Genomic DNA, 72,089 nt, shown 5'->3' with positions numbered 1-72,089 from the left:
TGGAAAGTAGACAACCTGGGGAATTTCAGTAAGGGCTTTTAGGCTCTTGTTAGACTGGTAGCCAAATGGTTGCCAAGGTTAGCCACTATTATTTTTTGTGGAACACAAAGATCTCACCCTTCTTTCTGACCTTCTAGTTTAAAAAGGCACAGTGGGTCATCAAGGTGAAAACTCATACAGCCAAACCATCTCTAAGGTAAGAACAAGATTAAGTTCTTTATCCAAGTTTGGCACAGAACCACCCCATTTTCTTCACCACTGTTCAGCCTTTATCTTTGGCTTAAAAAAAGATATGGGTGCTAGCCATCTGAAGATGTGTTAGTGGTTTCCCTCCTTGCAGGGCTGGCGCTACCTATAGGCTGAAGGAATAGGGCCTGTTGGGGAGATTATTGATCTACCTCAAACAGGCGGTCTACTGACCTAACTGTTGAGCACCGGGATATGTAATATGGCAGCATCGTGAGGGAGCAGTGAAATGCAAGGCCTGACCTTGGTTCAGAACAATCAAATGGATATCCGAGGTCACTCACAAAGATATATGAAAAACATAAAACAAGTAAAACCAATATAGTGTAGCATGTTCCAAAACATGGTAATGCCAACTAAAAATAAAGAAAGCCCCTTACACTGTAGAGGGGATCAATATGCTCTATGTGAAGATCGGTGGAAGGGTCCACGACACAACTCAAGACTTCTTCCATTATTGCTCCAGAGAGCTTAAAAAAATTGGAACGCAGAGGAACGAAAGGTAAATAAAATGTATACACTTTAATAATTAAAAAAAAAAGATATACAGTGTTAAATTTTTTGTTGATATTTGAGATAAACCCTTATGTTTTCTTTTACGTCTGTTTCACAGTTCTACATGATAAACAGCTACATTTGAAAAATCCAATTATATCTTTTATGAAGTTATTTTTCCCTGCCATCCCAGGTGACACTGATGAGAGAGAGAGAGAGAGACTCCTCCTCCGTACCTGAGATAGGGCAGGACTCAAAAGGTTAAAAGGCCCCTCCCCTCCTAGCACCCTCAGTGTTTTTTCTTGCCCTACATCAGGTAGGGAGGACTCGTCTCCCGTTTGTTGTTTTTATTCGGCTCTAGGTTGAGCCGGTTCTCCCTAGGGCTAAGCCCCCTCGGGTGGGGGTATTTCTGCACCGTAGCCGGATGGCTGGTGCCGCGCTGCCCGGCGCATACTCACCTCGGCTGTGCGGTGGTCCGTCCGGCTTCCTTCCCTCAGCTCCCGCTGCTTTCTCTTCTGCCGGTGCCTTCTGCATTCCTAGACACCGCGGTCCGGCGTCTCTGCGTTTTTCAAGATGGCGTCTCTGCTTCTTCCGGCTAGGATTGCTAGGCATGTCCGGTATGCGTTCCTAGCCTCGTTTTCATTCAGATTCAAAATTTTGGCGCCAAATTTGCTGCTGTTGCAGCTTGCAGCCTGGTTTGGAGCTATTTAAGCGGTATGGTGAGTTGAGAATGGATTGTTATATATTTTTTCTAACAGTGCTGTTGCATTCTGTCTGATTATGTCTGCTCCAGATAATTCTGAGCCTCCCTCTGTTGAGGAGCGGCCTAAAAAGGCTTTAGCTAAAACTAAGCATGCGCAGTGTTCTGGTTGTCACAGGCCTCTTCAGGATGCTAAGAAAAAGCTCTGTTCCGCCTGTTTAAAGTCCGTGGCGGATTCTGAAGCCTCTGGTGGGAGAGAGTTTTTAGCCTGGCTTAAGGAAGAGATGCAGTCCACCTTTTCTGCCTTTCGTCAGTCAGTTCCTGCTCCTTCCCATCTTCCGGCAGTACGGGAACCATCTCTCCTGGGTTACCAGCAGTTCTCTGACTCCGAGCTGGAGCTGGAGGAGTATTCTTCAGAGGAAGGTGAAATCCGGGAGGAAAGCTCCTTTTTGTTCCCGGTGGAAGAAATCGATACTCTCGTTTCTGCTGTTAAGTCTGCCATGAACTTGGAGGATACAGCGACACCTAAGAGGGATCACTTCTTTTCCGGCTTCTCCAAGCAGTCACCTGCTTTTCCTGTGCACCCTGCCTTATCCGACATCATTAAGCAGGAATGGAACCATCCAGAGAGGAGAGTTAACCTGTCCAGGCGGGTGAAACGCCTTTTTCCGTTTGAGGAGGACTTTGCCAAATTTTGTGCAACCCCGCTGGTTGACACCGCGGTGATGAAAGTTTCCAGAAGGACTGCCTTGCCGCTGGAGGATGGCTCTCATTTCTCGGATCTAATGGAAAAAAAGGCTGAAGCGGACGTTAAGAAATCTTTTGAAGCTTCCACTGCTGCTTTTAAACCTGGCATAGCATCTGCCTCAGTGTCTCGAGCTGTAAAAATCTGGCTGTCACAGATCGAGGAAGACGTTGCAGCAAAAACGCCTAGAGAGACTATCCTCAAGAACATTGCTGCTATCAAGTTGGCTGTGGATTTTCTCTGCGATGCCTCAATTGAAAATGTCAGGATGTCAGCCAGGGCCTCTGCACTTTCGGTGGCGGCCAGACGGGCCTTATGGCTTAAAGCCTGGGGGGCTGACAATGCCTCAAAGAACAGACTGCTTAATATCCCTTTTAAAGGAGGGTCTCTGTTTGGCGAGGAGCTGGAGTCCCTGCTTGAGAAGACGACTGGTGATAAACATTGGATGCCACAACGCAGAACTGCTGCCAGGAGGGGGCAGTCCTTTCGTCCATACTTTCCAGGCCAGTCCAGGGGCTATGGTTCCGGTTTCTCTCGTCCTGCAAGGGAACATGCCTTCCGGGGCAGATTTCATCGTGAAAGGGGTAGACATGACAGGTTCGCCTTCCCCAAAGCGGCCCAGGACCCCAAAGGTTTTGCATGACTCGGCAGGCATCCCGGTGGGAGGAAGACTTCGGCATTTCATAGACTATTGGTTCTTCATCACCCAAGATTCCTGGGTGAGATCCATCATATCCCAGGGTTATCGACTACAGTTCGAGAGCAAGCCTGCAGACCAGTTTTTGATTTCCCACCTTCCTCAGAACCTGGAACAGCGGGGATTCCTGTTGTCTGCCGTCCAACAGTTTGTGGATACAGAAGTCCTTATTCCCGTGCCCCTGCAGGAACAGGGTCAAGGGATTTATTCTCGTGTCTTTTTGGTTCCAAAAACACCAAAGGGGTTTCGTCTCATTATAGACCTGCGTTTCCTGAACCGTCACCTTCGTTTCATAAGGTTCAAGATGGAGACCGTACGATCGGCCCTGGACTCTCTAAACCTTCAAGACTTCATGGTCTCCATAGACCTAAAGGATGCGTATCTTCATGTCCCTATGCACCCCTCCCATCAACGGTTTCTGCGGATAGCTATTCCTTGGGGTTCAAGAATCAGACATTTTCAATTTCAGGCCCTTCCATTTGGACTGTCTCCAGCCCCCAGAGTGTTTACAAAACTCCTTGCAGTGGTGGTGGCCCATTTCAGACGCCAGGGCATTTCGGTCATCCCTTACCTGGACGATTGGCTGATTCACACTCATTCAGCAGCTCTCCTTCAGTCTCACCTTTCCCGGGTGGTCCATACGCTTCAGGATCTCGGCTGGATTCTAAATTGGGAGAAGTCCAACTTAGTTCCTGCTCAACAATTGGTGTTCCTCGGCCTTCGCCTGGATTCCAGCGAGGGAAAGGCTTTTCTTCCTTCAAGCAAGATCAGCGGTATTTATTCCCTAACCTGCAAGGTACTTTCTGCGCGCAAGAGTCCACTAAGGCTATGTATGTCTCTTCTCGGCAAGATGACTTCAGCAAGGTATGCAGTTCCCTGGGCCCTGGCTCACATGAGGGTCCTTCAGAACCATATTCTTCATCTGCTGGAGGAGAACCCATTCGCCCTGGACAGACTGGTTCGTCTTCCTCCGCATGTCAAGGCATCCCTCTCCTGGTGGCTCCTACGAGACACTCTGGCCTCGGGAAGACGATGGGCCTGGTCATCCAAGGAGCTCCTTACCACGGACGCGAGCAGAACAGGCTGGGGAGCCACTTATCGGGACAGCTTTGTTCAAGGTCTCTGGTCGCCTGCCACTCAGCTCCTTCCCTCAAACTGCCTGGAGCTGCTGGCGGTGGAGAATTCCTTACATCACTGGGAAAAGCGGCTCTTCGGCAAGAACATCCTGCTTCGTTCCGACAATCGGGCGGTAGTCGCCTACATCAACAAGCAGGGTGGTACGAGAAGTCCTCGCCTGCTGCGCCTAGCTCTCAGGATTTCCTTTTGGGCAGAATCACGTCGAATGACTCTGTCCGCGGTTCACCTACAGGGGTCTTTGAATTCCCAAGCCGACTTTCTGAGCAGGACTTCCGTTCAAAACAACGAATGGGCTTTGCATCCTGCAGCCTTCCACATGATTGTCCAACGGTGGGGAATGCCCGAAATAGATCTTATGGCCTCCAGGGACAATGCTCAAGTTCCAGCATTCTTTTCTCTCAATCCTCAGGACCAGCCACTGGCGGTGGATGCCTTCGCCCAAACTTGGAGTTTCAGCCTCGCCTATGTTTTCCCTCCATTTCCTCTAATATACAAGGTTCTGCAGAAGATCAAGGCCGACCGGGCGTCTGTTATACTAGTAGCCCCAGACTGGCCCAAACGTGTCTGGTACGCGGGCTTAGTCGCACTCAGCCACGCACAGCCCCTACAGCTCCCGGCTTGGAAAGACCTGCTTCACCAGGGTCAGTTCCTTCATCCAAATCCTGCGGTATTTCAGCTGACGGCTTGGAGGTTGAACGGAGAATTCTGAGGTCTCGAGGCTTCTCTGAGTCAGTTACGGAAACTCTTCTTCGCAGTCGTAAGAAGGTCACATCCCTCAGATACATTAAAGTGTGGAAGAAGTTTTGTAGCTGGTGTGGATCCAGGAAAATTCATCCTTCAGACAGTTCTCCGGCTGCCATTCTGGAATTTTTACAAATGGGGTTTGACCATGGACTTCAGCCTTCTACCATCAAGGTCCAGATTGCTGCCATCAGTGCTTTACTTGGCTTCAACTTGATTTCTGTTCCAGTCATCAGGCGTTTTTCCAAGGCTATGGTGCGTATTCGTCCTCGCCCTGTCTCCAAGATGGTGCCCTGGGACCTGAACCTGGTCCTTCGCAGGCTCATGTTACCACCTTTTGAGCCTCTTCAATCAGTTTCCCTACACCTGTTGTCTCTGAAGACGGCCTTCCTGGTGGCCATTACCTCTGCGAGGCGTATTAGTGAACTCCAGGCCCTTTCGATAAAGGAACCGTTCCTGCGGGTTTTTCCGGATAAGGTCATCCTCGCTTTGCCCCCAGAATTCTCACCCAAAGTTCAGACGGCTTTTCACAGGGACCAAGAAATTGTGTTGCCTACGTTCTTCTCGTCCCCTCAATCGGCGGAGGAAGAAGCGCTGCATACTTTGGACTTAAAAAGATGTCTTTCAATTTATCTGGAACGTACGCAGCCTCTGCGCAAATCTTCTAGTTTGTTTATAGCCTCTTCTGGTCCCAGTAGAGGTCTTAGCATTTCTAAGCGTACAATGGCAAAATGGATTCTGTCAACTATCAGCTTGGCTTATACCGCAGCTGGCGGGGTTCCCCCTCCCGGGATTCGTGCCCACTCTACCCGCACAGTTTCCACTTCATGGGCTGAACGATGTCTCGTCTCGCCTGAACACATCTGCAAGACAGCTACGTGGGGAACTCTAAGTACTTTTATACGACATTATAGACTCGATCAGATGGCGCAGGAGGATGCGCTGTTCGGTCGTACGGTTCTTGGGGCTGTTCTTTCCCCCTGAGGTTCTTTGTTTCCCACCCTTCTTCTTTGGTATATCTCGCATCAGTGTCACCTGGGATGGCAGGGAAACATTAAGTTCTACTTACCGAGAGCTTCTTTTCCCTGCCAATCCCTGGTGACACGTTTGGTTCCCTCCCTTCCTTTCAATAAATGTTTTTTGCAGCAGTTCTGTTTTCCTGTGTGGTCTTTGATATTCACTGAGGGTGCTAGGAGGGGAGGGGCCTTTTAACCTTTTGAGTCCTGCCCTATCTCAGGTACGGAGGAGGAGTCTCTCTCTCTCTCTCATCAGTGTCACCAGGGATTGGCAGGGAAAAGAAGCTCTCGGTAAGTAGAACTTAATGTTTTATTTATATGTTGTCCTTTCTTTAAATAACTTTTTACAATTGTATCCTTTATTTTAGGCGCTCTTCTAAATATGATTTTTGGGTGTTCATCCAATATTACATTTAAATCAAAATCTTTACTCAGGAGGTGCCAATGTCTATTTATATATATTTTTATTTTATCACCTGCTCCATAAAAATTTAGAATAAGGGGAAGGCTCTTATTAGTTTGTTGATCACTTCATTCTTCTTTTCTAGGATACAAGATATCTATCTACCTGTTTCTTAGCAGCCACATCCTTAATAGTTTGGTCCAAATTAACTAAATCATAATTTTTTTCAATTTTTATCTTTTGAGCTTATATGTTGTATTGTGTGAAATTTGTGCAGTTCATTCTAACTGTAAAAAAAAAATGACTGTGTGGGATGTTCCTAAGCCAGGGAGTGTAATGGCAGCTGTTAAAGTACATATAAATATTGACATCTAATGATTTAAAGAATGTTTTTGTTTTTCAGGTAGAATTTTCAACATAAATCTTTGTCCGACCGACTACCTCTGCTGACTTGTGCTCCCTTGGCCTGGGACAGTACACTCTTTCCCAGGTTTCCCAGTCACTAGTCAATACTCAGTGTAGGGTATAACCAAAACGAAGACTACTTTATTTCTCACACACATTCTCCAGCAAAACACACATTAACATAAAACAAGAGATTGGGATACAAACCGCACCCTTAATCTGAGTCCCAAAGAAAACTAGGGGAAGTAACGGGATTAACAATACAATAGATCGCTATCTATAACTGGCCAAAACCAGTTCCAGGGATGGCCAGGGTAAATGTCTGTAGCAGTGGAACTGGGGGGAAGGGGGGGCAACATAGTAGTGCACCATGGGGTGGAGGGGTCTGATATTAAACTAAAACAATGGTGGTCACTCCCTGGTTGCAGATCCTGGCTGTCTGCCAGAGATAATCCCCTCAGCAAGTGATGAGATGATATACTGCTGGGGGTAGCCACAGAAGTCTTTACAAAGTCAGGGCCCATAGTCAATAGGGAGGGGGCTGGCAGTCAGGCCTCTCCAGTGGCCCAAGTGATGGAGGGTTCACATTTCTTCCCCTTTCCGAATGGGACTCACCCAGGAGGAGACCCCAAACGGGTTGACTGTCGGTCAGTTCTGTTGGCCCATCAATGCCCTCCCAAAACTGGTGCTCCTGCTGCTGCTGGGGAGTGAGGCCGGGTTCCTTCGCTCCCAGACTTGTGAGATGCAGCTGGGAGATAGGCCTACTGCGCCTTCTCCCAGGCCCTCACTCAGCCGGTGGGGAGTGCTGACGCCTGCAACCCCTCCCTGGTGCTCTGGCTGTTGCTGGGGTGATGGGCCGGATGCCACATTTCCCTGGATCCCAGTAACGGTTGCAGGTGCGTGGCAGAGGCCAGCGCTTCAGCCGGTGGTTGGGACTCTGGGCCAACTGCCCAACATTCCGGGGACCCAGGTGTGGAGACCGCAGTCCCATCCACTACCTGGGGCTGCCTGACTGGACCTTACAAGGTTGCTGTGGTCTAGCTCAGGAAACAGTGAAGGCAGCAGGCAGAGGCCAGCTGGGTGGGTGCAAGTGGAGACTGCAGACCCATCCACTACACCCAAAAAACTTTCTTCCTTTCCATGGAAAGGGAAGCAAATTGCATGCCCTCCCAGACCAACATCCTCAGATGTAAAATCAATTAAATCCACAATCTCTGGTTCCGGTTGAAGTGTAAAGTCACATAGCTCCGGTATCGGATCTGGGTTAGCTGCCCAGCCTCCCTGTGACTCAGGGGTGGAGACCGCAGTCCCATCTACCCCGCCTGGGTCAACATCCTCAAAATCCATGGACACTGGGGCATTCTGTTGAACACGGTCGAACAGTTTTTCATATGCCTTCTCCAGTTCCCACTCCTGTGTAAATAAAAAGTCTAAATCACCTCTCAGTCCTAGTGCATCTGGGAGGTCCAACTCCCTGAATTTCTGGATGTCCTCAATCCGCCACTCCGCTGTACTGCCAAAGTAATAATCCTGGCCACCGAAGTCATAGCCCTCTGGACCATTATTTCGCAGTTCCCTGCCTGCTCTGCATGCCGCTGCAGAGCCCGATATCGATTTTCCAGCTCTACCCCCTGTTGGACCAGCTTGTCCAATTCGGATACCTATTGCTCCTGGGGTTGCTGTCCCAGGAATGACATCCGTAGTTCCTGCTGGTCTCTAATCCTTTGTTTTGAGCTTGGAAGACACTGACCCCGGCGTATAACCCCCTGCCATAGTGACCCACGAGCCAGTTGCCTCAGTTTCTGGTATTGTTTTGTACACAGAGCAGTGGTGTAGCAGGAGAGGATGACCCACAGTAGCCCCTGGAATTCTGATGTCACATCCATGTCTTTGTCAAGGCCTGCAGGTCAATCCTGGTAGAAAGGAAGTGTCTCTCAGACTAAGAACAACATAGTAGTGCACCATGGGGTGGAGGGGTCTGATATTAAACTAAAACAATGGTGGTCACTCCCTGGTTGCAGATCCTGGCTGTCTGCCAGAGAAAAGCCCCTCAGCAAGTGATGAGATGATATACTGCTGGGGGTAGCCACAGAAGTATTTACAAAGTCAGGGCCCATGGTCAATAGGCAGGAGGCTGGCAGTCAGGCCTATCCAGTGGCCCCAGTGATGGAGGGTTCCGTCACAATCTTTAAATCCAAAAGGTTGACTTCCACCTGGCTAAATGTAGTAGTTAACTGAATGCCCCACTGTTATTAAGTGTGGTCATAAAGTGGTTAAGGTCCTCATACGAGCCTGCGCAGATTAAAAAAAAACATATCGATATATCTTTTGTAGAAAACCAGTTTTGCCCTCAGCTGATTATCTGTATAGATGAAAGCATTTTCCCATAAGGCAGCCATAAATAAATTGGCATAACTGGGGCAAACCTGGTGCCCATTGCAGTACCTCTAAGATCGACAACAGATAGATAATTGGTAAACTCCCTCTAAGAGAAGAAATACAGAAGAGGAAAGAGACAAGGGATTTCTTTAAGAAGTCTACTGTACAATTAAATGAAAGGGGGTAATATTAAAGGGTCTAGGTGGTTCTGTGTGCCACATCATCAAAAGTATTGTTTTGTAGATCCACAGCATACCCAGGGGCCCTCAGGAAAGAGAAGCAAGGGTTCCCCACCATTTTTTTTTTATTATTTTTCAAATTAAAGGTCCAGTGTGGACCGCAGTTGACATGGTTCCAGCATTCTAACTTTGCATTACTTGCTTAATTTGTCATGGGAATTGATTGTTTAGGGGACTCACTCTTACAGGCTCTTAGAAGAGTTAGATATTTAAGAAGCCCAGGGCTAGTGCAAGCTGGTGCTGGTCACCCTTGGCTCCAAACCATGTACCCTTTACTCTTTGGATCCTGCCCTTGGGGGCAAGGTCATGTGAGCAGATCATACACATAACGCCCCACCTGCATAGACTGTGCCCTTTGTCTTTTCCTTCACTGTGCTATGCCTCTTCCCGCCATGTAGTCCCATGTAGTTCAGGTATAGATCAAATAAACACCACATGGAAACCCAGCCTTGCAGGTTTAGTTCAACTGAAAACTCACATGCAAACTTGCCACTAAAGGTATAGATCAAATCAATAATGCATGGAAACCCTAAACTGCAGGCATAGATCACAGGTCGTATACACCAGAGGCCAGTCCTGGGACTCAGATTGCAAACATAGGACTTGCTGCACCATCCAGATTGCACAAATAACACTTGCTGCAGCACTCAAATTGCACATAGGACTTGCCAAAAAAAATTTTTTAGTTTTAAATACAGTATTGCCTAACATGATTTAGTGTAGCATTGAGGAGAACTGGTTTTTTGCTTCACACAATTCCAAAAACTTTAATTGCACCTCAAAACATAAAAACCCACCATACAGTTGTCACCTATGATGTTGAAGCAGAAAATAAGTTTTCCAAACTAAACTTCAGAGCAGAAATAACTAACAAAGTCCACTAGAGGGCACTAAAATATTGCAATCCAGCTCCAATCAAGAAATCTGATATGAAATATTGGTTAGGCTTATAATTAGCCATTAGAGATATAAATTGTTTCTTGTAAGTGTCTCCAAGGAAAAGGCTGAATATTAAAAGGCTGAATATTAAACGTCAAACTATCCTTAAACTGAAATCATTCCTGAATAGATGTTAATTCTAAACTGAATTATAGCAATGAGGTACAATAATTTGCAAAATTACCAATCTCATATTAAAAGCTGTCTTTAGGAAACTTACTTATACGGCATCATTAAAAAAATATTTTATTGTTAAATTGATGATTGATGCCTATTGGTTCCAACAGCTTTTTTAGGGCTGAGGTTACGAGATGGGTGATAATTAGGACAAACTTGATTGACTGGAAATTGCAAGAATTGGAAAAAGATGATGCCTTAACACTTAGATGCATGTATTCTTTGCTGTGTGCAGAGGCCCAATGAGTGTCAAGGTTAAAGCCCTGAAAGTTTTAACAAAATCATCATACCTGAGAGCTTTTAGGTTCCAGCAACTTGCTCCCCCTCTTGTGGGATGCGGCCAAAAGATGGTGGGGATTGAGGCGCCTCGGAGGACAGCATTTTCCCCCATCAGATCCCCACTTTCTCACACTATCTACCCCCTCTCACACTTTCTTACTATCTAAAATATGGCCTTTAATAAAATATGCAGATTAAAATAAAGTAAATGACACAAAACCTTTACTTTTCCTCTCACTGATTTCTGGGCCTAGAAAGTTTTGTGACTACAAATTCAGGACTCAGGATACTGAAAAATGAAATAGTTCTATTTATTCTAGGGATGCACCAAAATGAAAATTCTGGACCAAAACATTCACGGTTCACTTAGCCAAAACCGAAAATGACCCACCACCTTTAAAAATAATAATAAAAACTCACATTTTTAATAAAAGTAGGTAACACACCACAATTGGACAAAAAAAAATTAGCAATATGACTTGGCATGATAGGAGTGTGATTGCTAACAGCAATCACACTCCTATCATCAGGGCCGGCCTTAGGGGTGTGCGACCTGTGCGGCCGCTTAAATTAAAACATTGTTTTGTTTTTACTTTATTTAACATGGAGGATGTTAAATAAAGTTAAAACAATAAAAAAAACCCAATGTTTTAATTTAAGTCCCGGGCAGGGAAGCCGAGCGGGCGCTCGTGAAGTTTTCAGCAACCGCTCGGCAACAATCACTCTCCGTGACTCCGTTGCGGTGCCGGCGTTTCATGCTGAGCACCGAAATATGCTGTGAAGCGCGCACCGTGGCAGAACGGGAAGACGGACGCCTCCCGCTCCCTCCGCAGGACTCAACAAGGTAAGTAAGGATAATGAGAAGTAGGGAGAGGGGGGAGGGGAAGGCAGTGAGAAGGGGCAGAGGGGGGAGGCAGTGAGAAGGGGCAGAGGTAGTAGATAGTGAGAAGGGGCAGAGGTGGGAAAGGCAGTAAGAAGGGGCAGAGGTGGTAGATAGTGATAAAGGGGGAGAGGGGATAGATAGTGAGAAATGGCAGTTTTGTGACAAGATTTTTTTCCTTTCTTTTTTTGGGATGGGGGGGCGCCAGAGGAGTAGTCCGCACAGGGCGCCAGAACACCTAAGGCCGGCTCTGCCTATCATACCCAGGCAGCCAGTACATGCTGGTACAGGCTGGCTGTAAGTGATGTGCAGACCCCATATTGCTGGCAGCATCAATACACAAGGGGGGCAGCTAGCTATGTTTCAGCATGTACTGGCTGACTTGGCATGATAGCAGTGTGATTGCTAACAGCAATCACAGTCCCATCATGCCTAGGTTCCAGCACTTACACACCCAACCAGTAAATGCTGTAACCTAGGCATGATGGGACTGTGATTGCTGTTAGCAATCACACTCCTATCATTCCAAGTCAGCCAGTACATGCTGGTACAGGGTGGCTGTAAGTGATGTGCAGACCCCATACTGCTGGCAGCACCAATACACAAGGGGGGCAGCTAGCTAGGTTTCAGCATGTACTGGCTGACTTGGCATGATAGGAGTGTGATTGCTAACAGCAATGACAGTCCCATCATGCCTAGGTTCCAGCACTTACACATCCATGCTACACACACACACACACACTTTTTAATTCATATACTCATTCATTCACAGATTCATTCCCTCAATCACACATACTGATTCAAACACCCTCCCCACCCCCTTACCTGCACTGCAGCTCACCGATGCCGCTCACAGACTTCAGCAGGGGGCGCGGCCTCCCTCTGCGTTCTCTGGTACTGCACAGAGGAACCAGGATGTGATGTGATGTCACGTGAACTCTGCTGGGTTCCGGTTCCTCTGTGCAGTACAGAAGACCCTCCCACAGGTAAGTAGCAGGGCTCTTGTTGTAGCAAGGCTCGAGGTGCGGACCACGTAAGATCGGTTGCCCTGGCTGCCGATCTTACGCGGGCCGCACCTCGAGGTTTCGCGGGCCGCATTTGCGGCGTTTCTATTGGGGGGGGTTCCTACGGCCCTGGGGGGGATTTCTTCATTATCGGTCCCCCCCGCATGAGTTACTGGGGGGGATCTGTCCCCCCCGGTTCCTACGCCCATGGCTGAATGGTTCTTAGGTCGGCTTCGGCCAGAATACACCACTGGTCTGCAAGTATAACTTGACTTTGACCATAGGGTTTGTGAACATTTTTAATGCTATGTCTCCCATGCTTCCTGTACATTGTGTATTACTTATTATCTTATATGATGATTTGATGACCTGTAAGGCACATAAGTATGATGAAGAATTATGATTTTGTTTTGTATTCACCCAGTGATGTTGCAGGCCTTTACCTCACAACTAATGTAGACCTCTTAAGACCAATAAGATGGCTCACTGTTCATGTGGTCACAAATTACAGCAATCACTGTGTGTTAAATATTTGCACCCTTCCCTCTGATTGCCTCACACTAATCATGAAGGAAATAAAGACTGAAAGTACATTCATATTTTCTCTTGGATACTGTGTGTGGGAACTCTCGCTGGAAGGGTATCTTTGTACATATTATTTTTGTGTTGCAAATATAATTTACTCACTTATTATTTGTGTGCGCAGACACTTGTGTGGTTTTGATTATATTTTCTAAATCGTATGTAAACCCCAGAGACCCAAATACAATTGTTTCATTCCATTTTCCCATTTCTCTCATTGGATCCCTGTAATGCTTGTTACACTGACCTCTGCTGTTGATTTTTCTTTTGAGTTTTTTTGTCTGGATATTTTTTGGAAGGCTGTACTGGGAATGTTTAAGTGAGTGAAAATGGGGGCAGTTTAGATAGATTGGTGCTTGGTAGAGAGGGAAAAAACACTTTGTCCCTAAACAACACGTCTGCATTGATATATGCCTCAAGAATTAAAGGAAATGCTTCTGTTCTAGACCACCAAAGCACATATTTTTGCAGGATCTGCTGCTAATAATAATATCCACTATTTTACTTGCTATCTTTAGGCAGAAAACATGTTCAGACTTTAGCAACACCACTGCCTATGCAGGATATCTGCCACCAGGCCCAGACTGGCCATCGGGCACACCGGGCATTTGCTCAGTGGGCCGGGCCGGGCCGCGGCAGGGCCGGATTGACTTAGGGGCTGATGGAGCTGCAGCTCCAGGCCCCTACCTTAAAATAGGCTCAGTCAGCACCGGACTGACGTGGCCTCTACGGCCGCATTAACGCAGGGCATAAAGGGCACCTGCCCCTTAAGCCCGCCGCAATTGCGACCGGGTCCGCCACTAAGGAGCCGGGAAGCCCCCACCAGGGCCGGCCTTACGGGTGTGCGGCCGCACAGGGTTTAAATTAAAACATCGGGGTTTTGGTTTTTTACTTTATTTAACATCCTCCATGTTAAATAAAGTTTTTGTTAACTTTATTTAACATGGAAAATGTTAAATAAAGTTAAAAAAAAAACCCCCGATGTTTTAATTTAAGCCCTGTGCGGCCGCACACCCGTAAGGCCGGCCCTGGTGGGGGCTTACCGGCCCCTTAGAGTGGCGGACCCGGTCGCAGTTGCGGCGGGCTTAAGGGGCCCTGCGTTAATGCGGCCGTAGAGGCCTGACTGGGCCTATTTTAAGCTCCATCAGCCCCTAAGTTAATCCGGCCCTGCCGCGGGCCCGGTCGCAGTTGCTGCTTGCTCCGGCAACAAGGTAAGTAGGGTGAGGGAGGGGGGTGCAGTGAGAAGGGGCAGAGAGGGGTTAGATAGTGAGAAATGGGGAGAGGGGATACATATTGAGAAGTGGGGAAGGGGGTACATAGTGAAAAGGGGGAACATAGAAGGGGCAGATAAGATGGGGAGAAGGGGTAGTGTGAATGTGTATGACAATTAATGAATTAATGTGTGGATGAATTGCTTGAATGATTTGTGAGACTGCATTAATGAATGTGTTAATGATTTGTGTGAATGAGTGAGTAAATGCAAATATGGTACATGAAGGGTGGGCTTTAACAATAAATAAATAAATAAAAATGGGCTGCTCTGGCTTAAATGCCTGGGCCTATTTTTTGTCCCAGTCCGGGCCTGTCTTCCACTGCCTGAAAACATGCTGCAGCGTCTTAACCAAAAGAGGTTTCAAAAGAGTAGTCCCTCTCTGCTAGGCCTACATTGCAAGATGCATGTGAAAACATGCACATAGTATCCCCCCCATCTGCCCCCCGAACTTTGGGGGAATTTGGCCATGAAATGCCTGTAATAAAAGTGACAGAATTATCTCAGTGAGCTACCATGGGTTGTCTATGTTTCAGAAATACTGCCTACTTTTTATCAGGGTACTTTCAAATCGAGGACTGTTACATTTCCTCAAATGGGACATGGGTACAGTAAAGCATTCTTTGAAAATGCTCTTTGTAAACTGAAATACACAGGGTCTGCTTTTGGCATGGCAGCATTCTCAAAACAGGACGAATCTATGTGGTGCATGTGGTATTGTTGCTGTGCATAACTTGGGGTACGTATTTTTACTAGTTGCTGATATACTATGGGAAAATGTCACAGTAACATTGAAAGACGTGTGTGAAAACTTACATTTAGTTTTGCTACAAATTGTGTGTGTGGGGGGGTTGAAATGCCTGCATGAAAAATGACCTTAGTCAATATTTTGTAGGTCCATTTTTGGTTTCTGTGAACTCTATTAAGGTTATAGAGCTAGCATATCAAATCTGCCAAATTTACAGCTTGAAAAAAAACAATGTGTGGGTACAGCACATAAGTAAATTACTGTTGAAAAAAACATATAGGAAAAATTTGGGGTAAAAAATTGAATAAATAAATATTTTTTTGTTGCATTTCTATGGTACATCCTTTAAGTATAGATCTGGTATACATCTGGTCAGTATTAATCTGGTCAGCCTTCTATATATTTATAATGGCATAACCAAGTATATTCTGCATACAACTACAGTTTTCCAAATATTTAGAGAGTTCTATATTATACAGCAATTTCCAACAGGGAAAGTTTGTTGAGTCTGCTTTGGTGACCAGTGTGCTCAAAAATACCATTCATCAATACAATATGTATGCATAGCATTGACTATACATAGAATTGATTGCGCTTAGAGACATGTCACAACATGGTACTTGATACTCTAGCATCTGATAACATGACATTGTTTTAACCTTGTTGTTATGAAACCTCATAGTTCTGAGATGGTGACAGAGATGAAGGACAAAAATTGTCTCTCCTCCACTGATGGTTACATGTGACCATTTGCTACTAAGCTGATAACCAAAACAGTGAGGTACCCTTTGCAGATATGTTGCCTAATTCATATGTTTTTAAGTTTACTTTCCACAGATCTCAACAAAGCCAGTGCAAAAGGACAATGGTTGAACCAATTTATTTAGGTCTCTTCTGCCAAGATGCACTGTGGTCAGTATCTGTAACTGCATAGCCCCTAACATGCATTAATGTCCATAGGGGGGTCTTAATAGCCATCCATGACATGCTCTTGTATGTATTGGCCAACCTCCTCGATGTCCCATTATTAAAAATAGTTTCTGCTGCGACATTAAGGAGCAATAGATTGTTCCAAAGACTCAGATGAGCTTAGGGGACCAAAGGTCCAGTGAAACTTGCTCTGGTTGGACCCCTGGGATCTTGATTGAAGTCTGTAGAGAAGGCAAAAGGTCAAAAGACAGATCCCAATGTTAGCATGGTCTCTGGTTTCCCACAGTTGACCTTTGCATCTGAAACACTGCTGAAGTCCTCGTACTGTATGTCTAGATGAGCGCTGACTTGCAATCTGCACAGAAGGCGATCATGCACTCCGTGTAGGGCAAGGTCTTCATTGCTGTCTCATGTCTTCCTCCTGGCATGGTGGTTCTTATCTCAGAATTCTGTCTGATGCAGTCAGCAAAGAACTCTACACTCATTGGCCACTTTATTAGGTACATCTTGCTAGTACTGGGTTGGACCCTATTTTACCTTCAGAACTGCCTTCATTCTTCATGACATACTTTCTACAAGGTACTGTAAACATTCCTCAGAGATTTTGTTCCATATGGACATGGCATCACGCAGTTGCTGCAGATTTGTTGGCTCCACATCCATAATGCGAATCTCCCGTTCCACAACATCCCAAAGGTGCTCTATTGGATTGAGATCTGGTGACAGTGGAGGCCATTGGAGTACAGCGAACTCATTGTCACGTTCAAGAAACCAGTTTGAGTTGATGTGAGCTTTGTAACATGGCCCATTATCCTGCTGGAAGTAGCCATCAGAAGATGGGTACACTGTGGTTATAAAGAGATGGACATGGTCAGCAACAATACTCAACAGCAACAAAAAGGCTGTCGCGTTTGAACGATGCTCAATTGGTACTAAGGGGCCCAAAGTGTGCCAAGAAAATGTCCCCCACACCATTACACCACAGCCTGAACCATTGATCCACACCATGTTGTTCACGCCAAAGCCTGACCCTGTCATATGAATGTTACAGCTGGAATCAAGACTCATCAGACCAGGCAACGTACTTCCAGCCTTCCATTGTCCAATTTTGGTGAACCCGTGTCACGATCCCCCCGCGTCACTTACCTCCTTCCCGCGCCACGTCCTCCTCTCCATATGCACCGCCGACAAGACAGTGCTCGGCTAGGGGTCCGGCGTGCTCACCCCGCTGGCAGGCTGACACATGCTGCTTCTACAGGCGACGACGGGGCCGCGCCCTTCTATCCACGTCGCGGTCCACAAGTCACATGGAGACACGAGGAATGCCTCCATCTCTCACAGACCCCTTAGGTGCGCGTGCACGTGCGCGACGGCCTCTTAAAGGAACAGTAGGCAGGATATTACAGATTAAGTCCCATTATTATTATTATTATTATCCTTTATTTATATAGCGCCAACAGTTTACGCAGCGCTTAATACAATACATAAATTCAAGGGATATGACAAGACAAGAATTGACAGACTAAGACAAACCGATACATTTGGTGGGGAGAGCCCTGCTCGCAAGCTTACAATCTAGAGGGAAATGGGGTGACAAACATAAGGCATAGAGAAAGGGTGAGAGGTATTGTGGTGGTTGTATCGATGACAAGGAAGTTCTAGCAGCTAAGATGGTATGCTTCTCTGAAGAAGTGGGTTTTTAGATGTTTCTTGAATGTTGGGAGGGAGGGAGAATGCTGAAGGTTCCTTGGGAGTGGATTCCAGAGATATGGGGCAGCTCGAGTGAAATCTTGTAGACGGGAAAAGGAAGAGGTGATGAGTGAGGAGGAGAGCCTCAGCCCATGGGAGGAACGTAGGGATCGAGTAGGAGAGTATTTGCCATTATGACGTCAGAAGGGTGTGCACCCCTCTCCTTGCTATAAAACTGAGTCTCTCCCTATCCACATTGCTCACATATACTGTGCTCTTGGTATACTTGCTACGGCTATATATATATATTATATTACTCTTTGGATTTTGACCCTTTGCCTGAATTTCGTTTGTGAACCTACACTGCCTGCACTGACCTCTCCTAGGCTTGACCACAATTTTGCTTGATCCCTAAAGGTACCTCGCTTCTGGCTCTTATCTACGTATCCAGCTTTGCATACAGGGTTCCATCTACTAAACCCCTGACAGCCTGTGCGAATTGTAGTCTCATTCAAAGTCACTTACATCGCCTTTCTTCCCCATTCCAATGCTCAGTTTGAACTTCAGCAAGTTGTCTTGACCATGTCTACATGCCTAGATGCATTGAGTTGCTACCATGTGATTGGCTGATTAGCTATTTGTGTTAACAAGCACTTGAACAGGTGTACCTAATAAGGTGGCTAGTGAGTGTATTTAGCAGACAAACAGAATAGATGTCAAACTGAAATAGTTGTTTCCCTGGCCAGCTGTAAAAAACAAAAAAAACGTGGCCAGACTGGCTAAACGCTAACCATGTACAGTTAAGTCCAGAAATATCTCGATGCTGACACAAGTTTTGATTACCAAAATAAATTTAAGTTACAGTTAAATAATGAATATGGACTTAAAGTGCAGCCTCTCTGCATTAATTTGAGGGTATTAACATCTTAATTGGAGGAAGGGTTTAAGAATTACAGTTTAATATGTAGCCCACTCTTTTCAAGGAACCAAAAGTAATTGGACAATTGATTATTATCTTTTATTTATATAGCGCCAACAATTTACCCAGCGCTTAATACAATACATATATTCAAGGGGGATGACGGACTAAGACAAACCGATACATTAGGTGGAGAGAGCCCTGCTTGCAAGCTTACAATCTTGAGGTTAATTCAAAAGTTGTTTCATGGACAGGTGTGGGCTATTCCTTCGTTATTTCTTCATCAATTAAGCAGTTGATTCGAGGTGTGGAATTCGCATTTGGAAGCTGTTGCTGTGAGCCCATAAAGTAGCTGCAAAAAAAGAAAAAAATCCATCAGTACAAATACTTTTGTGACCTAATACTGGCCAAAGGGATGTGCAAGCAGCGCACCGACAACTGCAGGAGAAGGTGCAAGCGGGAGGGAGAGGTTATGATATGAGCATGAATGTCTATATATAAGTGTACGTGAGCATGAATTTGTATGTGTAAGTCTGTGTTAACATGAATGTGTATATATACACATGTATGTGAGCATTAATGTGTATGTATGTATGTATGTATGTGTGTAAACATGTAAAAGTGTATGTACGAGCATGGGCTGTGAGAGGGGGTGTGTGTGTTAGGCATACTTACTAACACAGATTCTAAGTATAAGCATGTGTATGTGCGTTAGCATGTGTACACTTGTGTAAATGTGTTTACATTCGGTATGGGTGCCAGAGTATGTTGGAGGGGGGCAAGAGGCAAAGATAAGCTACTTGGAGGCAATGATGGCACAGACAAGCTATTTAAGGGCAATGATGGGAAAGATAAACTGTGTGGGGCACTGACAAGCTGGGGGCAAAGATGGCATAGGCAATGAGAGTTGGAATGGCACTAATAAACAGCTTAGGGGCAAAGGTGGCACTCACAAGCGGTTTAGGGGAAAAGTGGCACTGTGGGAAAAGTTGGGTGGCCCTAGGGTCCTGTGGTTTCTAGTTATGCCCTTGGTAGTCCACATTAAGGTAAGAAATGTGACTGAACTAAACCGATGTCCCATCTCTCCCCTGTTTGTACAAGATCCTTCTGCCGCCCCCTCATACAGCTTGAGTAGGTCCGGGCCGATGAGGTCCCACAGAACTAAATATAGCTCTATGGGCAGGCCATAACTACCTGGGGTCCTACCCTTTCTGAAGGATTTAGCGACAGAATGCAGCTCTTCCCCCTCAACTAACACCAAAACAACTTTTGTTTGTATTAATCTGAGAATACAGCTAGCATGTTCATGGTGAGCAACACAAATGACAAAGCACCATAAGCAAAATAAAATACACTTGTGCTAATATTTGTTATTGTTATTGTATTCCTTCCCAACTGTTACATGGGTACATCATTTGTATAGGAAGGCTAATTTGCATAAATGTGAGCACAATTCAGTTCGAAGTGTGTGAGATCTGTTGCGAGGGCAACAATAAAAGTGGCTTTTTTGAAGCCCAGAGGTTCAGTGGTTCAACTGTGCCAAAGTGTCTGTTAAGGGCCAGAATAAAACACAAGATCCTTCAATATTCATCATCTAAGTTTGGACTCCCCTCAGTCCTGCAAGAAGGCTGGATCTTCTTGGTCCTTCTCCACAAAGAACATATCATACATTGTTGGATCTCTCATGCAGGGGAAATATCTCCATTTTCCCTCATGATCTCCCTTATGAGTAGTATTAGTCTGATCAACAGACTATGTTTGCTCAGGTGTTCCTGAGTAGGGACTTACCATAAGGCAAGGTATAAGGCGTTGCTTTTGCTTTGCCAAGGTTGTCTAATACTATTTGCATTTGTGCAAAGGCTGTAGGGCCTCTTCCCAAGACTCTAGTTTTAACATGGACACAACAGCAGTGGAATTCATGTATATTAAAAAAACATATGAATGGATGAGTTTATGTTGGATGGCGTTGCTTGGTTCAATTGACATATAATAGAGGTAAAGGGTGAAATCAAACATACATATACGAATGTCCAATGTTGCATGGCTTTGTCATTTCTTCTGTGCAGGTATCTAACATGTCCAGTTTGCCCTTACAAGTGATGATTTTCTTACGCAATCTTGGTCTTTTGCTGGTCTTTTTTCTGGTAAGTTATTTATTTTTGAAGATATTAGTGGCTATAGTCTAGGCAGGAGGTCCTCAAGACACGCCAATGGTCCAAGTGTATTTAATCTTACAACTAAAATAGATTATGACAATAACAAAACCGTGCTCTGTTAGGTGGGTTAGGAACCACCACCCTAGTTTAACAAAGTGGTCGATACATATACACTGTATCTTAGAGAGATACCGAGTGTAATATACTATATGCAGACAGGGAAACACTTGGTACTTTGGTGTTAAGGCTGAGGAGACAAGAAACCTTAGGTGCTTTAAGTGCCCCAAGTAAATGGTCTGAGTGTGAGTCATACAGTAGGTTTTGGCGAGTGGTACATCAAGCCTTAAAAGCCCCAATGTACCCTTCCCTTGCACTTTTTTATTTGCCCCTTACTGTCCTGGCCATTTGGCTGGCAGGTGGTAGATATATTTTCTTAATGTTAGTCAATGGCTAGGGCCATAATGGCACTTTTAAGGTGGCAATTATTGTTGCACTTTTTTGATTTTATAAGTTCTTTACAGTAACAGACACTGATTTTTGCACTCACTGGATATTGTAATGTTGAAGCGGGTCCCTGAAGCCTAATCTTTTTGGGGAGGATGTGGGCTGGCCTTTTGTGCATCACTTACCCTTGGAGACTACAGTGGTTCCCATCTTCATGGGGGGACGAAGAAGATCCGACCCTCCTGAAGGACCTCCCAGAAGGAAAGGATGGAGTTCCATATAGCTTTGAGGAGCACAGCTCCAGGAGATGAAGACTCCATGGCGGCGCGACAACGACATGTGCTGGACATCGCAGGTGGTACGGCCGCCGTAAGTGGGTGGGGAATGGGTCGTGCTAGGACACCGGCCTTCTCCCGAAGTCTGAGCTCGAAACTCTGAGAGTAGGGCTGCAACTAACGATTATTTTCATAATCTTTTAGTTGACCGATTTATTTTTTCGATTATTAAAATAATTTAATGAGGGAGAGAGAGACCTTTTGCTTTCCTATAAACAATAATAAGATTAGTTTTATACTAAACAAATTACAATGATTCACCTGTGCATGATATATACAAAAATCGTGACAAGCAATAAATAAGAAAACAAGGTGACAGACTTAAGAAACCTATTTCTTCTTGTTATTATTAATTTCCGTAGTGAGAGCAGATAATTCACAAGCATGAAAAAGTGCTTGCCCTCCTCCACGATGGCATCTAATAGCTTCACACTAAAACATCCGTTGACGTCACAGGCTCACTCGGTACTCTATGATATCTAGCGGGTGGCCATCTAGCCTAGTCCTCCTAGTAGTCTCGGTGGTTGGCCTGTCTTCTCTTTCCTTGGTCCTGCATTGAAAGCACCAAAGCCGCTGAACTGAAGAGGAGGAGGAGCTGCTGGGCGCTGTTCACTCATCCACACAAGTAATTTCTTCTTTATCCACTTCCACGCATCTTCTGCCGCAAAAGCCTTGGAGGAGCCCAGAGGCCTGGCCATGAATACACAAAAAGTAAGAGCGTCAATTCATTTGTACAGTAGCTTGCATCAGCTCGCACCGGCCAAAGCTTCCCGGGAACTTGCTATAGACCCAGCGCGACTGTGCATATAAATAGCTGCAGCCCTTCCATTCATTTCTGGCGTCCCTGCCCTATCAGAAGCTTTTATAGACATCGGGTGGTGGAGGCCATGCCACACGTTGGCCTCAATAGGAATTAACCAGCGCGCTGCCAAAGAAGCATAGGGCATCAGTAGATTGGATGATTTAACCCGTTAAGCGATGCTAAGAGTTTGCCACTCCTGTGGAACTTAAAGAGTTAACCAGGGTTGCTTTTGCTACCCACCTCTTTGGTGCTGAAGAGGTGAGCTGGGGCTAAAGGCACTATAGATGTGTAGGGGAATAGCACCGTGGGGGTAATGGTACCAGGATGGGGTGGCTGGGTGCTGCATTTGGTCCTGATACAGGATCAGGGATGGTGTGCGTGCTGGAGCATCCTGGGCGTGGATCGGATGTGCTTAACACCAGGCAGATGTTGTCACTCCTGATACTGTGATCTGGTGTGTGTGCTTCTTCTCTCTCATTTACAGAGCTTTGTTCTCTTTGCGATCAGACCCACATCGTGCACCTGTCTCGTTGCATGCATTGTATCAGGGCAGGGTATCTTTGTGCATGCAGGGATCCATTGAGCAGAGGCAGAGGTGGCTTTTTGGAAAGCTATGATACCATCACTGTGTGTGGATTGGCTCTGTTTGGCATCTTAAGGGTTATAGTGATGGTGCATGCTAGCATGGGTAAAAACACTGGGCCAGGGTGTGGATTCATACAATTTACGGGGCTGTGCTATGGTCTCCTTGTGTTCTAGTTGGGATCACCCCTCCCCATCCTTTTTCATTGTCCCCAAGGGGACTGAACATTGTGGAGCAACCAGTACAATCATTTAAAGATTCACCAGCTTTGTGATGAACACAGCCAATCGCCTTGGCAACAGTCAACACTTAGCCAAAAAATCTAAGTATCATTTGACGAGGAAACCGACGATGCTGCGGTCATTTAAACTGCTGCCATGCATCTGGGAGTTGGTGGCCGCCGCAGCCAGGAGTATTTACATTGAATACATGTTACCAAAATATGTTTAGGTAAATAAGGCAAGGTCACTCTATATGCAGTGCATATCAATCATAAATAGACTATTTTCACATCTGAAGCTGTCACAGTTTATAGAGAGATCCATACAAATAACGAGTATTTGTTGAAAAATGAAAAAAAATAAACCAAAACTTCTAAGCCTTATTCTTGTTTAACATAAGACAGTGTGCATAAATTGTCTGAAGAAGTGTCCATACCACACATAACACGTCAAGAAGTCAAACTATATATATTTATATATATATATATATATACATACATACATTACACACACACACACATACTTACATTAAACCTGCATTGCTTTACCAGACTACAAACGCCACTTTGGTACAAGCTTATTTGCAAAAAGACAGCTCCTCAAAGCTATTATTACAAATAGGGAAATGCCCCCCAAAAATCTATATATATATATATATTTAACGCCTTTGGTACCATTTTTCAATATTTGTCATGTGCCGGTTCAACCATCGTTCACATTTCCTGTGGATAATGTGCTCATGTAAACTATCTGTTGTTATTTTCAAGGACAGATAGAGCTTTCTTTTGATAGCATACTTACATGATTAGCTGAAAAACAGCAAAACACATTTTTCATAAATTTTCTTCTCTTACTCGTCACAGAGCAACCAAGCCAAACTTGTTCTGGCGCATCGGAGCGCTCTGCTGCATTTTCTATTGGACGTACTGGTACGCAAAGGGGTTAAATAAATATAACATACATTTAGTGAAATATGCGAATATATTTATTATTAAAATAGAGAAATGCTTAACGTCACCTTCAACCTTACAGTTGCATCCTAATGTGAAGTAATATTGCATACATACACAATAAGTAACTATGAGAGTAGTTGACGAGAGTAACCCTTGTATATGAGATTTTTGCCGTCTCTTGAAAAAACCTCAATCATGTAAGTAGTGTGGTCCTGTTACCTACAAGAATGGGTGTATTCATGGACATATACACTACCATTCAAAAGTTTGGGGTCACTTAGAAATGTCCTTGTTTTTGCACAGCACAGATGTTCTTAATGGTGTAAATGACTATTGTAGCTGGAAACGACTAATTTTAACCCCTTTGTGACAATGCCCGTACATGTACGGGCTCACAATGCATTGTTCTTAATGGATTTTAGGACAACCCATTGTCCTGAAGGGGTTAACGGCATATCTTCATAGGTGTACAGAGGCCCTTTATCACTCCCATCACTCCTGTGTTCCGATGGCACATTGTGTTCGCCAATCCAAGTTTAAGTTTAAAAGGCTAATTGATCATTAGAAAACCCTTTTGCAATTATGTTACACAGCTAGAAATTTACCTGTATAGCTCAAGTGCATCCAGGGTGCTAATCATTATTACATAATTGACGTAGAATTTAAAACAAAGTGTTGAGAATTTACAAATTGTCGTAGTAAGCATAATAATTTATTTCTATTTTCCGAGTTGCTTTTTTGTGCTTTTCATTGGAATGCACACTCAGGTAAACCCAGGAGATGTCTGATGTTCCACTGGTAGTCGAGGTCAAATAGAGTAGAAATCCATTCCCACCCCCAACCTCTTACATTTTTAAATGCCAAACAACTTCGCAGCACCAGTCCTGTGGTATAGTATATCCCTATTAATTATGTACAGTAAGAAGCACTTGATTATTGATCAGTGCCTCATTGGAGGTGATGGTGTTTAATCCGTACACATTTCTCATGCAAGAGAAGTATATGATAAGATCAGCTAGATGTTTCCTTCACAACTATTTATAAAAAATACTTACAGGGCTTTCTTTTAGATTTTCACTCAGTTTAATTGTTTTGGAGATTTTTTGTTTAAAAATAAGGGTTAATCTGACATCAATGATCTATTGCGAAAAAGGTGACACAATTAAGATTTTTAAATACATTCCGATATCATGACATCAAAAGGGGGGGGGCAAGATTCCTGAGGTCAAAAAAGTAGAATGAAATAAAAAAAAAAGAGTCAAGTAAAAAAAAACTGCCCTCAACCTCCAAAGTTGTTAAAATAATATTAGTGTAATATGTAAGGGACTGTTTTGGCCTTCTAAAACATAAAAGACCTCTGAGTGATGTTGCTGAATGTAATTTTTTTTTTATTAAGCCTTGGCACCTGATGTGTAAGAAATTTTTAGTAAACTTGCAAAAAGGGGATTTGTTTAAAAATATTCTTGATTTTTATTATTGTAATACCACCTGTCCTTGAAGCCCAATTTGTTTGGGAGACACAAAACATTAAAAAGGGAATCATGGTAAAAAAATAATAAAAAAAAACAACAAAATGACAAAAAGCTCTGATCACTAACAAGGCAGCAGTACTTGATTACTTGGTTGGGTAGCAGTTGGTTTGATGATATTAGATGTTCTCTCTACTGTGTTAATGAATTGCTTGTTTCACAACTGAATGGATAGAAGGTAGAGATTACTTGGCACGACTTTGTCCTTTAGGTAGGGTGACCACCTTTGCGGGATGTATAAGCTCAGGAACTCAGTTAATTACATACATTATGGATGCTGCAAGCGTTTGTCATGTCAGTTACGTTATGTAAATTCATTCCCTGCCATATGCGAGGATGAGGTCTGTGAATTCACACAAGGGAACTGGTTTACACAGCTTTGCACCACACATAGCACAATGTAGCGCTTTCCAAGATCTTGTCAACAACATACAAAATGTATATGTGTCCAGGACTGGGGTGGACTCAGAGGTCCATCACTTGGTCATGGACAGAAGGCCCATCCGTGCGAGGACCCATTTCAACATACGCATACCAGATTTCCAGAGAAATGAATGAGAAAATGGACATCATTTTCAATAGGGTGTTTGCACATTTAATATGATATCTGTACAGAAGCTAGTTTGCTAATGTCCACCAAGCATATGTTGGGCTTGCCAAATTGACCATATAATCAGTAGAGATGATAAAAAAAACATCTTGTAATTCAATTAATATGCTTGTCAGCCTTAAAACCCAAATCCCTTTCAATCTCTCCTTCATTAGCTCAGGGCCTTTTTTTAAAGCTGTCCTTCTAGCACTCCTAATCACATTCTGCACAGCCGGTAAACAGGGTGTGCCAAGCTGTGTATGTATGTTTGTTATGCCGCATCGGTCGTGTAAAAATACATGGAATGCAGAACACAGAATGTCTCAATAGAGAGGGGCCCTAAACGGTCCGGAATCATTAAAGTTACAGCCTAGTCCCAAAATTATATTTTTTATGGATGCTCGAGTCCATTTTGCATCAACTCCAATTGCTGCTTCCATTCTTTAGTCATTGGAGTTTGAAAACTAGACTTTGCGTGCAATAAATACATTGGGGTCCATGCAAAATAGACTCCAATATGCATCTACTTTAAAAGTTTTGTCGCCACCGTTGATATTGTATGCCTTGACAAATTTCATCTGACAGGAGTTCTTTTGTCTAATTGTCTATGGTGTTTGACCAAATCAATCAGCAACTTAACAACATAGCAGTGGAAACTTAATGGGGAGGAATAATCATGCTGATTCATGGAACAAAAATAGATGTTTATTGCTTTAATATTTAAGCATCCTTTACACAGATGTATTTACTGTAAAATGTAGAATTTGAGAAACGTGACATCCAGGTAAAATTAATATTTAAAAGTCTTTTAAAGATATTTTTTCCATTAATTTACAAGCTTAATTTTAGCTCTCAGCTAAAATGATATACTGTATTTTTGGAAATCCACCTAAAAACATTCATTTACTTTCAATTTAAAAAAACAAAAACGAGCCGTAGCTGTATCCAGCAGGGAAAGTGTTGGTGGAAAAACTAACGTGTGTATCTATATAACACTTACTGTATACGTGGATGTTTTGGGTATCGCATTACTACAGGATGACATTTCAGTGCTACAGAAGCACGCGTGACGGAACTGTTGTAATGCGAGTCTGCAGATTCACTTGATAAGTAGTCCTCTCGATGGACAGAAATGTTAAACCAGAGTCAGAAATTGTGCTGTTTGGACAATTGCCGTACGTTTCAATAATTTGCTGGCCGGTGTGCTTGAGGCATTTTGTAACTTGTACATTTTACGTAGCTATTGGGGAGATGCATACATTATGATGTGTTGTCCGGTTCTAACCTGAATTGTGATCCACTTATTATTCCTAGTTTTCCCTATTTTACTCTATGGTATGTATAAATATATAACCCTGCCCACACCAAAAACGGGCTAAATACGGCCATATAGTGTGACGGAATCCACAATATTTATGTCTTAAATAGGTTGTTTTTTTTATGGTATTCGCTGAATTCTTGTTTTGTTTTTTCCCACACCAAAAAAAGACCACAGTTCCATCTTTTGTTTATTTTTTTAAACTATTGCACTTTTTTGTATATAGTGCCTATAATGCCTCAAATAGAGTGGTGAGGAATTCATTTGATTTTATTAATCCTGCTTATCGAAGTGTTAAACATCAGTCATTGTGTCTATCTGGGTCAGGAGGACTTGAGTGTCACAGAAGCATCTATGAAAAGAGAACGTTGAGGCAACATTGTAGAATGTGACAACAGTAACAAGTTTGGCTTGAATATTTCCTCCTGTAATTTAATATAGAAGTGCATTTATATTTGTCCCTCAGATGCCCCTTTGACAGAAACGTCTTTGTCCACTTTCCTTATGTTCATCTGCTGTACTATTAATAACGATATACTCCAGCAGAGTTCAACCCGGATGCTTTATTTCTGATGCCAGGAAATTGGAAACTAAGTGTTGGAGAACACTTGTACACTTTTACTTATCCTAGAGAGCGAAGATGTGGTGTGTCTATAGATTTGCAAGCAATAGGTCGGGCCAAGGGCAGTTAACTTCTGGACGGGGGGGGGGGGGGCAGATACAGCTTAGTGATCCGCCAGCCCCTCCCTTACCTTCCCTCTCCACTATCTAACCTACACACTAGCACACACGCTTACCCCCACTCTATCAATCACAGCTTATGACCTCACACATCACATTTCATACATCACACTCTTACCTTGCATTGAGACTTTCCTTGTAGCTCTTCGCACACCATGCAAGCAGCTTCGCTTTTATCCCTGAGGGTCACGGAGGTGAAAACAGGAGAAGAAAGTGCAAACATGGTTTGTTAAAATATCAACACAACGTATAGTCATTTTTATTCCTAGTTGAATGTCTTTTTTTTGTTGTTGTATCAGAGCTACTTTAAAGTATAGTAAATGCCCGGTACACGCTTAGCCTATGAATAAGAGCTTATTGAATGAATGGTATTAAATTACTTTGGAGCAAATTACAGGAGATATATAAAATGCTTAAGAAAGCCCTGGACACAGATTTACAAAGGTCACAAAGTGACTAGGAAGGTCAGTAACGATAAGAACCATTTTGTCTTGTATGGACAAAGCGCATTCCAAATTATGTTTTAACCCTTCGAGTGCCTGGGGTTGGGACACGTTTTCACCTCAGGAGGCCATCCCATATTTAGGTGTAAGCTCGTTTTAGCTCTTTAAGAGCTTACACTTATTTATAGAAACATATTTTGTCAGGACAGATTAAGCTAACTCATGGATAACCTAGTTTAAGGTAAAAATTTCATCCCATGACAATATAATGGGGAACGTTTTTAAAAAAAAATCGTGTTCTGTTTCCTCATAGGTGTGTAAAAAGTAACAAAAATGAAAATTTTCATAAAAAGGGAAAAGAAAAAATGTCGGTGCCCTAAGCTAGTCTCAGGCTCAAATAATACAAATGTATAATATGAGGCCTACCAAACAGGTGTAAGCATGCTGCAAATACAGTGTATTGGCTGTACAATGTATACAAAAAACAAAAACTGTCTGCGCTTCTCACCCTAATAAAGTTGGCAACAAATATATAAACATAATAGAAATGAGAGGTTTTGGTTATATGAATTGGCCAAAGCATAATTAAGCTCACCCGCCACGTCAAGGCACACTCTCAATAGGGTGAGATCCTACTCTCACCTCCTACATAGTGGGCACACAAAGCAGTTTATACTGCTACCAAACCAAACCTCTCATTTATATTATGTTTATATATTTGTTGCCAACTTTATTAGGGTAATTTTCATAAAAGCCTTTACCCTTAGTAAATTTTCCCAAAAGATTTGGGTGTAGACATCACATGAATCCCATGCAGGTGACAGTATACACCTTACCGTAAGGTAGGCACACAAAAGAGCTTAAATTCCATAATTACGTTAAAGAAAAAAAATCTAGGTGCATCTGCTTGAGTGCTATAAACCCCATCACTGTTATAACTACTCTGGTTGAGGTCCTGCAGCATTGAGTTCTTTAGTTTAAGGTAATTTACAAACTTTTAGGCTGTGTGTAATGCGCTGTGCATAGGCAGTATTTTTATTCCAGGACAGACCCAAATTTGACAGGACAGGACAAAAAAAAATTTAAAAAAATGCACATGTAAATTCGGGACTGTTGGCAGGAATGCATTAAGACTAGCCCTGCTTGAAAATGGTGGACTGGCTTAGAGAGCCCCATTTTCTTTTTGCACAAGCAGTTAAAACATGCTTTTTGCTACCTGCTTCCTACCATTCTATTCAGATCAGGATTCTTGTTAGAATTAATTGTTTTCTTAAACAGTTGACAGTACTGTTCAGAATACCAATTTTATATGAGGTGCACTTTTTAGAATGATTTTCATTTCTTATGCATATACAGAATGCTCTTTATGGCTGTTTAAACATTAGTCTTTTTTCTCAGACGGGGATGGTTTATATATGCTGCAGGTGTGTCGGTATTCTCTTTCATTTGGATAATTTATAGGAACATCAAAAGGTCCTTCGGATTGTTGATACTTGCTGCTACCAAGGTGACATGGAAATTCATGACTTTTATACTGTAACTCATCTCATGTGCTAACCTTTCCTTATATTGATTATATTATTTAGAGTAGGATAATAAAGCTTTTGCAATATTTTCTGCCCATAAAGTAAATACAGAACGGAAGCTTATTGTGGTGACATACATGAAATATGTTACATTTCTTTTTTGGGAATTATTGTTTATCCCAACGAGTGTTTAAATACAAAACAACTAATGTAAAGCAGTCTTAAAGAAATTCATCTTCTGCTCCAGTGCGACATATACCTGTATTTCAGGGGTAACAAGCAGCGCAAAGGCCGCCTTGCACTGGAAATTTGCAGTTCAGGTAAGGGTGTGGGGGAGTTTGTAGGAACAAGTATGCATGATTGAGGGAATGAATGAGTATCTGTGAATGATTAGTATCTGCGAATGAGGGAATTAATGTTTGTGAATGATGTTTGTGGGAGCGAGCGGGATTGGACACATATGTTGCGGGAGCGGTCGTTAATTGTCAGAAATTCAGCGGGAGTGGGATTAAGAAAACAGTGCTGTGCAGGGCTCTACATCTCACTCCAAAACTGTGGCATTAATATTGAGTTGCACCCCCTTATGGCTAACAGAAAGCAGAAGAAGAAATTACACAAGATTTCTGTGGGAATTTTAGTCTATTTAGCCAAAAGTGCATTTGTGAGGTCAGGCACTGATGTTGGACGTGAAGGCCTGGCTCGCAATCATCGTTCAAATTTGTCAAAAAAGGTGTTAAATGGCCCTCAAGGGCCATGACCTGAACTTCATTTAAATTCCTCCAAATCAAACTCGTCAAACCATGCCTTTGCTGCAAGATGGCAGATCTCGTGTAAAACATAAAAGAAAATGACAGCTATAACAATCATATTCTACCAGTGTATATTCGTAAAATAGAAATGTGCCAGCTCCTCGTGATTCATGAGTACAGTAGTTAAATGTCTGTATCTTTTGTGTAAGCCCAGTCACTGTAGTGATATACTTTACCCCCACTATTTGCTGTTTGTGCATTTATACCCAAGCAAATACTGCACCCATCAAAGTATTTGTTTTGTAGGAGGATGCAGACAACCACAATATGGCAAGCACAATATTTGCACCAAGTTATTTCCTTCCCATACGTATTGGTTTCCTTAGAATAGCATAATACTAATTTTCTTATGTTCATACGAAAGGGACAGTTTGGTGTACCACATAGACCCACCAATGAAGAGTGGATATAAAAGTACTTTGTATGAGTACTTACCTTAAGAAACAGCTGTAGCTCCAGTCCATGGTCCTGTTTTGGTGGTGCTTGTAGAGCTGGCTGGTGGTGAGCATACCACACGTTCTCCTTGGCAAGTAGGAGATGTTGTTGGCATCTCTTGCAAGTCTAAGAGCTGTGTGGTAGGGAAAGAGAAAATGCTTAGGTGGGAGTTCTGCAGAATCCCTCCATGCATTCACAAAGGGAACCAAGTGAAAATTTAAAGCGGACATTTAGCATTGAATTACAAGTAATGACTGGACTGTCACTTTAACAAGTCTTGACAAAGTCCATGTGCCAGGTCGCCATAAAGACTAGAAATTGCTCCCCGACTTTATCTTCTATGCGCTGCCGGGAGGCGGTGGGGTCCTGCGATTTGTGGCCGTCTCAATGTCAAGCCCTATTATAACATATCCTTATAGTTATTATATAAATCCTTGATTAATTTACAGTAAGTGTTCCTGCATTCCATTTTATTTAATCTTTTCTAATAAATACTAAGTCAAAATGCACGGTAAGAGGTAAGTGTTGACAACACTGTTAGCGACGCTTATGGATGGCACATAATGTTACAAAGAATTCAGGAACGGTTGTACTTGGAAAACATCAAGATTGAGTAATGGCAGTTATTTCTGCAACACATACTTGTAGTACTGTGTGTACTTATCTTTTCTCATATTTCATGTTGCCACAGTTAAGCAGATGAAACGTCTTTGCTTATACTAGCTGCATTATAGAAAGCTTTAGGTCTTCTATTAGTGTTATGTCACTGTATCTGATCTTACAGTGCAGGAGGTATAAGACAGCAAGAAGAACTTGCAAATGAGATGTGTACACCCAACATGGCGGTCTATTGCATTAAGGAAGAAAACACTCATTCTTTTTTCTTTAAACAAAATATACCTTTTTTTTTTTTTTTTTTTTTTTTTTTTTTAAATTGACAACTAATTCCTTGGTTGAGCTGAAGGCTTTTGCATATACAGACAAATGTGAACTCTTCCCAGATGGACTGTATGATCTGGTTAACTGTGTTGTCCTACGGATTATTACTGTGTAGTAATGAGATCTCCTCGATAATCCACTACTTTGCACTATTGTGAGAGTCGGGTGCTGTGTAGCATCATACATGCAGCTGCACAAAGGTGGTTGTACTTATTGGTATCTTTGTTTTAGTTAACTTATTTTTTTGAGAAGCTGGTGCTTGAATTCTCAAACTAAGAATTGTCATATGTTAATAATATACGACAAATTCTATGATGTTCTCCCTTCTCACATTTTCTTTGGTGCTTCATAGAAATGCAAAAGCTTTACAGAAACAGTAAAAAAAAAAATCTCTGTATGGCTTTAATTTAAATGGTTTATTTTATGTTAAGAGATTATATAGTAAGTACTTTGTCAATCTTTAGCAAAACATGGATATTAAAATGAGTAGTGCTGAATAAGCATAGTGAGTGTTACTAGTTACTATGCACATTATGTCTCGTGTTTGTGGTTCCATTCTTTTCCCACAAATGATCTTCAACGGGGTGCTGAAAGGAACTCTTCAATATGTCTATATGCAACAAAAGTATTTAAGTTGATTAAATCAGAATTGGATGTCATCTCCCTTAAGAGGGCTTTAGACAATATATAGGAAACTGGGCAGTTAAACGGCAGTCAAGTTTCAACCTATTTAAATGCAAATTATGCATTTGTGGAAGAAAACCAAGTATGCTGTATATTAAATGAATACTTATTGTGGAAATCCTGTATTGAGAAGGATCTGGGAACCTATGTCCATAACAGACTTTCCAGCAGTACTCAAGCAATTGCTGCAAATACAAGCATGTTGTACGAGATGAGAACATGTCGTTAGTAAGACCGCAATTTAAATATAGAGTATGGTTTTGAGTACCAGTTCATAAAAACATTACGGAGCTAGAAATGCAGTGATAAGTAGAAAATGAATTAAAGCAGGATCTCAACTATGAAGACGTTTTCCAGATTGGGCATGCTGACTTTTTAGAATGGTGATATTATTTCCATGACTAGACAAGTCTCCGTAGAATAGGGTTACCTGTATAAACACTCATCCAAAAAATTCATCAACTGTTTGTCTACTCTAGAATGACCTTAAACTTTTTTATAATGCAATTCAAACAGAATGAGGAGATGCTTTCACTGCATAACTGTATTAGCACTATCCATATGTCTAGCCATCTTGTTTATTAACTGCACAAGTGCATTAAAAGGATTTGGTTATTTTTATAATTTCATCTCTGTTCTGTTCAGGAAGCTTTGCAGAGGATAATCACGACGCTTGCCAACAAAAATGATGAAATCCAGAATTTTATTGACACGCTAAACCACAGACTAAAAGGTGTTCAGGTAGAAATCGCCATTTACTTATTTCTCTCCCACTGAATTTAGTAAGATACTATTCTATTACCAGAGGAAAACTTAACTCAAGTAATGAGTGACCATTTTGCATATAGACAACCACTTCTCTCAGTCTACAAAACGGTTATACATTTTAGGGCAGGTAATAGAATACAGCCCCAACTCGATGTTTACACACACTATTAATACCATTTCTTTCATAGATTATCAGAAACACTGGGGTTACAAAAAAGTTATACATTTTCTCACAGTAGAAGGAAGGCTATATGTGCATGCTTATAGGTATCGGTATAACGTAACAACTCCCAACTGACCAACAACTTAAAGTAGTTAAGTACTACCCTGATGATATCTCATAGAACAACGCCGTTACAAGTGTGATCAAAGTGTTTGTAGCATTATAATTAGTTGTAGCAACGTAGATTACATAGAAGGCTTTTGTGTGTTTTTTTTGGATGTGATTAAATGCATCTTTGTGCTGCTGCTTTGCAGGTTAACTCTACAAAAGTACTTTCAGAGTTGGACGAAGAATTTGATAGCCTGTATTCCCTGCTTGATGAGATGAAAGAGAAGATGACTAACAGTATAAAGCAAGAACAGGCCTATAAAACACAGGAGCTGCAGGTAAGGACCCGCATCTCCAAAAGATGGAGTCAAACTGCTCTGAAACGAGAAAGGTGTCAGCGACTGTTCCAATTCAATCCAGAGTGGGGGTTGATATATCCATCTATCGCAAAAAGGCCAAAAGCCAGAAAAATACTTATGCAAGTCTCATACGCTAACCCTCCCATAGTCTAGGACATTATGGTACACACTGTATATACATATACACAAGTGTCACTTTCTATGCAGTAATACAAAAAATCAAGGTTGCCAATACATAGGGTCAGTTAATTAAGATTAATGAAATACCCTAAATTAATAATTGTGCTTTATTTTTTAGTAAAACAGTTTTTTTTAATAAAATAAATTAAAAAAAAATTTGATTGACAAAATGCCTTGGTTATTAATCATCTGTTATTAACAAAGCTAAGAACAATATATATTGTTTGACAACAAGATACACACATTAAAACACAGGTAGAAAAGGACCCTTGTCTAGTGTGCTCACATTGCGTTAGTAGGTTGATTGGGAATGATATGGAACGAGAGGAACTGCTTAGCCAAGGATGATATGATTGTAGTGAGGGTTTATGAAGCAGTTGGTAGTGTGGACATCTCAATGGAAGGGAGCCCAGATGGTTTCGGGCATTAGGTGAGGAAGGTTGTACATTTCTCTGAATAGGTGATTAGCTGCTTCTAGCAACAATACTGGCACAAATCACAGATGGGGACAATAAGGCAAAGGATTTTTTTGTCATTCAGGTAACAACCATATACTAAAGTATTTACTAGACAACCTAATATGCATCATCAATATCATCTTTGGCGAGTCTTTTTGAGCAGTGCACGGCCTCATTCAGAAAACTAGAGTTTTTCATTCCTGAGTACTGCACCAGTCATAAAGCTAAATTATTAAAATGTACATAATCACCTAAAAGAAGGAAAGGAAAAAATTAAGCAACTGGAATGAAGTTTTACCAGTTACCCTTTAGAGCAAAAATTCTACTGGTTCCCTTCGAAGAAGCAGCAGCCTTTTTGTTCAAAATATAATAAGAATAATCCAAAATCTTTCTTACACCAGCCACAAACTAAGTCTGGGTTGTATTAGCAGAGATTAATTAATCTATGAAAAAGCTGAGATAAAACTAATGATAATTGCATGAAATAGGAACTCAGTCATAACAACATCTTAGTTGCAGAGATTTGCTCAAAGCTGATTGACCAAATCCATTATTGAGATGCCTGTTCTTTGTTTGCAGAATCAGCTCGGCCAGTGTACAAATGCTATGGAGAGCTCTGAGGAACTATTAGAATTCGCTTCACGGAGTCTGGACATAAAGGAGCCTGAGGAGTTTAATAAGGTACAAAAAGTGGTTTTGAACAGGAGCTTGTAAGACGTAGCTTCCTCTAATACGCTGTAAATTCACAGTGACTGCTTCTTAGAAAAGCATGAAGAGTGAGTGACATCTACACTATATACAGACAAATAATAAAAACTAAATCCTATGCATTTCTAGTACCTTCATGACTTTACTCACTAACCTAAAAAGGTAATTCATCAGCTGTTTGAAATATAAGACCGTTTTTAGGAAAAATAAAAAAATTATTTATTTAGTAATTTCTTATTTAGTAATAAATAATTTTTATTGTACTTATAGATTGCCAGCAGATGCCATGGTGCTAGTACAATAAGGCTAGAATACAAAATTAACAATTACATTAAAAATCAACCATATATAAATTAACAATAACATGGACGCATAAAGATATTCTATAATTGGAACTGGAGCGATCGCTTAAGAAAATCATAGTAGGATTAATAATCACAGGTATACAATTTATTCAACAACAATGTAATCTAAAAACATATTAGCATAAAAAGGTCAATAGGTTTGTTTTTTTTACAATAAGCACATTAGAGTTAAAATACATCTAACGCATTTCCCTTCACTGGGCTTCTTCAGAGGAGAGTATTACAGTGATAACCCTTGTTGGATTATTGCTGTTAAGGGTAATAGGAGGAAGTTATGGTGTAGATTTTCCCTTTTTGCTAAACAAATGAAGTATACAGAAACAGTGGAATGTTAACCTTAATATTTCTGTACAATACTGTGTTTGCTTTCCTTGGCTGTTGATCTTTGAGAATGTCCTATAATTCTAACAGCTCAATTAACACCAGCAAATTTTGTCTTCCAAAAATTGGGCTGCGCTGTTTGATCACTTTCGTGTAATGCGTATGCACGTTAATTCCTTGCATGGAGACACTAACTCTACTTTCTTTCTTTCTCCTGACTTGCACCAAGGCTGCCAGACAGATCAAGGATAGGTACAGTACCAAACTCTTGTGTTTTGTTGTCTGGTATTGTCCGGAGTTCTGTTGCGTTGGAAATTTGTTTTCTGCTTTTAGATTTCTGAAAGTTCTTTATCCAGAAGTTTAGCTGTTATGGATGTAACTAAATTGACAGAAGAGGACAAAGAGAAATAACAATCAAACAAAACGTCTTGTGACTATTTATTTAATTATTTAAGTCAGAAAAAGAGCGGTAAAACGGTTCATCCAAGTTTAAGGAGTCAAGGATTAATTTATCTTATTTTTATGTCTATCAGCACCTCGTAATCTTTATGGTTCCAGTAGAATACTCTGTAAATTACTAAGCGGGGAAAATATATCCATTGATGGAAACTTTGAACCTGGATTCTCGTGGCTTCATTCAATCACCTGTCTAACCTTTACTTGGTGTCAGCAGTGGTGGTAAATGCATGGCTTGCAATTCAACTCTCTGTCTAAACCCCTAATTGCAGTCAGGGGTGGACTCGGGATGGCTTAGCAGCCGTGGCATCTTAAGGCCAGCGGCTGCCAGCTGGATATGCGTGGCTGCGGGTTAAGTTTTAATAGTCATGCAACCGACAGCTGCACATAGTAGGACCTGATCTGTGAACGGAGCAGCAGTATTGGTAATTATGCAAGCCAAGTGGCCACCAGCTCTCCGGGCATCTGCTAGGTGTGCCTGATGGCCAGTAATTCAATGGGCTGTGCAAAGTATTAGATACATTCTTACATGTACATTCCAGACCCTAACACATCCAAAGAACTTTGAAGTACCGTAAAAAGCTAAAATAAACATACCTACACAAGTACAAAGAGGAAAACCAGTATATGAGGGACAACTTAACCATTTAATTACCAAAACATTGTCTGTACCATAACAAAATAAGCCACATCACTACCCACAGTAAATGACACTAAATTAGAAGTTACATAGTTTCATATTTTGTTACACCAACACAATCACAGTCACTTCTACAGGGGTGGTTTCTTATCCAAACATATTTTCACTATCATCCTAATATTTGAAACTTAAAATGTAATTATATTTTTTTAGTATTATAAATGGAACTTTTTTTTTTTTTTTTTTAGCACTGGTATCAGATTAAAATCATACTACCTGTGGTAAACAATAGAACGGCTCATTGTTAATAACCCAGTCTGACACTCGGACTAACGAAAGTCTATGGAGGAACAGACCACCTAGCATTGCCATAGAGAGAGAAAAAGTCAGTGGTCTGGATTAAGGTGATGAAATATACTTGCTAGACAAATATATGCATCAGAGATCAATTAGCAATCATTTTTAGATTTGTGAATTGGATGCATGTAATTTCAGGGGGAAAAAGGATTTTAGACTGGTCATTGAATCGAGCCCAAGGTTCCGGTTTCTGCGGGTAATTTGCTTGTGCAAGTACATGAGTAATCATGCTATAGAACAATTCAGAATTGCTGTGCTCGCTTCTATATCCAATTCCCTTTTTTTCTTAATCTTGTGTAGGGTCACAATGGCTGCAGCTTTTCGCCTGTCCCTGAAACCCAAGGTCAGCGAAAACATGACACACCTAATGGTGGATTTCTCCCAGGAAAGACAGATGATCCAATCCTTACAGTTCTTACCAGGTACAGTGAACTGGAAATAAAGGTTTGGCCAACAGATTGTGTTCAGCAATTTGAGCATTAAATCTGAAATTAAATAAATATTTGTAATTAATATTTTGTTGTGAATTTCCCCTTTTACCTTAGTGGCGATGCCATTGAATTTCTTTGATCAACCCAGTTAGGCGGTTGCACCATACTTCTGCTCTCTGCTTGATCATCATTCTGAAAGTTGTAAACGGAAAATGCAATTATAATGTAATGATCCGAGAACCTGCTTTTTAATTCACAAACATTATTTAACAGTAGGAATAGTGTGCTCAATTCAATGAGCCGTCTAAACGTTAACTGGCTTTAAGTGAAAAATGCATGGTTAGCCTATGCAGAGAATCTACACTATGACCCCTAAAAAAAAGCTACAATGAAAGCTAATGGTAACACAAGCAATTCCGTGGGGTCAGTGGAAGATGAGTGCATGTTAAATTAATACACTTTAATCAGATTTTCTAGACTGTCTAAATATCCTTAAAACACAAATGAACCCTACCGTAGCTAATGAAATATAGTATGTGCCAGCATAGCAATGCAGTACAGTGTAACACCCCCACTGTAGCTGAATGCATTTCAAAGTATCACTCTGAGTACTTTAATATTCATTCTTCCAAAACAAAATATTTCCGTCAAATCTCAGGTATAATATGAACAGTTTACCCCTTTTTCAAGAGTCTTGAAACAGCCAATCAGTGACAGGAAAGCACCTGCTTTTCCACTGAATTCAGTGGCAGTGCTTTTCCATACAAACGCTCGGTCTGTCTGGGAGCGGAATTAAGTATATCACGTGGAGGTAGAGGTGTTAAGCCGCACACATTTCTGTCACAGCATTGAGCTGGGGGTGTAGAACAGAAAATGCATATAGGACGATTCAACAGAATCCTCCATTAATTCGCAAAATGGCCCATTAAAATACACATGATGGCTGAAGTGTCCCTTAAAAGGAAAAAATATATTAACAGTAACAAAGGGTATTAACCCCTTAACGACAATTGCCGGTCCTGGCACGACACGGAAAAGCATGTGCTTTACGACAATTGACGTGCCAGGACCGGCACGTCTTTAAACGGGTGCAGAAAGCGATCTGTTTTCGCTTTCTGCACCCAAAAAACGTTGCTGAATGCCTCGACCTCGAGGCATTCAGCAACGCCGCTATCGGAACGAAGGGGCCATCTCTGGCCCCTCCACGGGGCGTCAACATCCGCCATACTTTGTATGGCGGCGGACGCCCGTATTAAAAGCGTTTAGGAGGCGATCGACGATCGCCTCCTAAACTTAAATGGTGTCGCTGGAATGCCTCGATCAGGAGGCATCCAGCGACACCAAACACTTACCTTTCGATGGGCTGTGACCGCTCCGGAGAGCGGTCACAGCCGCAGCTGCCGATGATCTTCGCCATCAAGCAAGATGGCCGCTGCCCTGTAACAGGAACAAACAAATTTTAAAAGTTCGCTAGACGGTCCAGACCATCTAGAGAACTTTGGCTCCACTTGCAGGTTGAATACAGGTACTGCATTCACCATGCAAGTCAATGGAAGCCAGCTTTCTAATCACAGTGTGATTAGTAAAAATAAATTAAAAAATAAAATAAAATTTATAATAATTAGAAAAAAAATAGTAAAAAAATAGTAAAATGTAAAAATCATTTCCCACTGATGTCACTATCAGGGGAACCTCCAAGTTGAAAAAAAATGTTAAAATTTTTTTTTTAAAAAGACAAAAAAAAAATATATATATATAAAAAATATATTTTTGTGAGCAAGTCCTAAAATTAGCATATTAGCTTAAAACAATTCTCGCATGGAAAGAGTTAAAATACTGGCATATTAAATGCCCGTGGGGTGTCTACTTTTAAAAAAGGTATGATTTGATGGGGTAAATTGAATTGGCCAGGTTCAACAACGTCCCAATTAACACCGGGGGAAGGATGGCCACACACCTAATTTCCAATTAGAAAAATGCACACGTACCAAATGTGGCCTTTTAGTTCCCACAAAAATGACACACCCATGCATGTGGGATATCACTGCACTCAGGAGATGTTGCTGAACACATTATGGGGTGTCGTGTGACAGCGGCATATACCAGGAGCTGTAAATTCATACATAAAGTAGGTGTGTGTGGGAAAAATACACACACAAAAATACTACTGCAAACTTTGAAAACATGCTGGTGGTAAAATGTGTGCATGCAAAGAGTTAAAATACCAGCATTTAAAATACCCTGTGGTGTCTAGTTTTGAAAAATATATGGTTTTGTTGGGCACACTGAAATGGCCCGGCTCAAAGATGTACCAAATAGGGCATGGGCAGTGGATCCCCAAATGCCAAAGTTCAACATTGAAAAATGCGCATGCCCCAAATGTGGCCCTTTTGCCCCCAAACGGCCAGGCAAAATCCTTCATGTGAGGTATCGCTGTACTCAGGAGATGTTGCTGAATACATATTGGGGTGTTTTGTGATAGTGACATAAACGAGAACCTTTTAATTCATACCTGAAGTAAAATGTGTGTGACAAAACAAATGCAAAAAAATGACTACCACAAAGTTTGACAAAAACTGGTGGTAGATATGGTGCATGGAAAGAGTTAAAATACTAGCATTTGGAATACCCTGGGCTGTCTAGTTTTCAAAAATATATGATTTGATGGGGTAAATTGCATTGGCCGGGTTCAAAGATACCCGAAATGGCACATGAGGGGAAGAATTACCAGATTTGGAAAAAATGGCTTTGAAATAGCAAAACGCTACCTGTACTTATTGCCCCATAATGGGTAGAAAAAAGCAAAAAAACATAAAAACATTGGGTATTTCTAAACTCAGGACAAATAGTAGAATCCATTTAGCAGGTTTTTTCATTACCTTTTATAGATGAGTAAAAGATTTTTCAACTAAAAGTTAGAAACAGTCATTTTTTTCTAAATTTTTCACCATATTTTATACTTTTTTTAGTAGTAAATAATATGATACAATCAAAACAATGTCATCTAAAGAAAGCCCTTCTTGTCCTGAAAAAAACAATATCTAATGTGTGTGGGTTCAGTAAACGGGAAAGAAGAAAATTACAACTAAACACGAGCAGCGCAGAAATGTTAAAACGGCCATTGTCACGAAGGGTACAAAAAGTAAAATCAGCCTTTGTCACGAAGGGGTTAAAAACAACCATTATAATACTGGCACCTTTTTCATTTTTAAAATAAATTGAATCCCGGTTAACCCAGCCCCACATTTTTTTTTACATAATGCCCCTTATTATCATTATTATTATTACATTGCGTGTGAAATATTATATTCAATTATATGTGTATGACATATATACAGTTGAATTACATACACATGTATTCAAATTAGTGTTAAATGTGATGCTAATGATTAGGGTTTTTAATGTATACGTAAAGGTGGTAGTTGTCTTGTATCAGTTTCAGGTCGTATCAACTGGATCTGGACACATCAACTCTACAGTTAGTTTAGCTTATTTTAAGCCGATCTTCAGTTGCTTTGATTTCAATCAGCTTCCAGGAGGTTTTCTTTACTCTTCTAAGACAAGCAGTTGATTTGAATTAAAGATAACATTTGCTGTGATGAAAGTCAGTTATATTTGCTAAAAGTGTACATGCGGTCGAGTGGTCAGCGCTTATTCCTTGGCCATGTACCCTGGGAGTTGAATTGCTGACTAGTGAGTATGATTTTAGTGTTTGTTCTTTATTTTTGTTTGTTTCATTAGTCTGGATTTTAGAAGGTTCATTTAATAATGCATTTTGCAGGGCCATATCAGACCGTTTTTTGGAGGTCCTTCATGCATGGTTTTGTCAGTGAGTTTAAATGTTCAACTTACTTGTGTGTGATTATGCCACGCAGTTTACGCACAAAATACTAATGATTACACTGGTTTAGTGAGTAAAGAAATAATCGATTTGAATAATGTGCACTTTATTAATGTTGCACAGTATCTTATCTTTTGCCCTAAAAAATTGCAATCACAGTCTACATGCATTCAGATTGCCAATAATGTTCAAATTTGTTCATGCTCAGTTCCTTTGTTAGCTCTGTATACTATCCTTAGTCTGTAGTTTACATCAGGGGTCCCCAACCACCAGGCTGCGTATGGGTCCGTAGCCTATAAGCATACCTGGGAACTTTGGGGATCCGGCTACCCGAAGCCTTCCCTTGCGGGACACGACCAAGACTGTCCATTGACGTCAGCGGGCGGTCCCATGACATTGGCGGGCATTCTCTATGACAGCAGTGGGAAACACCCCCATTTTAAGGGGAGCTAGGCGTGACTATAAGCAACTGGGCGGCACCGGGCATTCATCTTTTTCATTTAGCCCTGCTGCGGGAAAACAGCAAGGTGAGGATCCAGATCGCCCGCAGCGCTGCAGGGGACCTGGATCCTCCTGTCTGGCAGCCGTGGACACCGGGGCTTCTATGACTGAGCGTGAGAGTGGCATATCTAGGGGGGGGGCAGAGTGGCATATCTAGGGGGGCATAAAGCATATCAGGAGGCAAAGTGGCATATCAGGGGGCAGAGTGGCATATCTAGGGGGCCTAAAGCATATCTGGGGGACAGAGTGGCACAATTTTATGTGCTTTTTTATGGATGGAAAGACAACCAGAGAAGTTGCAAATATATTTCATTATATTTAAAATTTAATAATAATAGAAGTAAAATGCACAATAAACGTAATGCACTTGTCTTCCACAAAACCGGTCTCTGCTGCCAATAAGGTTGGGAACCGCTGATTTACATGGTCTGTTAAATCTGTGGTTCTAAAAAGGTGCCATTCTAAAACATTAATGGTACTTTCTACACAAAAAAACCTTAGCAGAGCTATCATTTTATTCTTTCCACTGAAAGTTTAATGACACTTTTTCGTACGCTTTCACGATTTCTATTGGCAATAACCTATCAGTGCCTGCTTTTGTTTTATGTGACTGGTAAAAATATGAATGAGCCAAATTTTTACATTATTTACTAATTATTTTTTGGCATTGGTCAGGGCATTGAGCAGTAGTAGTAATACTGTTTTGAACGCAGTATTTAGTAACAAAAGTGGAAAACTGTAGGTGGACCAGAACATATAAGCAATTACAGGTTGAAGCTTGACACATTTGTTAGTATTTGTCCATCAATATAAAACGTGCTGGGAAATGCTGGGCTGTCTTTACTGTCTGCTGTAACCTTGAAATAGTCTTCCTTTTATTTTGTAGTTCCCAAAGCTCCAGAGATTGATCCAGCAGACTGTATGGTGGCAGACAACTGTGTAACTGTAACATGGCGAATGCCTGATGAAGATAACAAAATTGATCACTATGTGCTGGAATACAGGAAAACAAATTATGATGGTCTTCCCAGGGTTAAAGATGAGAGATGCTGGGAACTAATTGATAATATAAAGAACACAGAATACACGCTTTCTGGTAAGTGCAGCTACACGTGTGCATCCTACTTATACACAAAATTGTAATGGATGATTGCATCCCTGTACATGGGATAATAATGGCACTGTCAGTGACAATTATTTCTTGATTCAATTCTGTCTCTTTAAAATGAATTACCGTATTTGCTCGATTATAAGACAAGGTTTTTTTCAGAGCAAATGCTCTGAAAAATACCCCTCGTCTTCTAATCGGGGTCGTCTTCTAATCAGACCTCAAATAGAGGTCTGCAGGGGACCTGGATCCTCCTGTCTCCCCCCCCCCCACACACACACTTACCGGTGCTTCCTGCTGTATTGCCGGGGCAGCAGGTTGACGTCTACGCGATCCGCGTAGACAACGTCCGCTGCAGCCGGAAGGAGGTGTGGCTAGCAGCGGGGGTTGTCTGCGTCCGTCGCGGATACCTTCCCCGACTGTCAGAGATCAGAGTTCCCCGCACCGGTGCGGGGAACTCTGATCTCTGACAGCCGGGGAAGGTATCCGCGACGGACGCAGACAAACCCCCGCTGCCAACTCCACCTCCTTCCGGCTGCAGTGGAAGGAGACGTCAACCCGCTGCCCCGGCAATACAGCAGGAAATTGGAAGCTCGGTAAGTGTGTGTGTGCGTATGTGTGTTAAATGGGGGCATAGGGCATTTCTGGAATGCCTTATACCCCTATATGCCACTCTGGCACTTAGGGGGTTAAAAGGCATATTATGGGGCAGAGTGGCATATAGGGAGGTATAAGGCATTTCAGAAGGCAGAGTGGAGTTAAAGGGGCATTTAATAGAGCACTCTGCCTCCTGAAATGCCTTATACCTCCCTATATGCCACTCTGCCCCATAATATGCCTTTTAACCCCCTAAATGCCAGAGTGGCATATAGGGGTATAAGGCATTTCTGGAGGCAGAGTGCTCTATACAATGCCTTTTAACTCCCTTAATGCCACTCTGCCTCCTGGAATGCCTTATACCTCCCTATATGCCACTCTGCCCCATAATATGCATTTTAACCCCCTAAATGCCAGAATGGGATATAGGGGTATAAGGCATTTCTGGAGGCAGAGTGGCACATAGGGGGTCAAAAGGCATACCATGGGGCACAGTGGCATATAGAGGGTTAAAAGGCATATCATGGGCCACAGTGCCATATTGGTGTGGCAAGCCTGGGGGCAGATGTGCGTAACTGGGGGACAGGTTGGAAAATACAAGGAAATAAAAACAAAAAAAATATTTTTCTCAATCATAGCTTTTATTTAAAAAAATAGTTTACATGAATTAACATTTACTGGTAAAACTTTTTTCCTTTAGGGTCGTCTTATATTCAGGCTTTTTCTTTTTTTAAGTTAATATTCAGATTTTGGGGGGTCGTCTTATAATCGAGCAAATACGGTAAATGCTCTGCAAAGCCTCATCACTAATACACAGTAGCAGACAGTTTGATTATACAGCACATCCGTACGGTATTCATATATGACTATATAGTTATACATAGATTAAGTATAATGGTTGAGTATATGGTTGACCCGGTGGGTCTAAGACAATCAACATAAATACCGCATTTGCTCGATTATAAGGCGACACCCCAAAATTTGAATATTAATTTAGAAAGAAAAAAAAAAAAGCCTAAATATATGACTACCCTATAGGAAAAGGTTTTACTAGGAAATATTAATTCACATGTAAACTATTTCTTTATATTTGATAAAAACTATGAGAAAAAATGCATTTGCTACTCTGCCCCCTAGATATGCCTTATACCCCCCTATTTAACACTCTGCCCCATATATGCCCCCCTCTGGCTTACCAATGCATCCCTAGACTTGTCCCCGTGCTCCAAACTCCCTGGTGCGCAGCCGGTGGATGTCTGCGCAATGTGTGTAGACAACCTCCACTGCTACCCGGGGCTTCTATGACTGAGCACCAGAAGGTCATGTCACGTCGGCGCTCCATCATAGAAGCCCCGCCAGAAGCGGAAATTGTCTGCACGCATCATGCAGATGTCCTCCGGCTGCCAGGGAGGAGGATGCAGGTCCCCTGCAGCGCTGCTTGTAGTCAGATCTCTGAGGTCTGATTAGAAGACGACCTCGAATATAAAACGAGGGGTATTTTTCAGAGTTACAGTTACAGTGTAACTGTAGTTACAGCCCCATGCGTCATATGTTCTGAAGGAATTATAATATGAAATCTACAAAACACTATCAGTCATTTGTGTATCACATCAATAAAGTGTGAATATTAAGCTATTGGAAGAAGTACTTGCTTTCCTGTTATGCTCTGTACATACAATTCATACATCTTTCCCAAACACAAGTTTCTCCAGCAAAAAGGCCTGTGTTGGCTCTGCGTAAGGTATAATTTGATGATGAGGAGACTGAAGAACTCTGATTTAACTATACATTGTACAGGACTAACCAAGCTCTTTCCCACACAAGAAGCTCTTCGGGGTGAAGTGAAGTCAAGGGGATCAGTTCACTAAAACTAAAAACCCTGTATATGGCATACTTAAGTCAGATTTCTCCAGTATCCTCATCCATTGAATTATACATTATACAGTTCGATATCAACCACTTTCGCTAGACAAAACCTGCTAGTGTTGGAACTTTGTAATGGAGTTAAAATATCAACTTAAAAAGTCACTTTTCCAAAATGTGCTTTTTTAAAAAAAAAAAATTCCCTCCCACCCACAGAATCAATGTTCCAATTACACAAGAAATGTGTCCTCATGGTATGCACCATGGCTCCACCCTTTTGCGGAAGTATGAAAAGAGGCAGGAGTAATGTAGATGAGTTTGTGTAGAAATAAGTACCCTTTGTTCTAGTTCCTGTGATGTGTACAGAAAATACTGAATGTTTAAGAGAACTTATTGTTGGTTTAGTCAATTTTTTATATATTCTTTTAAAGGTTTAAAGTTTGACTCCAAATACATGAACTTTAGAGTAAGAGCCTGCAACAAAGCCACAGCGGGAGAGTATTCAGACCCTGCCACGTTGGAAACCAAAGGTATTCTATAGCCTGGACTTTTATTCTTATCTGCTTGAGTCAGTAAATGTTAACATGGTGACTGCATTGAATAGAAGTTTTGCTTTGATATTTCACTCAAAATGATTTGTGAGTTATAGTTTGTAGTTTTCAGATAATAATCCAATTGTCCAAAAATTCATCTCAATGCACTGAAGAATAAGAGGAATCCCATACAAGGATTGGCCAAGCTAAGTGACCATAGTCCTTAAGAACTTCACCTTTATTTCATAATCATATTATAATGTGTTCTTCTCTCAACACACAATGTAACTCCAGTTTCCTAGAACAGAAGTCACAAATTCTTACCCTGAATAATATTGCAATTAGAGAGATGTCTCTAAAAAAGAGAAAAGCAGAGTCTGGTAGCAATTAAAAAAAATATTTAAAAACAAGCAATTGTGCAACTATTAGCCAGACCCATTAGGCAGTCACTGGATAGTAAACCATTGGATAGTACCTGACCGCTGATATTAACAATGTGCAAACTTGTACCTGTTTTTTTAATTCGGTATATTCTATATGTTAAAAAGAAATGTATTAAAAAAATTGTAAGCAACTCTTTTGAGTTTCTCCTTTACATTTTTTATTCCATTTTCTTGACTTTTTTTAAATGGACCAAACTATCCCTTCTTTGTGATGAAAAAAAAGCTACATTTTACAAGACATTGTGGGCAAAGATGTACAGTACATTTCAATTCCACTACACACAGTTTCGTATTTTATTATAGTTCACAGTCCAAGGTTATTAGTGATTGCCTATGGCAATCGTAATGGGGCACTAAATACTTACACACACCTTGCGCATTTAGCGTAATGTGTCACATTCTTTGAACTGCCGATTACCATAGGCATTTTACTAACTCATCTGTAGTAAAGGCCAGTTTACCCAGAGGTATTCCATCCGTGGCACGGTAATTAGGATGTGAAACAATGTGAAGCAGAATGGGGTTAGGAAATGTCAAGTTGTTCAGAGTGAGTCACTTCTTATCAGTAAAATTAAGGTTGACACTGCAGCCAAGTGATGGCAAGCATTTAAGTCTTCAAGAGAAGACTCAACCTCTTATTTTGCAGGCTTTATCTTGTTTTGCTGCATTGGTTTTTCTTTTTATGTATGCACAGTGGTGTGTGTGCACCCTTTTTGAAATCTATGGTTTTATATATTGTAGGGGTCAGCTCACGCATGGGGCGGCAATGACAGTTTCACACAGGTTTCCAACGTAAAAAAAAAACAGGTTTACCACAATATCAAGATATAATAACAATCATCCGTTCCTTAGCAGGTGTAAAAATTTATATGAACACCACATGACATATTACATGATTTATTCAACAGTCACAATGGAGAATCCATGTGTGCAAAAACTAATTACACCCCTTGCTGCTTCCATAGGCATTAAGATGCTAAATAGCAGATTTAGGTGCTTCTAATCTAATTGATTGAGTGTGACCACCTTTTTTCACACAACTATGTGTATCATTTTTGTAAGCTTAATGGGGTGTTTTACTGTGTTTATTATTGATTTAGATTTGTCTTAAAACTCTTCTTACAGCCTTGACCTTTGCCCTTGACAACACCTCATCACATCTGAATCTAAAGGTAGAAGATTCATATGTAGAGTGGGACCCGACAGGGGGAAAAAGTCAAGAGAACAAAGTGAAAGGCAAAGATAACAAGGGCAGGTAAGGAAAGTTTGGTTTCTGTGTTGCCTTTTACTATACTGTATAATAGACTTATGCACATGGACCAAAAACAATATTTTGCTTTGTTTTTGGTCACTTTTTTTTTTCGGACAACAAATGTTGTTTCCTGCGCGTTCGGTTGAAGTTGAGAGGGCTTTTTCATTTCAATAACTACATTTGTTGTTAAACACCTTTACTCTCTCGCTCACACTCTCTCAATGTCTCCCTACCTTCTACACCAACCACTTCCGTGTCTTTGTCTCCTTTTCCGCAGCTCTTCTGGTCTTGCCTCTTCTTGTTCTTCACTTCTTCTGCATTCTTTTTTTAGTCTGCTTCCCACCGCTATCCACTGGGTTGTCCAGGCCTCAAGGAAGGCTCCCGCAAAGGGACATGGCCTCCGCACACATCCTCTCCCTCAATTGGAGAAATGATCCTTTTGTGGAAGTACTCCAAGAGGGCAGAGTAATACAGACTGATTCACAGAGAAATGGAGGTGCAGAAATGCTTCTTCTACCTCTGATCAGTCTGCATTATTCTGCCCTCCAAGTAGTTCCGCAAAAGGGTAGTAGAGTCACTGAGCTCCCCATGGAGACAGCCTCTCCCTCATTCCTCCAATTGGGGTAGTAGGTGAGCTTGGAAGCTCCGCTCTTTGTCGAAGCAGTCTGGGAGGCCAGGTTAACGGAAATGATAGCAGGGATAAGTGAACTGAGAAAGAATGACAGAATGAAAAGAGGCAAGACAAGATTTGGAGCTACACAAAAAGACCAACCCAGAATCAGTTGGTGGAGAAGGTAGGGGTAGAGATAGTGAAAAAACACACCTAAATGCAATAAAAAATTCAGAGCTCTTTGCTTCTTGTTTTTTGTTTATTTCATTGGGTGTCCCCCTGGTTTTCGGACATTGGTACGAATTAAAGAAATTGGAAAATTTAATTTAAAGTTAAATTCACAAGTCTACTCTATAAAATGTTTGGTGTTTTCTTGGACACTGAGAAAAATATTAATACATCTTTGTATGCGTGTCCCAGCTTTTAAAATGATGTACTTCAAAGAGCAATAATTAAGCTTCAAAGTTTGGGTTTGTTTTTGTTTTATAGAGAGGAGGCTCCTTGGCACTTATAAAACAGGACAAAGCAAATATAGTGTCTGTGCCTTTATATTCTGCCTTACATCAGTGGAACCACACTTGACAATGTCACCAGGCACTTTAACATGCTGGAAGCACAGCTTAATGTGATCGAGCATGGAGTTGAGCATTAAATAAAACACCATTACAATACAAACTAAAAGTGACAGTGTCTTTAATGGATAACCAATTCTAGTCTTGCAGTACATTTATATTATTTATATATATACATATATATATATATATATATACACACACACACACACACACACACACACACACACACACACACACAATATTATATATATAAATCATTTTTTATTTAGGTTAGACACTATGGTCCTTAATGTTAACGTGGAGATTTAACCCCAATGCTTTTAGTTTGAATAGAAGTGTACATTCAGTATATTAAATATTGTTCAGCACTATATTAACCTATTATGATCACAACTAGAAATCAGACAAAAACAAATGATTATACAGTGCAGTTATCTAGTGTACACATTTTAGTCATTAATCAACTCAGTTCAGATTGCTTTGAAATAGGGCACTATTAGCCTACAGTCAACTGTATGGATTCACAGCACTTCCTAGTAAAATAGGTCGGAAGTTAACTCTGATGCTAACTTAAACAAACAAATCCAAATTAGGGCTAGAAATAGATCACAAACTAGAGGTGAAACAGTCATACAAAAAAATTACACATTTTGAGAAGCAATTGCAATACAAAAAGTTGGAGAGTAATTAAACGCACAATTAGAAAAATGTTGAAAATAAATGAGGTGAGACTGAATTGCACATCTAACATATAGCAGGTATATGACATTAGTCACAGACAGTGCCATTTGATTCAAGGTTTAGGTGTTGAAGTTAGTCAGCTTGAACAAAGTATAAATTTGTCATTTTTGTCTTTTCTTTGCGTCTGTTCCTTTCATTGAAGAACATAAAAAGTCTGTCCAGCGTCTCCAAGCCCAGCAGACCCACATGCAGCCATCTATACCCCATTAGCCTGTCTAGCAGGATGGTGTGCCAATAGCACTGATGGGTCATTACTGAATCCAGGCTATATGTTGGGGGGATGTATATTCACACTCAATGTGTGCTCACAAGCTTGCAAAGGCAGTCCCACTACCTGAAATACTACTCAGTCTTTATTAAATTAGGAATCAGTGATGCAAACTTAATTTCTTTAAATGGGCAGTCCTGAGGACAGTTTACCTACTAGCGAGAGAAATAAAGAAAACTATTGATCAGTACAAACTCCTGTGAAAATTGGGATATTACACAGTGAAAAACACCTCAACCAGGTGCTCCTCACATGCTGCGTTTACATTTACTTATCATTTTGCTTATTTTTGTTGTCTGACAGTGGCCATGTTACAGTACTGAGGAGCAATACCAGGTGAAATTAACATAGATAAACGTAGAACTAGGACTACTCTTGTGGCTTGCGTGGAAACTCTAGCACACACCTATTCTTAACACCAGTGTGATCTCTTTGTGTTATTAATCTTTATGCCTCTCTTTGGATTTCAGAAAGCATGTCTGGTTTTTTTTCTTTGAAATGTTTCAAGTCAGAATCAAACTAGCCACTCTGACAGTAGAATTTACCCATGTGGAATATGGTACCCTGATTTAATTTAACCAGACATTGAAACTGCTAAAATGATGTTACTAATGCTGGCCACTGGCTGGTGGAATTCCTTATGCATGCACAGCACTTAGTTGCAGCTTTTTTTTGTGGCCGTAAAGCTCAGAAATTTTTTTTATTTTTTTTTTATTATTAATTTTTAATAGGAAAAAAACTCCGACATCTTCTGTTATCTTTTTATGTACAGCTAATTTTGGCTTTGGAAGCAAAGTACCATTTTTCCTTCTTAGTTTGGTCATTTATGGACATACCATAATTACAAGAAAGCATTGTGTTTAATTGTTGATCAATAGATTTAATTTTAAAGAGGAACTTTTACATCATAAACTCAAGGCTATCCTATCGTCAATATTATATTTTATATTATATTTTGCTTCTCTGATATCCTATCTACCTTGGTAGCCAAGGTGTTTCATGCGCATCTTCCTATGATGCCTCAGTGAAGATTGTATGGCAGTCCTGGAGTCAGCCCAGTTGTAGCACTTTTTCTATACTCTGTCCATTATATAGCAGATTTTACACGAGCCTTAAGCACCCAAGGTTAATTACACCCTTGTGTTTACTGGTAAAAATACTCTAGTGATGGTAGAGAAGAAACTCAAACTGTACAGCTTTTACCATATTTGCTCGATTATAAGACGACCATGATTATAAGACGACCCCCCCAAATCTGAATATCAATTTAGGAAAAAAAGAAAAAGCCTGAATATAAGACAACCCTATAGGAAAAAAGTTTTACCAGTAAATGTTAAACTATGTAAACTTTTTTTTTTTTTAAATAAAATCTATGATTGAGAAAAATATTTTGTTTTTATTTTCCAACCTGCCCCCCAGTTATGCACATCTGCCCCCAGGCTTGTCACTCTGACCCATAAATGCCTTAAACCTCCTATATGCCACTGTGCCCCATGATATGCCTTTTGATCCCCTATGTGCCACTCTGCCTCCAGAAATGTCTTATACCCCTATATGCCACTCTGGCATTTAGGGGGTTAAAAGGCATATTATGGGGCAGAGTGGCATATAGGGAGGTATAAGGCATTTCCGGAGGCAGAGTGACATTAAGGGGGTTAAAAGGCATTTCATAGAGCACTCTACCTACAGAAATGCCTTATGCCCCCATTTAACACCCCCCCAAAACAACAACAAAACAAAAAACTCCCGGTGTGTTGTCCGGGAAGCGTGTAGACGTCTATGCGATTCGCGTAGGCAACTTCCGCTGCAGCCGGAAGAGGTGCGGTAAGCAGCGGGGGTTATCTGCGTCCATCTGGGAGAGAATCCCCCGGTGAGGGCATTAAGGCTACACACCGGGGACTCAGAAGCACCGGTAATTGGGGGGGGGGGGGGGGACAGAAGGATCCAGGTCCCCTGCAGCGTTGCGGGAGATCTGGATCTTAGTCTCATATTCAGACCTATTTGAGGTCTGATTATAAGACGACCCCTCTGAAAAAAAAACTCGGCTTATAATCGAGCAAATATGGTATATACAATACAAAACTCAAAAGTTTTTGAATGGATGAAAAGTTGTATACAGAATTGGAGTAAACCAGTGTAAATTTGAATGGTGACAGTTCAACTTTAGAAATAGAAATCACAAACTTTAATACAGTTTGGCTGGAGCATAGTTACTTTTTAACTTAAAGGGGTTTTGAAGTCCATAAATGTCCATGTTTTAGCTAATGGGAGAACACAAGGGTCCTGCCTTTAATCTTTCGGATTCATAGTGAACCTGTCACTCCGGCAATGGTGTGGGTAAATGAATGTAGCTGTAGAAGAAAGGCATTCTGTAGATAGCATGTAGTTACAATAGTAAGCCATAAAAAGTAGTAATAAAACACAAACAGGTCTACAGATGTGAAAATTATTGTTGTAGATAACCCACTTTGTACTCGGTATTAAATTTGCCCACACTGAGTGACAAGTTCACTTTTCTTGACTCAATACCAGTAGTTTATTTTCTTTGCAAAAACAAGTTTTGTTTCTTAGCTTGGCTTGTATTTTTATTTCTTTTTCATGCTTTCCTATGCAACCTTTTATGTTGGTAAGTAAAACCTTCCTTATCTTTTTGTTTCAGTGCCACTGAGAGCATGTTTTTGAGTTTGAAAGTTCTTTGCTACCTTGAGTTTTCTATATTGCTTGTTGCGGCACCTTCTTGCAATGCGTCTTCCGATATCACCAGAAATATTAATTCTACACTTGACCTTGCTATTCAGTTTTTAGCCTGTAACAAACTTAAGGTGGTACTTGATACTGATATGAAAAGTGCATTGGAATACTAGTCTCAGATTAAAGACTTGTGTAAAATTAATATGTATCTAAACATACATTGTATGCTTATTAAATACAAAAATCAATTCTATAGTATAACTTGATGGTATTTATACAATTCACAATGATCTTTTCTCTGGGCATTCTTTCCAAAGATAAGTACCATTGTCTCTTGTACAATAGAAAGTATAGCAGGCCTAGTTACCCTGATGTGGTAGCACACCATAAAGTAAAGAAAAGGCTTTCCTTGAATGGTAGGCCATGTATACTCTATTTATAGATCTGGTCCTTGGGCCTTCACATATGACATACCTTCCATATATATTCTTAAAAGCTAAAACTGGACAAATGCATAACACCGTTAATATTGCATATATCTTGTGAAGTAAAAAGTCTGACATTTAATTTCTGCCTTACAGAAGTGGCACTCCATCCCCTAAAAGAACCTCTGTTACTGCTAGACCGGCTATGGTGAGGGGCAGCAGAGATAGGTTTACAGGAGAGTCATATACCGTGCTGGGTAAGGAGACTCTTCTATCGATACTGCTTGGTGTCTTATCCTCTGTAATATTTGGTGTCGTTTGGTATAACCAAAGTGAGAAATTGCTTGCACACATGAAAAATGAAAGTTATTTTTTTAAGGATTTGACATATATGTAAATAAATGTTATTTTGTGTGTTTGTTTCAATCATTTACCACTAGCAATAGTTTTATCCAACAATCACGCTTTAAGGACCAAAAGCCATTACAACAATCTGTGCCTTCAAGGTTTCTGAATAAATGTTGCAAATGACTTGTAATAGTAAGCTATACAGAGGGAGGCATTGTCAGTATGAGGATTATAAGCCACTTCCGAAGGAGGCTGTTTTTGCTATAGGGTAACACAGACCTCCTATATTTATACTGCAGGTTGGTTCATTTACTGGACTTCTATGATCCTTTAATAGGATTTCTATACAGTGATTTGATTAGGACTGAATTGTGAACATATGGACGTTTTGGGCCGCTATGTTACTGGTCAGTTGGTTGGGGTTGCTTCTCGGCTGAAAGTCCTCCTCCTAACTGGATTTCTATTTGTACGTTTCATACAGGAGATACCACAATTGAAAGTGGGCAACACTACTGGGAAGTGAAAGCTCAGAAGGAATGCAAATCCTACAGTGTGGGCATCTCATACAAATCAATTGGCAAGTTTGACCAGTTAGGAAAAACTAACATCAGCTGGTGTTTGCATGTCAACAACTGGCTACAGACAACATTTGCTGCAAAACACAACAACAAGGCCAAAGCTCTGGAGATGACTGTCCCGGACAGGATAGGAGTGTACTGCGACTTTGATGGAGGTAGTGTTTGGGTGTATTGTGGTGGGTTCAGGCAGGGTTATTAAAAAGGGTTGACCTCTACAAACCTTTTCTAGAAATTCTGCATTAGTCATAATTTTTGAGTGAGGGTATTTTTTGGCATTTGTGATAACCTCTTTAGGTTACAAGTATTGTGCATAAAAATACCTATTAAAACAATTGTACCCCCCATACAGAGAGATAGAGTTTTTAGAAAATAGAATCTACTGTCTTAATGTCCTTTATTAGTATTATAAACTTATTTTTTGGTCTCTCTTGCAGGTCAACTCTCATTTTATAATGCCGAAACTAAACAGTTAATTTATAGCTTTAAAACAAAATTTACACAGCCTGTTGTCCCTGGATTTATGGTAAGCAAGAAGTCTTTGTTGGGGTTTTTTTGTCACTTTTACTTTAAGGCATATGTAGACAATATCATAAATTATCCCCCTGTAGCTGCCATTTTTGTCCTCCCTAGACTAGAAGGTGAAATGTTTAGTACCACAAAAAATTCTTTATATGCTGGTATATCAATGTAATTTTGTTAGTGTGAACACTGAAACATTATTCCCTATGTGAAAGTAACACACTTGGTGTTTTACAGTAACTTTTTCCAGGCAGGACTTTGTAAATATACATTACTGCATGTTATGTAAATGCAATCCATTAATAATTGAAGGTTGAACTGTACAATCTCTCTGCTTTTAGGTATGGTGTGGCGGGCTCACATTGTACACAGGGCTGCAAGTTCCAAGTGCAGTGAAAACCCTTCAGAAGGCGGAAAACGGCATGAGTGGATCTTCTAGCAGCTTAACCAGTGTTGCTCAATAACCTTACTTGAAAGGATTCATTGAACACTTGCCCCGACTGAGTGAAATTTTAGTGATTTTGATTTTATTTAGTAACTTCCATTTTTGCTGGATCATTTTGGGCTGTAGCCTGAGGCTGCTGTGAAGCTTGCATTTCCTCTAGTGGCTGGCTCATATGTGAAAAGGGTCATCAAGGAGACTACTGCAAGTTATAACAAGCAACTGAGGATATAGGGGGCAAAACAAAAAGGATCATATGCCATACCATAAAGGTTGTTCTTTGTTGTCATGGATGCAGTCTAGCACCCTTTGAAACTTACATTAAGCAAAATAAATGGCTGGATTTGTCTATGCATCCACACAGCCCACAGGCACTAATGCACTTTCTATTGAGCTCCATTTATTCTCTGTGGTTTTTCTTACACATAACATTAATGAGACTTTGAAAACCAATGGCTTTAGTTGTACGGGCGTAAGGTATACCGACCTGTTCTAAATTACTGAACATGAAATATCCGGGAAAGCAATCTGAAAATAAATCGGATGACCAAGCAGTGGTTTCTGTTTAGCAAGAATGTCTGTTTATACATATTTCTATTGAAATAACCGGTAGCTCCTTGGACCAAAATGTGCCTGAAACATTGGCCCATGTCTGGTGTTACACTTGCGCAAGTGCAGACATCATTAGGTGCTTGATATATAAAAGTGATGTAATTTTTAAATGTGATTGATATGGATTCAATGTTGGATATTAATCTATTACTAGTAATTGAATAGCAATCCTAGATTATCTTGTAAATACAAAAAAAATTAAAACCCACTTATATTGGACCAGATGAATTAACTGAAAATGGGAGAAAACCAAAAATATTTGCTGGTAAAATATTTTGTAAAAAATCAGCTTTCCCTCTGTTGTGATCTATGTGAGGATTGCTATTCAGTTGCATGTGGTTTATGTCGGGCTCTAAATCTAGGCCGTTAACTTTCACTCAGGGACAGCATCATTGTTCTGAGAATATGACTACATAAGAAAAAACAAGCAAAAAAATCCCATTAACCATCTAAATTAATTGATTTTTTTTATCAATAAACCCCAATGATATTATTGATAATACTAATATTAAGGTGAAAACCAAAGGCAAAATTTCTCTATAGGTGCTTACTGATTTAGAAGGTACTGTGTATTCTAACTTATTTTAAAGTTTTTAGTATAACTAAATTAATTAACACTTCCTATAGCCTCGGCTATCTGTTTTGGTAGCTAATTGTTGAGATTTTATGTGGCAAAACAAAAATGATTTGATCAATTTCCTGTCCTGAAGATCTCTCCCTTCACCTCACCCTTCTTTAACCCCTTAAGGACCAGGCTCATTTTTCGTTTTGTACCCTGTGGGACCGCAGCTGTTTTGACACTTTTGTGGTGCTTGTGTTCAGCTGTAATTTTCTCCTCACCCATTTAGTGAACCCACATAAGTTATATATATATATTTTGATCGTATCATCTTATTTACTATAAAAAAAAAAAAAAAAACATGGTGAAAAATTGAAAAAAAAACACATTTTATGACTTTTATTTGAAAAATCTTTTACTCACCTAAAAAAGCAAGTAAAAAAACTAGCTAAATAGATTCTACTACTTGTCCTGAGTTTAGAGATACCCAATGTTTTTATGTTTTTTTGCTGTTTTTTGTAAGTTATAGGGCAATAAGTATAAGCAGCGTTTTATGATTTCCAAATCTTTTTTAACAAATCTGGTCATTCTGCCTCCATCTCCTCTTTGGAATATCTTTGAAGCGGGTTAACTCAATTTAACCCATTTAAACCATATATTTTTGAAAACTAGACACCCCAGGGTATTCCAAATGCTGTTATTTTAACCCTTTCCATGCACCAATTATAGAACTACACTTTGTCAAACTTTGTAATAGTATTTTTTTTTTATTTTTTTTCACACAAATTGTACTTTAGTTATAGATATACAGGTTCTGGTATATGTCACTGTCAAACAACCCCCCAATATGTGTTCAGGAACATCTCCTGAGTACAGCGATACCCCACATGCATGGGTTTGTCAGATTGTTTGGCTGGTAAAAGGCTACTTTTGGGGCATGCGTAATCCAGGTGGTCATTTGGTCATTCTGCCTCCATCTCCTCTTTGGAATATCTTTGAAGCCGGTTAACTCAATTTAACCCATTCAAACCATATATTTTTGAAAACTAGACACCCCAGGGTATTCCAAATGCTGTTATTTTAACCCTTTCCATGCACCAATTATAGAACTACACTTTGTCAAACTTTGTAATAGTATTTTTTTTTTATTTTTTTTCCACACAAATTGTACTTTAGTTATAGATATACAGGTTCTGGTATATGCCACTGTCAAACAACCCCCCAATATGTGTTCAGGAACATCTCCTGAGTGCAGTGATACCCGACATGCATGGGTTTGTCGGGTTGTTTGAGATTTAAAATGCCACATTTGGGAAGTGCGCTTTTTTTCTCCGTTTTGGTCAGTCTGGACCTATGCCCTATCTTTGAGCTTGGCCACTCCAATTTACCCCATCAGCCATTTTTTTATATATTAGACACCCCTTGGGTATTTGAAGTGCTTTTATTTTAACTCTTTGTTGAGATTTTTGAGAAATTTTAGCACTTGCTCAAAATAATAAACTTTATTTTTTTATTTTATTTTATCTTTTTAATACTTTTTTATATTTTTTTTACACATTTTGCAATGTACTGGATGGTTCATCTAGTGACATCACTGCATAATTATTTTTAAATGTTAGCGCATTTTTTTTATTTTTTTTCCATTTTTTTTTTTTTTTTTAATATTTTACTAATCACATAGTGATTAGAAAGCTGGGCTCCATTGACTTGCATGGTTGAATGCAGTACCTGTATTCAACCTGCAAGTGGAGCCAGAGTTCTCTAGAGGGTCTGGAGACCGTCTAGCTAACTCTATCATCTTTATTGTTTATTTTCCCGGACCGCCGCCATCTTGCTTGATGGCGAAGATCACCGGCAGCGGCGGCTGTGACCGCTCTCCGGAGCGGTCACAGCCCACCCAGAGGTAAGTGTTTGGTGTCGCTGGATGCCTCCTGATTGAGGCATTCCAGCGACACCATTTAAGTTTAGGAGGCGATCGTCGATCGCCTCCTAAACGCTTTTAAAACGGGCGTCCGCCGCCATACAATGTATGGCGGCTGTTGACGCCCCGGGGAGGGGCCAGACATGGCCCCCGATGCCGATCTCGGCGTTACTGAATGCCTCGACATCGAGGCATTACAGTAACGCCGTTTAAGCGAAGAAAGTGATCGTTGATCACTTTCTAAGCTTATTTTATTTTATGACGGTTCAGGACCGTCAAAGGTCATTTAGCGACCTTCATGTCATGACGGTCCTGAACCGGCAAAGGTCGCGAAGGGGTTAAAAAGGCTGTCTGATCCAATCAACAAAAATCAGCCACAGTACTAGGGAAATTAATCAATGGAGAGGAATAATTATGCAGATCCTGAGAAAAGGGAAGTTAAGAAACACTTTTAATAGGTAAATATCGCTTATTTCAATCTGTAAATATTGTTACATGTATTTATTGCACAGAACAAAAGAAGTTGGAAAAGTGACAGATCTGCTTTTTTTCTCCGTAACAGAACAAATTGAACATTTTGATTCATTAACAATATCAGTCATGTTCATCAGCCTTATTAAACCAGCCGTGGTCAGATGCGTTTGTGGTACATTTCGATTATTGTTCAGGAAAAAAAAAAAAAATACACACATAGGTGTCTTTATAGGTCCATTCAAAGCCACATCCATTAACCTGTTGTTAACATAAGCATATGTGTCTACATATATACTGTATATGTGTGCATATAATATACACACAAATACAGTGCCCTCCGCTAATATTGGCACCCTTGGTAAATATAAACAATGAATTGTGAAAAATTGTCTGTTTAACCCTTTGATCCTTAAAAAAAAAAAGATGAGAGTTGGTACCGTGTTAGCCGTAGAATTACAGGAGACAAGTGGAGTTTGAATGATACCTTTATTGGCTAACTGAGTAAATATAGATTGCAAGCTTTCAAGACCTCTCAGGTCCCTTCATCAGGCATGTTATACAATAATGTGAAAAACCTCTCTTTAAGTATCAGTCAAACAGTATGGTTACAATTGGGAAGCAGATAACATCAAAATGTCCAGGACAAGGTTCTTTGATCAGTCAATAGTGTTAAAATCAGAGGTGGATTGGAGTCATAAAAGGAGGTGTCAGGAGGTATTCACAACTCTAATGGGGTCAGGTTGTGTGCATGTCTGGTTTGTTATCTACAAAGTGATAATGGGATACAAATTCCCTATCCCGGTTGAGGCCAGTATTTAAAGAGTTAAATTTAAGTATTAATTTAACCTCCCATATTTTTCTCTCCCTCTGAGTTTTGAACAGTCCCATTAATACAGCCAGTCTGATGTCACTGATGCTATGTCCATTTTGGCAAAAATGTTCTCCCACTGGTGTCTCTGCTCTCTTGTTGTTGATGTTAAATCTGTGTGAATTAAACCTTTTATGCAATGGCTGGCCTGTTTCACCCACGTAGAGGGCTGTTGGACACTTTGGACACATAATAAGGTAAACCACATTAGAAGATTTGCAGGAGAAGGCACCATTGATCTTATGGAGTGTACTATTTCAGGTTTGGACAGGACCTCTACATCCAGAAAACTGGGACTGCGATGGGTACTCGAATGGCGCCACAATACGCCAACCTCTTTATGGCAAAATTAGAAGAGGATTTCATATCCACCTGCCAAACAAAACCCCTGGTGTACCTTCGCTATATAGATGATATTCTATCATCTGGACCGCCAGCAACACATCCCTGTATCGCAAACCAACAGACAGACCGACTTACCTTAAAAACAACAGCTTCCACCCAAAACATACAAAAAACTCTATCATATACAGCCAGGCCATAAGATACAACCGCATCTGTTCTGATACAGCAGATCGCGACAAACAGCTCCAGAAACTAAGGGGAGACTTTATGAACCAGGGCTACAATGCCAGGATAATTGACAACCAGATACAGAAGGCCACCAACATTCCCAGAAAAAAATTACTAAAGTACAAAGAACATCATACTGCAACCCGTGTGCCCCTGGTTGTCACTTACCACCCCCAGGTAGAAGCTCTACGCAAAATATCTAAAGAACTTCAAGCAACACTACACACGGATGACAGACTCAGGGAAATTTTTCCACAGCCTCCCCTACTCTCCTTCAGACAGCCCCCCAATCTTAAACAACTATTAACCAGGAGTGCCCTGAACAAGTCCACAAAAAATGGCACTTTCCCCTGCCTACAAGGAAGGTGTAAAACATGCGCACACATCCACACTGTGGACATGGTGCCTATACCAAATTCTAATACACTCCATAAGATCAATGGTGCCTTCTCCTGCAAATCTTCTAATGTGGTGTACCTTATTATGTGTGCAAAGTGTCCAACAGCCCTCTACGTGGGTGAAACAGGCCAGCCATTGCATAAAAGGTTTAATTCACACAGATTTAACATCAACAACAAGAGAGCAGAGACACCAGTGGGAGAACATTTTTGCCAAAATGGACATAGCATCAGTGACATCAGACTGGCTGTATTAATGGGACTGTTCAAAACTCAGAGGGAGAGAAAAATATGGGAGGTTAAATTAATACTTAAATTTAACTCTTTAAATACTGGCCTCAACCGGGATAGGGAATTTGTATCCCATTATCACTTTGTAGATAACAAACCAGACATGCACACAACCTGACCCCATTAGAGTTGTGAATACCTCCTGACACCTCCTTTTATGACTCCAATCCACCTCTGATTTTAACACTATTGACTGATCAAAGAACCTTGTCCTGGACATTTTGATGTTATCTGCTTCCCAATTGTAACCATACTGTTTGACTGATACTTAAAGAGAGGTTTTTCACATTATTGTATAACATGCCTGATGAAGGGACCTGAGAGGTCTTGAAAGCTTGCAATCTATATTTACTCAGTTAGCCAATAAAGGTATCATTCAAACTCCACTTGTCTCCTAAAAAAAAAAAAAATACTCTGCTCTCATGGATATAAAAAAAAAAATGCAAACAGGTTTACCCCCCCACTAAAAAAAATAAATATTAACAGCTCCGGGTCTTCTTCTATAATGCGTGATGAGGTTGAAGCATACACGGCAAGGCCATTCCTCCATACAGAACCTCTCCAGATCCTTCAAGTTTGGATGTCGACGCTGGTGGACTTTCCTTTTCAGTTTACCCCACAGGTTTTCTATGGGGTTCAAGTCAGGGGACTGGGATGGCCGTGGTAGGACCTTGTTTTTGTGGTCAGTAAACCATTTTTGTGTGTTTGTTTTGGGATGAGAGTAGAGGCTTTTTTTTCTTGAAACCCTCCTAAACAACTTGTGATATCGGTGACATTGGATTATAGTTTTGGAGACTCTGACCTCAAGACGCAATTTATGAAATTCTCCAGCTGTTATCCTTGGAGATTTTTTGGCCACTTGAACCATCATCTTTGCAGTACATCGAGAGAATATATAGACACATGTGCTTTTTTAGGTAGATTCATAACATTTAATTATTGCCATGATGGCGGAAATGGGCATTTTCAATGGTTTTTGCTATTTTCTTATAGCCACTTCCCATTTTGTGAAGCTCAACAACCTTTTGCCACGCATCACAGCTATATTCCTTGGTTAAACACTTTCCTGTTCCTAGTCACCAAGTGTACTAAAAAATGTAAAATATCAATGGGAATATCCTTCAAGCATTGTTCCCTTGCTATTCCAGGTGGCATAAAGGAGAGAGTCTCCGCCCCTCAGGTAAGGAACCTATAAAAAATTAGAACCTCCCCAGATTCTCAGTTTCCTGCCTTGCTCAGGAAGGTACTGGGGACCAAGGAAAGTTTTTATTGTTTTATCTGTAGGACACCCGGCAGGGTTCTTTGTGTTAGAGCCAGTCCCTTCATCTACCCCAGCGGGTAGGCTTCAGGATCCGGCTGCCGCTCTCACGCGGCGTAACGGGACAGGACGCTGATGGCGGCTCAGCAAGCGTGGCAGCAACAGGGTTAATTGTCGGTATGGGATTCCTGCCGACGCTCGCACAAAGGTGGAGGACGGCCGGAGGAGGCTGCAAGTAGAACCAGTAATGAGTTGTGAAATTACCTTCTCCCCTGTACCATCTCGGATGTACTGGTGGGAGACTGCATGCAGGCTATTTCTTCTCAGACGCCGGTCTGTTTTCTTAGCTGACGCAGCATGTAAGTCGTAAGTGTAGAAAAGTCCCTTTAAATCCTGGGATATATAACCTTCACCCGTCTGGCATTCCTTTAACTACTACAGATTCCTCGTCGTATGAAACTCCACTTACACCAGTGGCTTAAAACAATGGGTTTATTAACATAACAAATACATATATATGAGTATACAGAGAAGCGTCTGAAATACAAGGCTCTATGACTCTAACTACACTATGCTAGTGACTCTATGTGTGCATGTAAGGATGGGGTGTCCCTGTCACCTTGATGTTATCCTTCTTTCTCTCTGTTTCTCACACAACACCTTTATAGCCACCATGCCCAAACAGTCCCAGCCAATCATCTTCTGAGTTTTTGTCCACTCATCCTTAGGAAGGCACAATCTTGTACCTGCACCAGCTGCCTGTAGAGACCACTCTTCTCCAAGAAGTTAGATTGCCCCCACAGTGAAGTTGATGGTCCTCAGCAGGGCCGGCCCGACAATGGAGCCAAGTGGGGCAACCGCTCCAGGCGGCACTTTTGAAGGGGCGACACTTTGCCCTTTTTTTTATTTTTATTTTTTAAGCAAAAGAGAGAAAGGGGCGCCGAGTGGTTTTCGCCTACCAAGCTGTCAGTACTCGCTCGGCGCCCCCCTCTCTCTCTCTCCTCTGCGGCAAGTCTCCCTGTTCGGTCTCGGTGCCGGCATGTAATGCTGAGTGCCGGAAGATTACCTCATTTCCGGCTCAGCATTACCAGCCGGCACGGAGACCGAACAGGGAGACTCGCCACAGGACTGCTGAAAAGTAAGTACAAGGGGGGGGGGGGGGTAAGGGTAGATAATAGGGGGGGCGGCAGGGACGGAGGCAGAGGAAGGGTAGATATGGGGGGGGGGGCGGCATTTTGCCTTGGGCCGGCCCTGGTCCTCAGGGCAAATTCAGGGTGGATCTCTGGAATGTTGCTATTGTCTCCTGCAATCTTTTTGTTGTAGGAGAAACACATGCTTGTCTCCAGCCCAGATACTATCTCCTGCAGTCCTTTTGTTGTAGGAGATTGTAGATTGTATCTCCTGTTTATTGTTCCCACCTGGTAGAGAGAGAGCTGTTTGATGTATTGGGAGTTCCTGCACATTTGGGTTTTGCCCCAGTGTAATTCCTTGTGACTGGTTTACTCAAAAGGAATCCCATTGTGTTGGGAGCCAGCTGTTGTCCTTGGAGATTAATAATTGACTTATATTTATTACATCTCCCCCCTTTGTATCTAAATGACACACGTAAACCCAGTTTGCTGTCGCTGGAAAAACATTCTAAATGGTCAAGAATAAAATCCATAATGCAGGTCCTCTTTAGATTAGTGGTTTTGTATGTTTGGATTTCCGTGGCACCATAGTGTAGTTATACCATATCTTTTAGAGGATCTAACTTAAATGTAAATATCTAAATTCTTTTATAGTATGTCTAGCCTTGGATGTCAGGCGCTTCAGTGATTTACAAATAATGATTTGCACAATAAAACATATAATAGTACAAATGAAAATAATAAAAACAGGATGAAACATAATACATAAAATTCCTTTTAGAAAATGATTGTCCAAAAATATGATCCCAATGATTATTTGTGGAAATAGAATCAATGTGAGGAATAAGTTGTTCACTTTCCCCTTGGAGATGTTGAATTACCACCTTAGTTTGATCATCAAATTCTTTCATTTTTTTTAAGTAGGCCAATGTCTGATTCTAATACTTTACTCCATTTAATAGAATAGTAGCATCCCTGAGGTTAGGAGGTATCACCGAAATGTTTATAGAAGGGAGGTATTCAATGTATTCAATGTTGACTGATGAATGGAACCCTAAATAGAATGCCAGAGAAAAATAGTCAAATTATCCCCACAATAGAGTCCTCTAGACAAGTTGTAATTACCCCAGCACCCATCAGAAGAAACCAATTCAACTTGATCTTTCGTAATAACGTGTAACACACCCTGCCGTATCCCATGTATGACACAATTTGAGAAGTAGGGACTGTCTCAACCCCTACTTGATACAGTGAATTGTTATGCCAGCATGAAGTGTATACCTCCCTATACTGTCCCGATGTGCAGACGTATGTTTTTGTCACAGGATGTAGACCGCCAAGAGAAAGATCCATTTGTACCCATTCCCCATTTTGAAATACCAAGAAATCATATCATACAAACAAAGTAATTCTTAACTATCCCCTTAACTACTGGTGTTATTATTCTCTGTCTGGAACTGATTTACTTGAAGATAAAATAATTATTTGGATTTTACCCAATTTATGCAGCATTCCTTGTCTGCCAGTGCAGTTATACTATATCCAGTTTGGCCTAAACAGCTCTAACATGCTGTATATACATAATATTCCTCTGATACAGGCTTTAGAACTATCGAACACTGACAGAGTCCCAAAATAGTCAGCATACAAGTAATTGTTCGCATTAAGGATTTGGCCTTGAGTCTATGCATCTGAAAAAAAGGAATAAGGGAGAGAAAGAGAGAGGAGAAAAAACAAGAACCAAAAGTTAATGAGGTTTTTCAAAATCATATACCACTCGTTTGATCTAAGACCTGATGAAGCTAATGCAAGTGGACCAATAAAATTGATTTGTAAGGACTGCCAGGGGCCATTAGCTAAGGGAACTCTTTGTAATGTAGGTCTTTGGCCCTTTAGTCTGGGATTATTTTGAATACAGATTAAGCATCCCTGTATCACTCGGTTCACCATATCAATCATTTTTGGCCAGTAATAGGATCTTTCAAGTATGTTAAGTGTCGACTGGACACCTAGGTGACCCCAACGTGTGTGTACTTCCTGGGTTATAGGGTGCTTTAAATGTTCAGGTACCACAAAAACAAGTCCTTCATTTGTCTTAAAAAACAATACATTCTCCTGAACTTCATACTCAGGATGCTCTATTATATGGTTGGTTATATTCTGAAGGAAGACATCTTTAGCTTGCTCTTCAGATAAGCTGAGGAGAGCTGGTTTAGCTTCAATTTTGGCAATTAATGGTACCATTTATCGCAGCCTCTTTTGCTGCTTCGTCTGCCTCACAATTACCATAAGAAAGGTATTCTGTATCTTTACACTGTGCTTTTTCCTTTACAATGGCTATTTTGCCCTTATGTTTTTTGCCTAACGCTATAAGCTCTGTCAGTTGTTCAGTATGTGCAAGTGGTTTGCCAGCTGCATCAACTATACCCCTTGTGTCCCACAGTGGCAGATGTACTGTTAGAGATCTAACCATGTAGGAACTATCTGTGTAAATTGTTACATCCTCATCTGAAAAATGTTTAATCGCCAAGGAAATGGCTTCTAATTCTGCCCTTTGAGCTGAGCAATATAATGGGAGTTTAACTAAAAGATGGAAATTCCTGGAGGGGCAGAACACCACACAACCTGTGTAAAACTTACCATTCTTCCAGTACCGTGAACCATCTACAGACATGTACAGAGTCATTAATTGTGTCAGCATGAAATATTGTTTTACATTTCATTTTTCTGCAATATTTCCCTTACTGGCTCAATAGCTTCACTTGGAAACCTATACTGTCTTTGTAGGGGAGGGTCAGGCCCTTGAACCAAAATTTCACTTCCTTTGAGAACTCCACAATCATTCTTACCTTGAGCCCACACCTCTGGAAACTTGTGCACTAAGGATTTCACTACTGCCTTATCTGTAAGTGGGAATTGTATAGGTGCATCTTTCACGCTGTGTATAGCTGGGATTGAGGAGAGATGTTCATAATCCCAGATTACTGGTTTACGATTACGTGTGTCTTTCCATAACATACTGTTACACAAATCAATAAGCATCCCTGCCTTGCGCATTATATCCACTCCTAGAATAGTTTCATCACCCTGTGAGGTGCACCACATAGGAAATATGTCACTCCAGGAGTTCAGCTGTATAGGTACAGAGGGTGCTAACACTGCTCTTGTTTGGGCTCCCCCAATCCTATCAAGTGAGTTTGTGGCGCTAAGGGTGAGACAAGCAATGGTAAAGATGTTAGACTAACAGCAGCTCCTGTGTCCAGTAGTATATTTGTGTGATGGCCCCCGACCACACCTGAAACACAAGGGCGACTGTTATGGTCCTTCTGCAATTTGCAGATAGGTTCCATTTTAATAGGGGCCTGACATCCCTATTGTGAGAGTACAGTGCACCCCTCATCCCTAAAATCAAGTAGAGGTGCAGTTGGAATCTCATTCACTACTTGGCTGGAAGATTTTGCATCCTCTACTGTTCTAACCTGGGTGGGATAAGAGTTATATATAGTTATATAGTTATATAGGCTGAAAAAAGACATGCGTTCATCAAGTTCAGCCTTTCCTATATCTGTTAATTTGTTGCTGTTGATCCAAAAGAAGGCAAAAAAACCCCTAGTTTCGCTCTTTCCAATTTTGCACTAACCAGGGAAAAAAATTCCTTCTTGACCCCAAAATGGGGGTCAGATTTCTCCTTGGATCAATAAGCTGTTTCCCCATAATTAAAGATTATATCCCTGAATATTATGTTTTTCCAGGTATCCATCCAGTTGCAGTTTAAACGTCTGTACAGACTCCGATAAAACTACCTCTGCAGGCAGAGAATTCCACATCCTTATTGTCCTTACTGTAAAAAACCCTTTCCTCTGCTTTAGTCTAAATCTCCTTTCTTCCAGTCTGAACGCATGACCACGTGTCCTATGCATAGTCCTGTTTATGAACAGATTTCCACACAATGGTTTGTATTGGCCCCGAATATATTTATATAATGTTATCATATCCCCTCTGAGGTGACGTTTTTCTAAACTAAACAGATTTAAATTAGTTAACCTTTCTTCATAACTATAGTGCTCCATTCCTTTTATTAATTTTGTAGCCCATCTCTGCACCCTTTCTAGTGCTATGATATCCTTCTTTAGAATAGGTGCCCAAAATTGCACAGCATATTCAAGGTGCGGCCTTACCATTGATTTATACAGAGGCAAAATTATATCTTTATCCCGCGACTTGATGCCCGTTTTTATACACGACAATACCTTACTGGCCTTAGCAACCGCAGACTGACATTTCACATTGTTGCCTAGTTTGTTCAGTGGCGTCGGCAGGGGGGGGCCAGAGGGGGCCATGGCCCCCCCTACATTATGCTGTGCCCCCCAGTGTGCCCCCCCAATTGAAACGCTATACCACCATGAGTCCATGACCCGGCCCACCGCCGGGAAACCGGGACATTTCCCGGTGTACCGGCACATTGAGCTGAAATTGCAGCCGATGCGGCTGACAGTTTCAAAGCAGCTGTAAAACCAAAACGGTTTTACAGCCGCTTTGAAACTGTCAGCCGCCGGCCGCTTAATGGCTTGCCGGCATGCCGATATCTGAGGCTCTTCGTCCCGCCCCTTTGAAGATGCACCGTGACGCTCAAGGGGGCGGGCACTTACAGAACAGATGCTCTGTGACAGGGAGCACGCGGTAGAAGAGCAAGAGCAGCGGTGTTAAGGCGGAAAAACGAAGACCTTCAAAAAAGTAATTATTTCATTTAAAAAAATAGTTGAGTTGATAATAAGAAAGGGACTTCAAATGTCATTTCAATTTAGAAGGAGAACCCCCATTAAATACGTTTGGGTATTTTGTTAAAAATGCCGTTATTTAAGATTTGTGTTATTTGCTAACTTATACCTACAGTTCTGCACGCGAAATTTAAGGAGTAATGCACTAGAGTAAGTACACCAGATCTCACTGGAGGAGGCACATTAACAAAAGCTTCACTGAAGGAGGGACATTAACAAGGGGGGGCTGCCTTGGGAAAATTAAATACAAAAAGATGGTGGCTGGCAGGCTGGGGACATAATTACACATCAGGGGGAGGTTAATACACATTTGTATGGGGGCCATTATAATAACCATTACAAGGGGTTGGTGCATCAATACACAAGGGAGGGGGGCAGGCTGGGGGCATCAAATAAATCAATACACAAGGGAGGGGGGCTGGCTGGGGGCATCAAATAAATCAATACACAAGGGAAGGGGGCTGACTGGGGGCATCAAATAAATCAATACACAAGGGAGGGGGGCTGACTGGGGGCATCAAATAAATCAATACACAAGGGTGTATAGCAAAAATGCACAAAGGAGGGTGGCTGGGGGGGCACAAATACACAAGGGGCAATACACACAAACAACAAAGCAATGTGGAAAGCATTTTTATACTAGTAGTAGTATATAATTAATAATTTTAGTAGGTTATCCCATCCTGATGTGGGGGTCCATGTGGCAGCAGAGCCTGCCCTGGGGTATGTATTTGGGTGTCAGTGTGGCAGACCCTGTCCTGATATGTGTTTGGTCATCTGTTTCCTGGCACTTTACTTGCTGTAGAGGGTTAAATACTTTGTAATTTTTATTTATCCGGATTTTGTGGTCACTTCAGAGGACAAAACTTTCTAGGCCTAGAAATCAGTGAGAGGAAAAGTAAAGGTTTTGTGTTATTTACTCTTATTTCAATCTGGATATATTATTAAAAAGGAAACGTAGATGTTGGTTCAGAGTTTTTGAAACTTAATTCTTGATTTCATTATACAGGATGCTATTCCCCTTTGGTTTCACAGGCCTTCACAGACCAAGTGGTATTCAGCTTAGTTATATGCAGCTGTACGCATTTTGTTATCTGTGATGAGGTGTTCATTTGGTGATGCAGTGCTAAGATGGTTGTGTTGCATTAATGGCTAAAAGTTTTGTTGAAGTTTCATATTTCGTTTTCAAGAATATTGTTAAGAATAAGGCTATCACTGTTTTGTTGCGCTGAATAAAACTGGACTTTTTCATCTAAAAATTTTTGCAGTAGCAAAAATTTATTTGGGCCTTTTAACTTTTTTGATTTCTGGGATTTTAATAATGTGATAAAAAAAGAATGATTTATAGTTGTTTGGATGTCAAATAGTGTGTAAAATTCTGTTGATCTGTATCGGCTAAGTTTCCATACATTATTTATGTATACATGCAAATACAGGTTTTTTTTTGTCTAATTCAGTTGCATGTGCTGTTTCCATGTGTTGTTTATTTGATCTATACCTGAACTACAGGGTGTAAGTAAAAGAGCGGTATGGTTTAGTGAATGAAGGGAACAAAGGGACTCTGGGGATGATTACAGGGGAGAGGACTTCTCAATGTCACGGTGCAGTCAGAAGGAAGGAAGACTGCACTGACTCTCACTGTCTTCCCCTGATCTGCAGTGTGGCAAATATATTTTTTTCGGTGTGGTAGCGGAGGGAGTGATTGCATGAAGGGAGCGCTGAGCAGGGCCCAAGGAAATGCTTGGGTAGGGTCCAATTTTTTTCACTATAAAATATATTGGCAACAGGGTCTAATATTCATATATATATGTATTGGCAGCAGGGGCTAATATTTATTTATATATTGGCAGCAGGGACTAATATTTATATATTGACAGCAGGGTTTAATATTTATATATATTGGCAGCAGGGTCTAATATTAATATATATTGGCTGCAGGGGCTAATATTAATATATCGGAAGCTGGGACTAATAATATATACCGGCAGCAGGGTCTAATATTAATATATATCAGCAGCAAGAGCTAATATTAATATATATCGAAAGCAGGGGCTAATATATATATATATATACATATATATTAACATATATTGGCAGCAGGGGCTAATATTAATATTTATTGGCAGCCGGGTCTAGTATTTACTTTCAATAGTTTTTTTATTAATTTTCAAAGAAATAAGAAGTACAAATAACACCAATAGTAATACATGGGAGACAGTCGCAGCTGTCAGTTATGATCAAACCAAGACAGTCGCAGCTGTCATTACATTGAAAATTCAAACCATCTTGATAAGCATGTATCTCAGTTACATTGTAACGTTATAAGGTAATAAAAAACGTAAACAAGAAAACTTCCCTGTAAAGGAAGAGGAACAGAACAGTATGCCTGAGTGATTTTTTTTTTTTTAAAGTGTATATCTGCTCAAGTAATTTATAGTGAATAGTTTTAATAGTTGACATGCCATACCAGTGAGGATGACTGTAGTTACAGATAGCATTTGTTAAATTATAGAGAGTAGGTCTGGAATCTTTAAATATACTAAAGAACCTCAAATATCTATACAATAGGATGAAGAATACCATGGTTTCCATCTGATAGAGAATTTTTTTGTGTTGTCTGAACCTCTAGCTAGAATTTTTTAGTTTGGAAATGACTATATCAATAGAGGGAATCTCCACAGTTTTCCATTTGCTTGCAAGAGTGTTTTTTGCAATAATGCAAATGATACAGAATAATTCCCGATATTGTGGGGAAACAGTTTGTATCCCTAGAAAAAGTAAAATCAATTGAGGCGACCAATTTATAGGGCAGTTTAATAACGTAGAAAGAAGGCTTTTACATTCTACCCAATATGATTGTATAAGAGGGCAATTCCATAAGATATGGTATAAGGTTCCCTTCTGGCCACACTTTCTCCAACATTTATTTGAAGAGTTAGGGAAAGCTTTAGCTATCCTATCTGGAGTATAGTACCAACGGGATACTGTCTTAAAGGCGGATTCTGCATGTGAGGAGCATTGAAGAGCTTTATGTGAACATTTAAAAGCTAACCGCCAATCTTGAAGGGCTACATTTATTCCTATATCATTTTCCCATTGTTTTATGGGATAAGTTTTATTACATTTATCAGATTTAGTGTAAAGAGTATATATATAGGTTTTAATCCCTTCATATCAGATGAGAGGTATTTGAGAGTGAAGTTATCTACATGCAAAGAGGGGGGGGTCAAAGATTGTAAAAAAATGTTTAATACGTAGATATTTCAGGGTCTAGTATTTATATTCATATTGGCAGCAGGGTCTAATAATATATATCGGCAGTAGGGGCTAATATTAATATATGTTGGCAGCAGGGTATAATTTTTATGTATATCGGCAGCAGGGTATAATATAAGTATGTATCCACAGCAGGGGCTAATATTAATATATATCCACAGCAGGGGTTAATATT

The 72,089-nt window shown here is 40.9% G+C and overlaps 1 protein-coding gene across 1 annotated transcript; it reads left to right on the top strand.

The window, feature by feature from the left end:
• Positions 1-21,487: 21,487 nt before the first annotated feature.
• Positions 21,488-55,798, top strand: LOC149284263 (FSD1-like protein). Its single transcript, XM_089496957.1, has 15 exons — positions 21,488-21,589; positions 30,508-30,580; positions 33,762-33,868; positions 34,373-34,504; positions 35,743-35,844; positions 36,787-36,809; positions 38,311-38,432; positions 43,670-43,879; positions 46,783-46,881; positions 48,453-48,582; positions 51,077-51,109; positions 54,046-54,146; positions 54,719-54,970; positions 55,250-55,338; positions 55,676-55,798. The coding sequence occupies exons 1-15, from the start codon at positions 21,488-21,490 to the stop codon at positions 55,796-55,798; spliced, it is 1,698 nt and encodes a 565-aa protein (XP_089353083.1).
• The last annotated feature ends 16,291 nt before the right edge of the window (positions 55,799-72,089 follow it).

Source organism: Sceloporus occidentalis, unplaced genomic scaffold (genome assembly GCF_023333645.1).
Source record: "Sceloporus occidentalis isolate IW3139 unplaced genomic scaffold, rSceOcc1.0.p SCAF_96, whole genome shotgun sequence".
Taxonomy (NCBI): Eukaryota; Metazoa; Chordata; class Lepidosauria; order Squamata; family Phrynosomatidae; genus Sceloporus; species Sceloporus occidentalis.
Note: the sequence above shows the minus strand (reverse complement) of the source record. Positions and strands in the feature narration are given on the sequence as shown.

Coding starts and splice junctions, on each gene's coding strand:
- LOC149284263 (XM_089496957.1), top strand. CDS start 21,488: ATGGAGTTCCATATAGCTTTGAGGAGCACAGCTCCAGGAGATGAAGAC. Junction 33,869..34,372: donor ACAGACTAAAAGGTGTTCAG/GTAGAAATCGCC, acceptor GCTGCTTTGCAG/GTTAACTCTACAAAAGTACT. Junction 38,433..43,669: donor ATCCTTACAGTTCTTACCAG/GTACAGTGAACT, acceptor TTTATTTTGTAG/TTCCCAAAGCTCCAGAGATT.